At 43.4% G+C, this 72,089-nt stretch overlaps 3 protein-coding genes across 7 annotated transcripts; 1 reads left to right on the top strand and 2 right to left on the bottom strand.

Moving 5' to 3' along the window:
- Positions 1-9,683: 9,683 nt before the first annotated feature.
- LOC106561499 (gastrula zinc finger protein XlCGF26.1) lies at positions 9,684-12,020 on the bottom strand. The gene is made up of 2 exons (XM_014125543.2): positions 11,820-12,020; positions 9,684-11,502 (listed from the first exon to the last, which is right to left on the bottom strand). Exons 1-2 carry the CDS (start codon positions 11,960-11,962, stop codon positions 9,828-9,830), a joined length of 1,818 nt encoding a protein of 605 aa, XP_013981018.1. The 5' UTR covers positions 11,963-12,020; the 3' UTR covers positions 9,684-9,827.
- A 4,900-nt stretch (positions 12,021-16,920) lies between these two features.
- On the top strand, positions 16,921-40,442 carry LOC106561496 (AMP deaminase 3). Of its 4 annotated transcripts, none has more exons than XM_014125537.2 (16): positions 16,921-17,240; positions 24,048-24,155; positions 32,825-33,047; positions 33,275-33,458; positions 33,608-33,773; positions 34,023-34,242; positions 34,352-34,481; positions 34,621-34,815; positions 35,083-35,214; positions 35,291-35,454; positions 35,932-36,058; positions 36,377-36,540; positions 36,734-36,854; positions 37,605-37,778; positions 38,032-38,142; positions 38,424-40,442. In XM_014125537.2, the coding sequence occupies exons 2-16, from the start codon at positions 24,098-24,100 to the stop codon at positions 38,598-38,600; spliced, it is 2,346 nt and encodes a 781-aa protein (XP_013981012.1). In that variant the 5' UTR covers positions 16,921-17,240; positions 24,048-24,097; the 3' UTR covers positions 38,601-40,442. The 4 variants fall into 4 exon arrangements, with proteins under 4 accessions (XP_013981012.1, XP_013981010.1, XP_013981015.1 ...); XM_014125535.2 differs by having other exon boundaries at positions 32,822-33,047; XM_014125540.2 differs by lacking the exons at positions 16,921-17,240; positions 24,048-24,155 and adding an exon at positions 25,269-25,466.
- Positions 40,443-40,540: 98 nt separating this feature from the next.
- On the bottom strand, positions 40,541-49,334 carry LOC106561497 (RING finger protein 141). Of its 2 annotated transcripts, XR_006757083.1 has the most exons (7): positions 49,202-49,334; positions 44,960-45,145; positions 43,959-44,067; positions 43,584-43,762; positions 43,307-43,414; positions 42,959-43,197; positions 40,541-42,928 (listed from the first exon to the last, which is right to left on the bottom strand). XR_006757083.1 is itself a non-coding variant. In XM_014125541.2 (6 exons), the coding sequence occupies exons 2-6, from the start codon at positions 45,094-45,096 to the stop codon at positions 43,047-43,049; spliced, it is 684 nt and encodes a 227-aa protein (XP_013981016.1). In that variant the 5' UTR covers positions 45,097-45,145; positions 49,202-49,334; the 3' UTR covers positions 40,541-43,046. The 2 variants fall into 2 exon arrangements, 1 of the variants encoding a protein (XP_013981016.1); XM_014125541.2 differs by having other exon boundaries at positions 40,541-43,197.
- Between the last annotated feature and the right edge of the window lie 22,755 nt (positions 49,335-72,089).

Raw genomic sequence — 72,089 nt, 5'->3', positions numbered from 1 at the left:
CCAACCATCTGTTCTACTCACTAACACTGTAGGTCACTACATCGTGTAACCAGGTGAACAGTGAGCTTCCTCACGAAGTAGCTGTAACCTAGTTAATAATAAGTTACCTGAGGTAAACCTACAAGGTTAACGTGGCCTGGAAGAGAATTACTTCAAAACCACAGCAAACAGCAAGGACATATGCTAATGTTATATATATACCAATATTATATCACTGGGCTCCTTGGCGGATAGTTTCATCAGAAAATATTTGTAAAAAATGTCCACACTATCTGTGCTAACAAACCCTGTGTACCACCCCTCCCCTGTTTAACCTTGAATTTAGTTCAGAAAACCACTTGTAAATTGACCAAAACGAACCAACTCTTTACGGATCTGTTCATCCGTAACAAACGGAGGCAGATTAGACACCACTACTCTTGTCAAAATCCGCCCCAACACACCCCTCACATAAATCATACTGGTAACTAGCCGGGCAACAAGACTCACCTTTTACATTACCACAACCACCGCCTTGTTCATTCTGGATACAGAGTGTATATGTTCCTCTCCCACCTGTTCACCGACCATGATCAATAATTCCTCCACACCATTCTCCAGAACGCACCTGAAGAGACAGTGTTTCTTCTCCACTCGGTTGAGAACATCACACCTCCCAAACAAACTACCCTACTCCCCCCTCAACTCTAACCGATAAACAGTGGAAACTAAGAAATAAACCCTTAACAACTACAAAATACATTTGGAAAATACGCGAAAAGAATAGTAGCCCTCCTCAGGAACCATAAAACCCTCACACAACACCTTCTTCTTCTATGATATAATGGTGGTCCGCAAACCAACGTTAAAGGTGCATGGCCCCACCTACTGTGCTGGAGTGTGTTCAATCACGGTTTACACCATTTCTAAATCCTCCTACCTAACTCAGTACTTCTGAGAAAATAAAAAAGAGCCCTACTAACTTCTAATAGACCCTCCCCCATCCCCCAAATCCCTTCCAACCCCCCAACCCCATCCAACCTCAATGACCCTACACTTCAATCTTTCCCTCTCTTCAACATCCTTACAACAATATAACAACATTGTTTCATTAACAATACCCTCCAGAGACAAACCATTCACATGCTGCCAACCAGATGTAAGGACCAGTTCAATGTACAATGTTATAAGCACAATCGAGTAAACACCACCTCTTCCTTCCTAATCTGACCTTTGAACCTTGGTCCACCGACCTTTAGAAGACATATAAATGCTGTCGCTTGTGCTCAGAGTCCCATCTCTTCTGCCACACATCTATCAAATTGTCTCTGATCTTACATTTGTCCTCACCTCTACCCAGTGGAACATTAATATATATTATATCTTGTTTTCAAGCTCTTTTAGATAACTGGTCTACAATTTCATTCCCTTCCACACCTGAATGTGCTGGGACCCAGCAGAATCTCACTACTACACCCATTCTCTCATTTCTCCATAATAACATTGATACCTACAACTGTCCAACCAAAACCATTGCCTTGTCTACTAGTATATTCCCAACAGTCATCTAGAACAGTAGCAGTGGGATGCTCAACCTCACAGCCTTGCAACCCAATAAGCTAATGACTATTTATTATGCCGTATACCCAAAGACATCTCACCTGCCTCCACTAGTAAGACACATACAGATGTTGATTTAAATGCACCAATACATATCCTTAAAGCTATATACTGGATTCTGTCCAGCTTGTCTTTGCTGCAGTTCCATAAACTATACACCAGTAATCAATTGTCGTCCTGATCAGAGCTCTATAAATATCCATCAACGATTGTCTGTCAGCACCCCATTCACAACCAGAGACCCACACAACCAACTACCATGAAAGTGATGGAATGAGAGAGAGAGACATCGTTAAAACACTATACATAAACATAATACAACGTTTCTTCTTCTTTGGAGTTTAAGCTCGAGGCCCTGGGTCTCAACCTCACCCTGTGCAACTGGGTCCTTGACTTCCTGACGGGCCGCCCCTAGGTGGTGAAGGTAGGAAACAACACCTCCACTTCACTGATCCTCATCACTGGGGCCCCACAAGAATGCGTGCTCAACCCCCTCCTGTACTCTCTGTTCACCCATGACTGCGTGGCCACATATGCCTCCAACTAAATAATCAAGTTTACAGATGACGCAACAGTACCGTAATTTCCGGACTATAAGCCGCAACATTTTTCCCAGGCTTTGAACCTCGCGGCTTAAACAATGACGCGGCTAATATATGGGTTTTTCCCGCTTTCAATTTTTTTTTCTCCAAAAAAACACTCTGCGACGTGCTCAGTTTTTTGGCGGCATGAAGCTTTCATTAGAGCAATTAAATTGCCGAACGGATTACGGTCAAACAACTTTTTTGTTTACTGTTTAGATTAAATCGAGCGCTCTCAAACTTCCCATCATTCTGATTACGGTTGTCATTTTGTCACCCTGATTCCTGGGGGCACAACAAAGTATTTGCAGCCACTCGACATCAGTGTAAATCGTGCATTTAAGGTGACGCTCCGTGTTCAGTGGGAGGCTTGGATGACAAGTGGGGAGAAATCCTTCACTAAAACGGGCCGCATGCGAAGAGCAACTTATGTTCAAGTCTGCCAGTGGGTCCTGACAGTGTGGAGCATTGTCAAAAAATCCACTATCATCAACGGGTTTCGAAAGGCTGGACTGCTGCGTGTTGAAGAGGGCTCAGCGGGGGATTTGCCTCGGGATGAAAGTGACGAGAGCGACAATGAAAACGATCCAATATCGGATGAAGCAATTCTGAGGCTATTCAACTCCGACACCGAAGGAGATGGTTTCAGTGCACAGGAGGAGGAAGGTAGTGACCAATGACTTTCTTGGTAAGCTACTGTTTACTGCACATTTTTTATATTTTGTTACAAGCCGTGTTTCGTTAAAGCCTATTTACATTTACATTTTAGTCATTTAGCAGACGCTCTTATCCAGAGCGACTTACAGTAGTGAATACATTTCATACATTTTTTTCCCCCCCCGTATTTATTTTTGTTACAAGCCGTGTTTCGTTAAAGCCTGTGTAAAGTTAATTTGCTTCAATGTACCGGTAGGCACCTGCGGCTTATAGACATGTGCGGCTTATTTATGTTCAAAATAATATATTTTTTTTAATTCAGTGGGTGCGGCTTATATTCAGGTGCGCTTAATAGTCTGGAAATTACGGTAGTAGGCCTGATTACCAACAATGACGAGACAGTCTACAGAGAGGAGGTGAGGGCCCTGGGATTGTGGTGCCAGGAAAATAACCTTTCACCCAATGTCAACAAAACAAAGGAGCTGATCATGGACTTCAGGAAACAGCAGAGGGAGCACCCTCCTATCCACATCAACGGGACCGCAATGGAGAAGGTAGACAAACTGAAATGGTCCACCCACACAGACAGTGTGGTGAAGAAGGAGCAACAGCACCTCTTCAACTTCAGAAGGCTGAAGAAATTTGGCTTGGCACCTAAAACCCTCACAAACTTTTACAGATGCACAATTAAGAGCATCCTGTCGGGCTATATCACCGCCTGGTACAGCAACTGCACCGACGCATCACCGGAGGCCAACTATCTGCCCTTCAGGACACCTACAGCACCCGATGTCACAGGAAGGCCAAACAGATCATCAAGGACAACAACCACCCAAGCCACTGCCTGTTCACCCCGTTCACCGAGAGACTGAAAAACAGCTTATATCTCAAGGCCATCAGACTGGTAAATAGCCATCACCAGCACATTAGAGGCTGCTGCCCTATATACATCGACATGAAATCACTGGCCACTTTAATAATGGAACATTAATCACTTTAATAATGTTTAAATATTTTGCATTACTCTCACATGTATATACTGTATTCTATCCTATTCCACTGTATCTTAGTCTATGCCGCTCTGAGATTGCTCGCCCAAATATTTATGTATTCCTAATTCCATTCCTTTACTTGAGATTTGTGTGTATTGTGTGTATTGTTGTGACATTTTTAGATATTACTGCACTGTTGAAGCTAGAAACACAAGAATTTCGCTACACCCACAATAACATCTGCTAAACACGTGTATGTGACAAATAAAATTTGATATGATTGATTTGTTGGTAGGGGTCTTTACGTCAACGTTATTGTGTTTTGATGTACAGTCGTGGCCAAACGTTTTGAGAATGACACAAATATTAATTTTCACAAAGTCTGCTGCCTCAGTTTGTATAATGGCAATTTGCATATACTCCAGAATGTTATGAAGAGTGATCAGATGAATTGCAATTAATTGCAAGGTCCCTCTTTGCCATGCAAATGAACTGAATCCCCCAAAAACATTTCCACTGCATTTCAGCCCTGCCACAAAAGGACCAGCTGATATGTCAGTGATTCTCTCAACACAGGTCTGAGTGTTGACGAGGACAAGGCTGGAGATCACTCTGTCATGCTGATTGAGTTCGAATAACAGACTGGAAGCTTCAAAAGGAGGTTGGTGCTTGGAATCATTGTTCTTCCTCTGTCAACCATGGTTACCTGGAAGGAAACACGTGCCGGCATCATTGCTTTGCACAAAAAGGGCTTCACAGGCAAGGATATTGCTGCCAGTAAGATTGCAACTAAATCAACCATTTATCGGATCATCAAGAACTTCAAGGAGAGCGGTTCAATTGTTGTGAAGAAGGCTTCAGGGCGCCCAAGAAAGTCCAGCAAGCGCCTGGACCGTCTCCTAAAGTTGATTCAGCTGCGGGATCGGGGCACCACCAGAACAGAGCTTGCTCAGGAATGGCAGCAGGCAGGTGTGAGTGCATCTGCACGCACAGTGAGGCGAAGACTTTTGGAGGATGGCCTGGTGTCAAGAAGGGCAGCAAAGAAGACACTTCTCTCCAGGAAAAACATCAGGGACAGACTGATATTCTGCAAAAGGTACAGGGATTGGACTGCTGAGGACTGGGGTAAAGTCTGGGGTAAAGTCTCTGATGAATCCCCTTGCCGATTGTTTGGGGCATCTGAAAAAAAGCTTGTCTGGAGAAGACAAGGTGAGCGCTACCATCAGTCCTGTGTCATGCCAACAGTAAAGCATCCTAAGACCATTCATGTGTGGGGTTGCTTCCCAGCCAAGGGAGTGGGCTCACTCACAATTTTGCCTAAGAACACAGCCACGAATAAAGAATGGTACAAACACATCCTCCGAGAGCAACTTCTCCCAACCATCCAGGAACAGTTTGGTGACAAACAATGCCTTTTCCAGCATGATGGAGCACCTTGCCATAAGGCAAAAGTGATAACTAAGTGGCTCGGGGAACAAAACATCGATATTTTGGGTCCATGGCCAGGAAACTCCCCAGACCTTAATCCCATTGAGAACTTGTGGTTAATCCTCAAGAGGTGGGTGGACAAACAAAAACCCACAAATTCTGACAAACTCCAAGCATTGATTATGCAAGAATGGGCTGCCATCAGTCAGGATGTGGCCCAGAAGTTAATTGACAGCATGCCAGGGCGGATTGCAGAGGTCTTGAAAAAGAAGGGTCAACACTGCAAATATTGACCCTTTGCATCAACTTCATGTAATTGTCAATAAAAGCCTTTGACACTTATGAAATGCTTGTAATTATACTTCAAATTCCATAGTAACATCTGACAAAAATATCTAAAGAATGAATAAGGGTCCAGTAAACCAGACCAAAATGTTTTTCACTGTCAAGGAGAAGGGAGGGAGAGGGTCTGTCAAAATGTCATTAGTCAGGTGTTGGTCATAGCCCAGACAGTGAACAACACTTTAGCCAAATTAACTGAGAGGTGTATTACAAAACAGGACCAATGAGTTAACCAGCAAACTTTGACCAGTACAATGAGTTGAGAGGGCTTTCACATTATCACAGGTAAGTCAAGGTTTCACCAACATCCACATACTGATGAATAGGTATAGACACACACACACACACACACACACACACACACACACACACACACACACACACACACACACACACACACACACACACACACACACACACACACACACACACAGACAGACTATTTTACTCAGAGTTGGGGAGTAATCAGTTAAATGTAATCTGATGACAAAAAAACAGTAGGTGTAATCAACTATATTACCAGCAAAAATATTGTCATCAGATAACAGATGCTTTTGAAAAACTAGATTACTTCTTGGATTACTTTTAAATTCAGAAATATTTAGGACGTTTGCAAAAAAATACATTATGACACATTTCTGTTTTCTCAATAACATTAAATTCAGCATTGAAAACAGTTGCAAGTTTAAGTTTGTTCCACCTCAGCAAGTCAGACCACAGGTCAGAGACTACTATGACACACCAAAAGCGTTTGATGGATCCTTTTTGGTTGCCTACTGAGGGGAAAGGAATCCAAAAGTAACTGAAAGTAATCATTACGTTATTGAGTTTGGATAAGGTAACTAGTAACTGTAACTAATTACATTTACAAGTAACCTACCCAACCCTGTCTGTACTCAGATACACTCCCACACAAGCATTGGCCTACACTCACAAACACACACACAGTAAAAGCTGCTGTCGCATGAACGTGGGACATCAAACACGGGTCCGTTTCTTTGTTACTGTTTTTCTCACTATGTATTCATGTATTGTATTCTTCCCATAACTCATTTTAATATATTTACAACTGTACATTGCATTTTGTTACACTGTTTATATACTGGATTCTTGAAAGCTCACTGTAATATCTGTACATTTCATTCATAGTATTAATTTTTATTGTACATACCATTGGCGGATGGTCGGAGGAGCTATAGGAGGACGGGCTCATTGTAATGGCTGGAATGGAATAAATGGAAAGTATCAAACAGATGAAACATTTGGAAACCCCACGTTTGACTCCGTTCTATTGACCCTCTATAACATCTGCTAAACTATGTATGCAACCAGTAATCTTTGATTTGAGTGTTCCCAAGCCACCATACAATGTTACATACAGAAGGCATGTTTAGCCAATGCTTTGTGAATTCAAAGCTTACACACACCACAGAAGCCATTCACTTCATCAGTAAATATTCCCATCATTCTGGTGATGGGACTCTAATAGGACCGTCTTCCTAACTGTATGGGCTACCTTTCTCACATTGTGGGTCGTATAGCCTATTCACAATGGGAGAAGTAAATGCACGACACCAAAATAATACGCCGAAGAAACAACATTGGAATGTAGAGTGCCGTATAGCACTTTTCCCTACTAAAGTGAACCCTCAAGGGAGGAATTAACTTTATTGGGAATGTATGGGGCCCAAGAGATATCTGTTTGGGGATTTACTCTAAGCTTAACTTCGACTTGCATCATGAAACCAATACAAACAGCAACTCAAATACCAGGTGAAGAACAATAGCTAGAATTGAATATACAGTAAGCTAACCAGCATACTGTAGCTGCACATTGCCTGAATGAACATCAGTCATTGAGTATAATCTATAACTTAGACAGAGTTGGCAATAATGTAAGTTAATGGACAGTATACTAGACACTGTAATGACAGAGATGTGAACCAAGTATTTAAACCATTTCTTGGCATCAAGTTATCACTAATTGCATTAAAGCAGAAGATGACCTCTGTACTTTAGATGCGAGAAAAACCAGCAACGATCTTCTCCTTGCTGTTGGCGCATCTTCCAACAAATGTGCTGCAGAATCAATTGAAGGGCAAGAACAAGCTGTTTACAGACCATATCACAAGTTCAGAGCAGCAACACTTTCTCATAACACAAAAGTAGCACTTACAGTATAAGCAGCCTTCCCTGTATGCTTCCAGAATCAGTGCCTACCTGCTCCGGAGCCCGAATGCGATTAGAGCGGTAATGACACTGAGTCTCAGCCTGTAAGTGCACACCTGAGCACCACACAGAGAGAGCAGACCAAAACGTAGACCCCGAGGATGTAAGTGAAGGAGGATTAGATTTCATTCAAAGCGGACACATTCCCGTCTCCCTCTGATTGATACCCGAAGTACAGTACAGTAAGAGGGAGGAATTTACCTGGACAAAGACATGGAACACAGACTAGTTACTGAGGTATGCTCACCTTGCCTGGGTGTACAGTAGTATAGTACAAGACAGGGGTTTACCTTAGAAACATTGAATACACTGATGTTCTCTCTGTTATGTTAGCCATGTCCTGTGTGAAGTGGATATGATTCAACAATAACATAATTAGAATATACCTTGTCTTGATAAAATTCACCCAACATAGAAATTTAACTCATAGTGTGGTCTCTACTAGTGCATCGTCTCTAAATACTAATACAGTTGCAACAAAGAAAAATAACACAGAACAGTCTTTTTTTTTTTGGAATACATGTATTCAAATGGTCCAAATAAACGGTGAAAAGGGCTAGGCTAGTTTAAGCCATGCTACAGAGGGATGTTTGAGATTATACAAGGCATATTCAGGATTATTTTGTTCTTATTTTACAAAGCAATATACACACAGTGGCCAGTATATTAGGTACACCAACCCGTTCGCGAAAATGGTTTGCTCCTACAGACGAGTCACGTGGCCTGCTATATAAAGCAGGCAGACAGGCATCGAGGCATTAAGTTACTGTTCAATATAATGGGCAAAACGAGTGACCTAAGCAGCTTTGAGCGTGGTATGATTGTCGGAGCCAAGCGTGCCGGTTCCAGTATCTCAGAAACACATGGTTTCCTGGGCTTTTCACGCACAACAGTGTCTAGGGTTTACCAAGAATGGTGCGACAAACAAAAAACATCCAGTCAGCGCCAGTTCTGTGGGCGAAAACAGTTCATTGATAAGAGGTCGAAGGAGAATGGCAAGAATCGTGTAAGCTAACAGGTGGGTCACAAACAGGCAAATAACAGCGCAGTACAACAGTGGTGTGCAGACCGGCATCTCAGAACGCACAACTCTTTGGTCCTTGTCACAGATGGGCTATTACAGCAGACGACCACACTGGGTTCCACTCCTATCAGCTAAAAACAAGAACTGGTTCCAGTGGGCACGCCATCACCAATACTGGACAATTGAGGAGTGGAAAAAAGTAGCCTGGTCCGACGAATCCCGGTTCGTGTTGCGCCATGTGATGGCAGAGTCAGAATTTGGCGTAAGCCGCATGAGTCCATGGCCCCTTCCTGCCTGGTGTCAATGGTACATGGTACAGGCTGGTGGCGGTGGTGTAATGGTGTGGGGAATGTTTTCCTGGCACACATTAGGTCCCTTGATACCAATTGAGCAACATTTCATGCCTGAAGAATTCTATTCTGGAGGCAAAGGGGGTCTGACGCAGTACTAGATGGGTGTTCCTAATAAGCTGGCCACTGAGTGTATATACAGTATAGCATATTGACAGAAATAATGTAGCTGTATATTCTTTCTAAGTAGTTTTTGAGAATGTACATATCAAGGCATTGAATAAAGCTGGAGGTTTCTCTGCAACAGTGATATGATAATATCCAAATGCTTGGGTTAGTTCTACCCTCTAGGGTTCATTTTGGACACCACATGTTTACATTTCAAATCAATCATTCTACACTGAAAGTTAGTCATACAGTACAACAAGTATCCCCATCACACAATATGGCCCAGCCAAAGTAGGCTACATAGAGCATGCCATCTACTTTGTTGCCACAACAACATACAGATTATAAATGGATAAAGCAAATGTAATGCAAGTTCAATGCAAAATAAGTCACCACCTTTATTTAATGTATTATTAGACTAGTTTGGCATAGAACACAATGTATCATAGGCATAATATTACAAAAAAGGAGCCCCACAATTGCATGCTGTGGAAAGTTCAGTTTGTGGTGAAATAAATCACTGACATATTTTCTTGTGTTGCTTTAAATTCCAAGCCCGATTGAAACTCTTCCCACAATTAGAGCAGAGGTAAGGTTTCTCTCCAGTGTGTAGTCGAATGTGTGCTCTTAAATGTCCTGGCAGAAAGAAACTCTTGTCACAGTAAGTACATGTGTGCCGTCGTTCCCCCTTGTGAAATAGCAGGTGCATTCTGAGTCCCTGAGCGTGATGGTATCCCTTCCCACAATCAGGGCATTTATGTGGTTTCTCTCCTGTGTGAATGCGCATGTGAAGCCGTAATGTCTTTGCAATGTTGAATGTCTTGCCACACTCCTTACAAGAGAATGACCTCTCTCCTGTGTGGGTTAACATATGAACCTTCAAGGAGCTGGCCTGCGTAAATGTTTTACTGCACTCTTTGCAAGAGAACGGTGTCTCCCCTGTGTGAGTGCGGCGGTGTATTCTCAAACCTCCGATCTGTTTGAATTTTTTACCACACTCCTCACAAGTGTGGGACTTAACATTGGAATGAACTTGTTTATGTCTGGCCAGTTGGGTGAGGTTAAGAAAGCTTTTTCCACACTCCTCACAGAGGCAGGATTTTTCTGGTTTGGGCCTGTGAGTGTACTGGTGCCTCTGAAGACCATCCAGAAGTCCAAAGCTCTTCCCACACTCCTCACAAGAATGCGGTTTGATACCAGTATGGTTTGACTGATGCTCTTGCAATATGGACAGTGTGGAGAAGCTTCGCCCACATTCAGGGCAGGGGAAGGCTGTTCTGTGTACTTGCTTCTGATGCTTTCGCAGACGGTACTCTGAGACAAAACTTTTCCCACATTCAGAGCAAGGCAATGCTTTTTCCTCTCCATGCGCTGCTGACATATGCATTTTCAAGTTGTAGAGGAGTGTGTAGCTCTTCCCACACTGAGAGCAGATGTGGGGACCCTCGTGGACTTTCATATGTTCTTTAAGGAACTTCAGCACACTGTAGCTCTTTCCACAGTCGTGGCAGGTGTGCAGCTTCTCCCCTTGGTGATTTAGCTGATGATTCTTTAAGCTCTCTGGTCGGGTAAAACTCTTCCCGCAGGCGGTGCAAACATGTGGTCTTTCCCCGCTATGTGTTGTCATGTGCCTTTTTAAGCGAGATGCTGAACAGAATTTCCTATCACACTCGGTGCAACCGTGATTCTTCTCACCGTGCGTTGTCAAGTGCTTCCTTAGGCACGGTGCAGATCGGAAGCTCTTTTCGCATTTCGTGCAACAGTGTGTTCTGTCAGCATCATGCATTGTTAGGTGCTGCTTTAAGAGCGATGCATAAGGGAAGCTCTTCTCACAAGTTATGCAATAGTGTAGGGTTTTATCAGTGTGCCTAATCTGGTGCTTTTTCAAATGTAAGGCGGTATGGAAGCTCTTGTCACACTGGGTACAAGAGAAAGACACTGAATCAGACTCAGAATCCTCCTGTGATGAAACCGAACTGTCTGCTTGGTTTGCTGGCTGATCACTTAGATTCTCTTCTTCCAGTGTGTTCATCTGTTGAGTGTACTCAATGCGCACCTCATCTATTTCAATCTTTATTTCAGGTGAATCAATGTTATTTGCCTTGTTCTCTGGATCATTGCGGCTTTGGTGTTCATTAATCATGTTCTCCATCTTGATAGACGGAGGGAAGGGGTGCAGTCTAATTTTCTGTCTGGGGAAAGTGACAGAAAATAACGTGTGAAGAGAATATAATATAAAAAGGCATGGCTAATGCAAACAAAACCTCACTGAACGTCTGTGTCAAATGTTTCATGGTGTTGTGGATGTGGACGACCACCGATTTCAAAGCAAAAAGTGTACGAACTAAACCAAACGTGAACGTTAGCTGACTAGCTAGCTAGTTTGATTGCCTGCAGTGTTCATACCGAATGGAAACACAATATTGTTAGTTTAGCTATATGACTCAACCAGAATGCACAACACGAAAACACACAAAACTACTGCTAACACCTAGAAAAGTCAAAATACCTGTAGCTATGTTCGTTTTTGGACAAAAACAACAGCGCAAAAATCAGCGTCTCGTCAGCAACACTAAAAAAGTACTTCCTGGTCACGGCATTTCGAAAATGTTCGAAATAAAAGTCCCCCACGTAATAGTAGAAAAGTGTCATCAACCTGTCTTTTTTAAAGATGTCTAAAAAAAAATGGTCTAAACATTAACAACTAAGTACTTCCGGGTCACAGCTTTATGGAATCCTACAGAATAAGAGTCCTATCTTGTGCACTTCGTACATTAATAATTTTGGGGAAAATGATGGAAAATATGCACAATTATTAATATATTGTATAATAATTATCATACAAATAATTTTAGAAAGATTTTCTAAAATATATTACATGATTAAAAAGTATATTTGATCATCAATGTTTTTTTGTCCGTGTACTCCTATAATTTATTGGACTGTACACACACACACATATATATATATATATATATATATATATATATATATATAAATCCACAGAGTTTACAGGTGCTGCTAAGTAGAATGGACCCCCCTTTTACTGTGATATAATATACAGAAAATTGTTTACGGTGTAATAACTATGTACAACATGAAAAAACTATTCAGCGGATTGCCAAAACTTTAAGGGCCACAGAGAATATATTGGCACAGGTGTTGTTAGGCCCAAGATCATGACTAATAGAAAGGCCATCCAAATTATGATTATAGCTAGTTTTGATAGTGCAGCTACAGTTTGACTGACATTGTGAAATCTCCAATTAGAATAAAGTGTTGTTGTTTTCCCCCCACCCACTACATGCAGTTGAGAGGTCTATAGTTGGCTGAGAATAAATATTCACCTAAACGCTTGCTCATAGCGCATATTTTCAAGCAACAAACATTGAAAATATAAGACAGTGCTCTATTTTTCCCCTTGCCTTTCCATACCTGAGAGTCCACAATTAACTATCACCCTCCTGCTCAGGTTAGCTCTCTCCGATGATGGCTTGCAGACCTTCTGGTACCTACCCAAACTGTCAGCCCGGTGTCTGACCTTCTGGAACATACCCCAACTATCAGCCCAGTGTCTGACCTTCAGGTACCTACCCCAAGTGCCAGACCAGTATCTGACCTTCAGGTACCTACCCCAACTGCCAGACCAGTGTCTGACCTTCAGGTACCTACCCCAACTGCCAGACCAGTATCTGACCTTCAGGTACCTACCCCAACTGTCAGCCCAGCATCTGACCTTCTAGTACCTACCCCAACTGCCAGACCAGTATCTGACCTTCAGGTACCTAGCCCAACTGCCAGACCAGTGTCTGAACTTCAGGTACCTACCCCAACTGCCAGATCAGTGTCTGACATTCAGGTACCTACCCCAACTGTCAGCCCAGCATCTGACCTTCAGGTACCTACCCCAACTGCCAGACCAGTATCTGACCTTCAGGTACCTACCCCAACTGCCAGACCAGTGTCTGACCTTCAGGTACCTACCCCAACTGTCAGCCCAGCATCTGACCTTCAGGTACCTACCCCAACTGCCAGATCAGTGTCTGACATTCAGGTACCTACCCCAACTGCCAGACCAGTGTCTGACCTTCAGGTACCTACCCCAACTGTCAACCTAGTGTCTGACCTTCAGGTACCTACCCCAACTGCCAGATCAGTGTCTGACATTCAGGTACCTACCCCAACTGTCAACCTAGTGTCTGACCTTCAGGTACCTACCCCAACTGTCAACCTAGTGTCGGACTTTCTGATACCTGCCCCGCCTGCCTCTCCGGTTCTTTCCATCCGAGTGCCTTGTCCACCTGTTTCTCCCATCCCTGACCCAGCTGCCTCCCCGGTGCTAGCCAGGCCTGCCAATGCCATATCAGGAAGGTGTGTGTCGGAGAGATCTAGCTCTTACAAATCCGGTCTGCTATGCAGGACCAGCAGCTACCAGAGCTAATGGACGTCCGACAGGTCATATTACCTGAGCCCTTGATCTTCAGAAGCACCGAGACGTTGTTCCTGTGTAACCCACCCAGCTAATGTAGCCGGAGATGACGGATGTCACCGCCTGCCCAGATCTACATCCAGCCATACAGGTAGCACAGACCACTCTGCTATACTGACCAGTAGGAGAGCAGTGCAGGTGGGCGAGAGGTGCCCCTCTCACAACCTCTTGGTCCCATTGGCAAATCAAATCAAATCAAATGTATTTATATAGCCCTTCGTACATCAGCTGATATCTCAAAGTGCTGTGCAGAAACCCAGCCTAAAACCCCAAACAGCAAGCAATGCATGTGAAAGAAGCACGGTGGCTAGGAAAAACTCCCTAGGAAAAACTCCCTAGAAAGGCCAAAAACCTAGGAAGAAACCTAGAGAGGAACCAGGCTATGAGGGGTGGCCAGTCCTCTTCTGGCTGTGCAGGGTGGATATCATAACAGAACATGGTCAAGATGTTAAAATGTTCATAAATGACCAGCATGGTCAAATAATAATAATCATAGTAGTTGTCGAGGGTGCAACAAGCACGTCCGGTGAACAGGTCAGGGTTCCATAGCCGCAGGCAGAACAGTTGAAACTGGAGCAGCAGCACGGCCAGGTGGACTGGGGACAGCAAGGAGTCATCATGCCAGGTAGTCCTGAGGCATGGTCCTAGGGCTCAGGTCCTCCGAGAGAAAGACAGAAAGAGAGAAAGAGAGAATTAGAGAGAGCATATTTAAATTCACACAGGACACCGGATAAGACAAGAGAAATACTCCAGATGTAACAGACTGATCCTAGCCCCCCGACACATAAACTACTGCAGCATAAATACTGGAGGCTGAGACAGGAGGGATCAGAAGAGCGGACTCTTATCAGACAGTGGCACATGCACGCCTCCCGTGCCAAGGCTAAGCAGGAATGGGAGAATAGCCAACGAGAGTGCAGGAAGGAGGGTTAGTCCAATCACCTGGTTGAGTTTTACACCAGTCAACCCCAAACCACAGAGGCAGGTGACAGATTTGATCCAGCTCCTACTGATCCAGGCCGTTGTGCAGGAGCAGCAGCTACTGTTGGAAATACTGTTGGATCAGATTCTTCCCATGAGACCCAACAGGAGCCACAAGTACTCTTCTCCCTGGGGTGGGTAGCTTCTCTGAGGGTCTTCTCTCCCTGAAGACGGTCTACTTTAACCCTTGAGGGAGAACGCCACCCTGGAGTATCCAGAGTATCCATTAATCCATTTGTTATTCTAGTTAGGCCAATGTTAACTTCCACTCTGCCTGTGCCAATGAATGCTTTTCTAATAAAGCTTTCTTACAGTTAAACATGTGGTGTCAGTTTGTGTTAGAATAGAACAATATAGAACCCATTTAACAATAATAGAACACATTTGTCTTCATTGGATTTGTTGAATCAAATGTTTTTGTATGTGACAGGTTGATGATGAATATATTACAACAGAAAGTAACATTTAAATCACACTCAGAAGCTCCTCTACTTTCTTTATGACTGGACTATGAGGTACAGTAAGTAGCATGTGCCAGATCTTTGTACTGACCAAGGAGAGATATTGAGGAGTGAGTGCTGACTGGACTAAGAAAAGATCCAATTCAAATTCTTATTAACCCGGAGGAGGCACATCAGACACACCATAGTCTCACATTTCCCCACAACAATTTGTACTACAGTATTTGAAATGAGTTCCGTCAGGACCTATCCCGCTGTAACAACACATTATATCCCACAGGAGGCACTAAAGGTATGGACAGGAGGTTGGAAAGCAGGGAGGAGCAGACTGCAGTGCACACATACTATTAGAACACTTTGTACCTTTAACACCATCTGAACTTTCTCACATTCTCAATTATCTAAATTGAAGAAAATCTAATACCCGCTCTGACATGGTCATCTTCAGGCTGATATGGTTTCAAATGACAATTACAGTAAAGGTAGCAGGAGGAAATGATACTATGACAAATGAAGGACTTCAATTGGTCGTAAGGACAATACGTTAATAGATGATGATCCCTTGGCTTTTCAGTCCATCATGATAAATACTTTTTTGGGCAACTTATGTATTGTTGTCTGAGGTCCACTATGAAACATATTTGCTCCACCAAAGCTCTGAGCTTATGAGCATTATTGAGGCATTGCTCAAGTTTACAACCTCTCCCTCAACGTGAGCAAGACGAAGGAGCTGATTGTGGACTACAGGAAAGGGAGGGCCGAATAGGTCCCCATTAACATCGATGGGGCTGTAGTGGAGCGGGTCGAGAGTTTTAAGGTCCACATCACCAACGAACTATCACGGTCCAAACACACCAAGACAGTCGTGGAGAGGGCACAGCAACACCTTTTCCCCCTCAGGAGACTAAAAAGATTTGGCATGGGTCCCCAAATCCTCCAAAACTTCTACAGCTGGACCATCGAGAGCATCCTGACCGGTTGCATCACCGCCTGGTATGGCAACTACTCTGCATCTCACCGTAAGGCACTACAAAGGGTAGGCCCAAAAACTTGTCAAAGACTCCAGTCACCGAAGTCATAGACTCTTCTCTCTGCTACCGCACGGCAAGCAGTAACGGAGCACCAAGTCTAGAACCAAAAGCCTCCTTAACAGCTTCTATCCCCAAGCCATAAGGCTGCTGAACAATTAATCCAATGGCCATCCGGATTATTTACTTTGCCCCCCCCCCTTTTGTTTTTACACTGCTGCTACTCGCTGTTTATTATCTATGCATAGTCACTTTGCACGTACCTACATGTACAAATTACCTCAACTAACCTGTACCTCTATACAGCCTCATTACTGTAATTTTATTGTGTTACTTTTTATAATTTTTTTTACTTTAGTTTATTCAGTAAATATTTTCTTAATTCTATTTCTTGAACTGCATTGTCGGTTAAGAGCTAGTAAGTAAGCATTTCACAGTACATGTGACAAATAGAATTTGATTTGACTGGATACCAAATTTCTGTAGACAATTATATGGGGGCAGCGCAAAAACTCACAGAGATCAACATTAACATTGCACTGTAAATTCAGTCATGCATTGCACCCAGTTTCTCTCTATAGATGTGTATGAGGAAGTTATGACCAATCAATATGCGGTGTATAAATAGCTTCAGAACTGGTTCAAGAAAGACAAAATAAAGAGAGAGAAAAAAAGCATATAAGGAAGTTGGCTTACGGATGTTTAAACACTTTCCATCATACTCTCAGGAAAGTTAGGTTTAGTTGGGCTACATGTAGTCAAAAGTGTATCACTCTTATTGAATCATAACTTTTGTTATTTTACAGTTTCACTTCATGGTGCAATTATTTGCATAAACTGGTGATTTTCGTTTCCCAGCCAGCAGTGAAGGGATTAACTAGCTGTGTGCCTGCTCATTTCACTAGCACACACACATTCGTCTAACGCAGCTGAGAGAGAGGTGTTCTCCACTGCTTAACAACACAGACCAGGTAAGAGCAGCTTCAAACCTAACACACATGCAAATAAATACATACACCTTTGTTTATGTAGTGTGCACACCTACGGTAACTACAGTACATTCAGAAAGTATTCATACCCCTTGACTTTGTGTTGTGTTACAGCCAGAATTTAAAATTGATTAAATACAATTATAACAACAGAAGGCGAGACCCAGATGCAGATGGTTTGAGCTCTGATATTTATTATAGTCCAAGGGGTAGGCAAAAGGCAGGTCGGGGACAGGCAAGAGTTCATAACCAGGTCAGAGTCCAAAACGTTAAAGGGCGGTAGGCAGGCTCGAGATCAGGGGCAGGCAGAATGGTCAGGCAGCCAGGCACAGAGTCAGGATGGGCAAGGGTCAGAACTAGGAGGACAAGAAAAACAGAGACAGGGAAAAACAGGAGATAGGAGAAAAACGCTGGTTGACTTGGCAAACAAGACGAACTGGCACAGACAAACAGAAAACACAGGTATAAATACACAGGGGATAATGGGGAAGATGGGCGACACCTGGAGGGGGTTGGAGACAAGCACAAGGACAGTTGAAACAGATCAGGGTGTGAAAATAATTTTGTTTTCAGAATTATTTGCAAATTTATTGAGAATGAAATACAGAAATATCTCATTTACATAAGTATTCACACCCCTGAGTCAATACATGTTAGAATCACCTTTGGTAGCGATTACAGCTATGAGTCTTTCTGGGTATGACGCTACAAGCTTGGAACACACCTGTATTTGGGGAGTTTTGCCCATTCTTCTCTGCAGATCCTCTCAAGCTCCATCAGGTTGGATGGGGAGCGTCGCTGCACAGCTATTTTCAGGTCTCTCCAGAGATGTTCGATCGGGTTCAAGTCCGGGCTCTGGCTGGGCCACTCAAGGACATTCAGAGACTTGTCCCAAAGATCTCGACCTGTTCCACAACAGCCCCGTCGACGAGGATGGGGCATGCTCGGCCCTCCATTTCCTGTAGTCTGCGATCAGCTCCTTTGTCTTTCTGACGTTGAGGGAGAGGTTGTTGTCCTTGCTCAACACTGCAATGTCTCTGACCTCCTCCCTGTAGACTGTCTCATCATCGCCAGGGATCAGGCATACCACCACTGTGTCGTCTGCAAACTTAATGATGGTGCTGGAGTTGTATGCGGCCATGCAGTCGTGGGTGAACAGGGAGTACAGGATCGCCCGTGGGGCCCCCGTGTTGAGGGTCAGCATGGCAGATGTGTTGCCCGGGATCAAGATGCAGAGTGAGGTGTTTAATCCCAGGGTCCTTAGTTTAGTGATGAGCTTGGAGGGCACGGTGCATTCTCACGTATGTGTTCCTTTTTTCAAGGTGGGAAAGGGAAGTGTGGAGTGCAATAGAGATTGCATCATCTGTGGATCTGTTGGGGCGGTATATGAATTGGAGTGGGTCCAGGGTGTCTTGAATGATGGTGTTGATGTGAGCCATGACCAGCCTTTCAAAGCACTTCATGGCTACAGACGTGAGTGCTACGGTGTCGAGTGCTACGGGTTACCTTAGATTTCTTATAAGTTTGAGTTTTTGCTCAAGAGGATAGAGTTATGGTCAGATTTGCCAAATGGAGGGCGATGTAGAGCTTTGTATGCATCTCTGTGTGTGGAGTAAAAGTGATCTAGAGTTTTTTTCACCACTAGAGGCACAGGTGACATGTTGGTAGAAATTAGGTAAAACGGATTTCAGTTTTCCTACATTAAAGTTACCGGCCACTAGGAGCGCCGCCTCTGGCCGAGCATTTTCTTGTTTGCTTATGGCCCTAGACAGCTCATGAGTGTGGTCTTAGTGCCAGCATTGGGTTAAAGTGGTTAATAACCTCTACGGGATCGGTGTCCCTATACCGGGACGGCTGTTGCTAACGTGCGCTAATGTGACTAGAATGACGTTGTAAGTAACAGCCAACTTTCCAGGACATATGCGTGGACCATTTCAGTTTGTCTGTGATGTGTACACTGTGGAACTAAAATCTCTCCACCTTCTCCACTGCTGTCCCTTCGATGTGGATAGGTGGGTGCTCCCTCTGCTGTTTCCTGAAGTCCACAATCATCTCCTTTGTTTTGTTGACGTTGAGTGAGAGGTTGTTTTCCGGGACACCACACTCTGAGTGCCCTCACCTCCTCCCTGTAGGCTGTCTCGTCGTCGTTGGTAATTAAGCCCACTACTGTTGTGTCCTCTGCAAACTTGATGATTGAGATGGAGGCGTGCATGGCCACGCAGTCGTGGGTAAACAGGGAGTACAGCAGGGGGCTGAGCACGTACCCTTGTGGGGCCCCAGTGTTGAGGGTCAGCGAAGTGGAGATGTTGTCTCCTACCTTCACCACCTGGGGGCAGCCGATCAGAAAGTCCAGGACCCAATTGCACAGGGCGGGGTTGAGACCCAGGGACTCCAGCTTGATGATGAGCTTGGAGGGTACTATGGTGTTGAATGCTGAGCTGTAGTCAATGAACAGCATTCTTACATAGGTATTCCTCTTGTCCAGATGGGATGGGGCAGTGTGCAGTGTGATGGCGATTGCATCGTCTGGGCAGTATGCAAACTGAAGTGGGTTTAGGGTGGCCAGTAAGGTAGAGGTGATATGATCCTTGACTAGTCTCTCAAAGCACTTCATGATGACAGAAGTGAGTGCTACGGGGTGGTAGTCATTTAGTTCAGTTATCTTTGCCTTCTTGGGTACAGGAACAATGGTAGCCATCTTGAAGCATGTGGGGACAGCAGACTGGAATAGGGAGCGATTGAATATGTCCGTAAACACACCAGCCAGCTGGTCTGTGCATGCTCTGAACACGCGGCTAGGGATGCCGTCTGGGCCAGCAGCTTTGCGGGGTTAACACGTTTAAATGTTTTATTCACATCGGCCATGGAGAAGGAGAGGGGGGTGCAGTCCTTGTTAGCTGTATTATCCTCAAAGCGGTCGAAGAAGGTGTTTAGTTTGTCTGGATGCGTGACGTTGGTGTCCATGACATTGCTGGTTTTCTTTTTGTAGTCTGTGAATTCCTGTAGACCCTACCACATACGTCTTGTGTCTGAGCCGTTGTATTGCGACCCCACTTTGTCCTTGTACTGGCAAGACGGTAGGAGCAAGATGGCGTCTTGGTCGGATTTGCCAAAGGGAGGGCGGGGGAGGGCTTTACAGTGAGGGAAGAAAGTATTTGATCCCCTGCTGATTTTGTACGTTTGCCCACTGACAAAGAAATTAACAGTCTATCATTTTAATGGTAGGTTTATTTAAACAGGGAGAGACAGAACAAAAACAAAAATCCTGAAAAACACATGTCAAAAATGTTATAAATTGGTTTGCATTTTAATGAGGGAAATAAGTATTTGACCCCCTCTCAATCAGAAAGATTTCTGGCTCCCAGGTGTCTTTTATACAGGTAACGAGCTGAGATTAGGAGCACACTCTTAAAGGGAGTGCTCCTAATCTCAGCTTGTTACCTGTAAAAAAGACACCTGTCCACAGAAGCAATCAATCAATCAGATTCCAAACTCTCCACCATGGCCAAGACCAAAGAGCTCTCCAAGGATGTCAGGGACAAGATTGTAGACCTACACAAGGCTGGAATGGGCTACAAGACCATCGCCAAGCAGCTTGGTGAGAAGGTGACAACAGTTGGTGCGATTATTCGCAAATGGAAGAAACACAAAAGAACTGTCAATCTCCCTCGGCCTCGGGCTCCATGCAAGATCTCACCTTGTGGAGTTGCAATGATCATGAGAACGGTGAGGAATCAGCCCAGAACTACACGGGAGGATCTTGTCAATGATCTCAAGGCAGCTGCGACCATAGTCACCAAGAAAACAATTGGTAACACACTACCCTGTGAAGGACTGAAATCCTGCAGCGCCCGCAAGGTCCCCCTGCTCAAGAAAGCACATATACATGCCCGTCTGAAGTTTGCCAATGAACATCTGAATGACTCAGAGGACAACTGGGTGAAAGTGTTGTGGTCAGATGAGACCAAAATGGAGCTCTTTGGCATCAACACAACTCGCCGTGTTTGGAGGAGGAGGAATGCTGCCTATGACCCCAAGAACACCATCCCCATCGTCAAACATGGAGGTGGAAACATTATGCTTTGGGGGTGTTTTTCTGCTAAGGGGACAGGACAACTTCACCATATCAAAGGGACGATGGACGGGGCCATGTACCGTCAAATCTTGGGTGAGAACCTCCTTCCCTCAGCCAGGGCATTGAAAATGGGTTGTGGATGGGTATTCCAGCATGGCAATGACCCAAAACACACGGCCAAGGCAACAAAGGAGTGGCTCAAGAAGAAGCACATTAAGGTCCTGGAGTGGCCTAACCAGTCTCCAGACCTTAATCCCATAGAAAATCTGTGGAGGGAGCTGAAGGTTCGAGTTGCCAAACGTCAGCCTCGAAACCTTGAAACCTTAATGACTTGGAAAAGATCTGCAAAGAGGAGTGGGACAAAATCCCTTCTGAGATGTGTTCAAACCTGGTGGCCAACTACAAGAAACGTCTGACCTCTGTGCTTGCCAACAAGGGTTTTGCCAAGTACTAAGTCATGTTTTGCAGAGCAGTCAAATACTTATTTCCCTCATTAAAATGCAAATCAATTTATAACATTTTTGACATGCGTTTTTCTGGATTCTTTTGTTGTTGTTCTGTCTCTCACTGTTCAAATAAATCTACCATTAAAATTGGAGACTGATCATTTGTAACGGTCTTCGTCGTCCTCTGATGAAGGGGAAGAGAAATCAAGAATGCCCACCCCAACTCACTCCCTGACCAACCAAAATAGAGACATAAAAGGATCTCTTAAGGTCAGGGCGTGACAGTACCCCCCCAAAGGTGCGGACTTCGGCCGCAAAACCTAAACCTATGGAGGAGGGTCCGGGTGGGCATCTACCCGTGGTGGCGGCTCAGGAGCACGACGCAGACCCCACTCCACCGCTGGCTCACCCCACTTTAATGGCTCCCCTAGAGAGTGATCTCTTGCCGCCGACCATGGACTGGGGACCCTCACAGCGGGCCCCGGACTGGCGGGCGACTCTGGCTGCGCCTGGCTGGCGGGCGACTCTGGCTGTGCCCGGCTGGCGGGCGACTCTGGCAGCTCCGGACAGGCGGGCGACTCTGGCAGCTCCGGACAGGCGGGCGACTCTGGCAGCTCCGGACAGGCGGGCGACTCTGGCAGCTCCGGACAGGCGGGCGACTCTGGCAGCTCCGGACAGGCGGGCCTTTCAGTAGGCCTGGCTCTGGGCGCAGGCACAGGACTCACCAGGCTGGGGAGACATGCAGGAGGACTGGTTCTAGGCGAAGGCACAGGATAGACTGGGTCCTGGAGACACACTGGGGGTCTGGAGCGCACGGCCTGCACAACCCGTCCTGGCTCGATGCCCACTCTCGCCCGTCAGATGTTAGGAGCTGGGATGTAGCGCACCGGGCTCTCAACGCATACTGGGGATACCGTGCGCTCTACCACATAACACGGTGCCTGACCAGTACTACGATGCCTCCTGTAAGCACGGGAAGTTGGCTCAGTATTCCTTCCTGACTCAGGCCAACTTCTCGTGTGCCCCTCCAAATTTTTTTGGGGGGCTACCTCTCGTGCCTGCTGCGCTGCCTTGCCTCATATCGCCGCCTCTCAGCTTTAGCTGCCTCCAGTTCTTCTTTCGGGCGGCGATATTCCCCAGCTTGTCTCCAGGGTCCCTTTCCATCCAGAATTTCTTCCCAAGTCCACGAATCCTGAACCCTCTGCTCCTTGTTACCACGCTGCTTGGTCCTCTTATGGTGGGTAGATCTGTATCGGTCTTCGTCGTCCTCGGATGAAGGGGAAGAGAAATCAGACCAAAATGCAGCGTGGTAAGTGTTCGTCATTTTAATGTTCAACTGAACACTAAAGCAACAAGCAAAACAAAAGAACAAACGAACAGTTTCGTCAGGTGCAAAACACTAAACTGAAAATATCTACCCACAAACCCCAAAGGAAAACAGGCTGCCTAAGTATGACTAACAATCAGCGACAACGAAGTACAGCTGTCCCTGATTGAGAGCCACACCAGGCCAAAACAAAGAAACACAAAGCATTAAGGTCAGGGCGTGACATCATTTCTTTGTCAGTGGGCAAACGTACAAAATCAGCAGGGGATCAAATTCTTTTTTCCCTCACTGTAAATTATCCTACATCAATTTCACATTTCCACAAACTCCAAAGTGTTTCCTTTCAAATGGTTTCAAGAATATGCACATCCTTGCTTCATGTCCTGAGCTACAGGCAGTTAGATCTGGGTGTGTCGTTTAAGGCGAAAATTGAAAAAAATGTTCTGGTTCTTTTTTACTTTATATTTTTACTCCTGAACTTATTTAGGCTTGCCATAATAAAGGGGTTGAGTACTTGTTGACTCAAGACATTTCAGCTTTCATTATTTATCAATTTGTAAAAATGTATAAAAAAAATACTTTCACATTATGGGGTATTGTGTGTGGGGTATTGTGTGTAGGCCATTGACACAAAATCTCAATTTCATCCATTTACAATTCAGGCTGTAACAAAACATTTTGAAAAAAATCAGGGGGTATGAATACTTTCTGAATGCACTGTAACCACTTATTCTGTCTCTCGTGGGATGCATTTGCACAGGCAGCCCAATTCTGATATTTTTTCCTCAAATGATTAAATGACTAAGTGTATAGCAGTTACAACATTGTAAAGACCCAGCGTTTAGCCTTATGATAATGATAGTGTAGTGTAATCTAGCTAGTGAGTTCTATTTTTCTGCTCTGTGAACCATGGTTTTATAATCTTGCCTTGTATTCTGCAGTTTAGGTGTTTCCTGTACATTTTGCATAATTGGCCCAGATATTAAAGAAGATGAAGAGAAGAGACACGCCCCAATTCAAGCAGAAGTCCACTCACAACTTGGGGAAAAGTAAGCAGTGCAGTGGAAACCCACTCACACACGCAGAGACGCACCTGCACGCACTTTACGCATACATATTCGCATGTACTTTTACACACATATCAATGCAAGAAAGACAGCAACTGGGCCAAAAGTACGTGATCGCAAAAGGAAAATCTAGTGTAGCAGCTTCTACTCTGCCCTCAGATACCATGCCAGCCCTGACATTTCTTGACTCTCTGCCCAAAAAGAATCTGAATTCTGAGGTGAGAATGCAGCCCAGGGCATTCCATTGTTCTCTACCAGTATTTATGAGCTAAGAACAGGGCCTGAGTGTCCTGGACACACTGTACAGCAGGGTGTAATAACAAAACACACACATTTACACTGAACAATACTGTGTTGATTGAGTTGATACACATACACTCATAATCATGTGCAGCACCGCAAGCATGGGTGTAACATTGTATTTCATTTGGGGATATTACTACATTAGTATGTCTTGATAGAGGAAATATGGTATGTGGTATGAGTTACCCACAAAATGTGACACATGCCAGGTTGGATGTGGTACTACTGCATGTAACTTCAGCTTTTTTCATCACAGAGAGAGCAACAAATTGGAGAGATTGTCACATGCCAGGCCTTTAAAGAGTGCATAGCCTCTGTACCAACACTCCATATAGTATGTCTGTAAACACTTCCTCTATAACTGAGTTGCTGTTGATAATAAGGGAGCTGGTTCTCTTATTTCTGCTGAATGGTGTAAGATACCTTCTCTTTCCTAAATTTAGAGGCCTCGCTATCACCATACTGTTACGCAGGAGCTGGTTTATCAAGTGAGCTTAAGCCTACAGAGCCCATGCCTACGTTAAGCCTAAGGTGTGTTTTGTGTGCTTTCACACACAACAGAGTCATGATTGACTCTGACTACCATTTGTATGATGTCTGTCTGGTCTGTCTTCACAATAATTCATAAGAGGTGTTACATAATACAATTGCAATGCCAAAGTTACTCAAGCATAACAGTAACTTGAGAGAGGTTGTGGTTATATGTGGCTCGGAGTGTGAGTGAAAGATGGGGAAGTAGTTTTGTGTCTGGGGAGGGCAAGACAAGACAGGACTGACACACATACACAGAGCTCTGTGGGATGGGCATGTACTACAGCAACACTTCCCAGGCTGAGTCAAGTTTCTCCCAATTTTTTTCCTGCAAAGAAAGGAGAGGCCAGGAGATGCAGCTCAGCTGTAAAGAAATACAAATAAATAGAACTAGTCCCCCGAGAGCACCACACACTCCACTCATCTGATTCTGTAGCAACAGGACACAACACTGAACAGGTAAACAATGCACAACTTACTGTATCTACCACCTTCTCAGCTTTATTACACTTTGGAGTAAGTAGTAGGCCTGTGTGTCTACATTTTTGGGGGGTTTTGCATGTTTTGACTGGAGATGATTTACATATTTTGAACTGCCCTCTAGCTGTCTTGTTCCAGACCCTTTCCATTCCCTGTCAGTGGACTAGTGTTATTATTACACAGCAAAAATAGTTCCTGGCATTTGTCACCCTGGTGATTCAGCATACTGCTGTTGGATTACATTATGTTTGCTTATGTAAGGGCTTGGGGGGAAAGCTTGTCTGTTGACACCCAGCGTATAGTAAGGGTAAAGGCGGACACTAGGCCACTCACTGCAAACAGGATTCGGTACTCTATGCCTGGTATCTTACGTCAAGGTCTATCAAAGTATATGGGGTTGGGAATGTATGCAGTTTACTGCAACATTGTGTCCTGGCTGTTTCAGTGTGTTTCATTCAGTATGGCACAATGTTTCAGGGACAGAGTGTTCCATACATTGCCATTAGCTCTACTGGGCACAGCACATTTTATTCTGTCAGGTACTTGTATTCTTGGTCCTGTTCTGGATTATGGAAACCTGTTTAATCTGAGTTGTCTGGCCAACACAGTAAAGGGTGTGGTTGCTATGCTCCTGGCAGGCAGGCAGGGCCCAGTTCTGGGTATGGCTTTTAGTAGAGGCAGCTGGTACAGACAGACAAGCATGTGTTTTCTCTTTGTCGTTTAGCAGAGCATCTTGCTTGCCTCCCTCAAGGACATGGCTAGAAGATCAAAGGCAAAGAGGTTGCCTCCTGCCAGTTATGATCTATTCAAGAAAGCATTATGTCCTCTGCTCTCCTGTTCCCCTTGTTACAGTGCGTTGTGGGTGGTCAAGAAGCCATCACCCCATACTACAGTAAGTCACTGCCTCACCCCCCGTGCTGAGAGCCAGTTGTGACATACACAGCTTGGATTAGCTGGCCCAGTCTCCATGATGCTCCCAGTTTCCTGAAATACAGAGGGAGAAGGGTACTCATGACAGCAACAACCAGCTGCCTCATACAGAGACAGGAGTTGATAAACAACTGAGCAAAGCCAGAGAAAGACACACTAAAAGAGATAAAGACACTGTATCACACTGAAGAGACAGAGGCAATTAGAGATTACAGTCAAAACCGAGACCACGACAGTCACAACAAGCAGTTAGAGACTACAGTCAAAACAGAGACCAAGACAGTCACAACAAGCAGTTAGAGACTACAGTCAAAACAGAGACCAAGACAGTCACAACAAGCAGTTAGAGACTACAGTGAAAACAGAGACCAAGACAGTCACAACAAGCAGTTAGAGACTACTGTCAAAACAGAGACCAAGACAGTCACAACAAGCAGTTAGAGACTACAGTCAAAACAGAGACCAAGACAGTCACAACAAGCAGTTAGAGACTACTGTCAAAACAGAGACCAAGACAGTCACAACAAGCAGTTAGAGACTACAGTCAAAACGGAGACCAAGACAGTCACAACAAGCAGTTACAGTGGGGGAAAAAAGTATTTGATCCCCTGCTGATTTTGTACGTTTGCCCACTGACAAAGAAATGATCAGTCTATAATTTTAATGGTAGGTTTATTTGAACAGTGAGACAGAATAACAACAAATAAATCCAGAAAAAACGCATGTCAAAAATGTTATAAATTGATTAGCATTTTAATGAGGGAAATAAGTATTTGATCCCCTCTCAATCAGAAAGATTTCTGGCTCCCAGGTGTCTTTTATACAGGTAACGAGCTGAGATTAGGAGCACACTCTTAAAGGGAGTGCTCCTAATCTCAGCTTGTTACCTGTAAAAAAGACACCTGTCCACAGAAGCAATCAATCAATCAGATTCCAAACTCTCCACCATGGCCAAGACCAAAGAGCTCTCCAAGGATGTCAGGGACAAGATTGTAGACCTACACAAGGCTGGAATGGGCTACAAGACCATCGCCAAGCAGCTTGGTGAGAAGGTCACAACATTTGGTGCGATTATTCGCAGATGGAAGAAACACAAAAGAACTGTCAATATCCCTCTGCCTGGGGCTCCATGCAAGATCTCACCTCGTGGAGTTGCAATGATCATGAGAACGGTGAGGAATCAGCCCAGAACTACACGGGAGGATCTTGTCAATTATCTCAAGGCAGCTGGGACCATAGTCACCAAGAAAACAATTGGTAACACACTACGCCGTGAAGGACTGAAATCCTGCAGCGCCCGCAAGGTCCCCCTGCTCAAGAAAGCACATATACATGCCCGTCTGAAGTTTGCCAATGAACATCTGAATGACTCAGAGGACAACTGGGTGAAAGTGTTGTGGTCAGATGAGACCAAAATGGAGCTCTTTGGCATCAACTCAACTCGCCGTGTTTGGAGGAGGAGGAATGCTGCCTATGACCCCAAGAACACCATCCCCACCGTCAAACATGGAGGTGGAAACATTATGCTTTGGGGGTGTTTTTCTGCTATGGGGACAGGACAACTTCACCGCATCAAAGGGACGATGGACGGGGCCATGTACCATCAAATCTTGGGTGAGAACCTCCTTCCCTCAGCCAGGGCATTAAAAATGGGTCGTGGATGGGCATTCCAGCATGACAATGACCAAAACACACGGCCAAGGCAACAAAGGAGTGGCTCAAGAAGATGCACATTAAGGTCCTGGAGTGGCCTAGCCAGTCTCCAGACCTTAATCCCATAGAAAATCTGTGGAGGGAGCTGAAGGTTCGAGTTGCCAAACGTCAGCCTCGAAACCATAATGACTTGGAGAAGATCTGCAAAGAGGAGTGGGACAAAATCCCTCCTGAGATGTGTGCAAAACTGGTGGCCAACTACAAGAAACGTCTGACCTCTGTGATTGTCAACAAGGGTTTTGCCACCAAGTACAAAGTCATGTTTTGCAAAGGGGTCAAATACTTATTTCCCTCATTAAAATGCAAATCATTTTATAAAATTTTTGACATGCGTTTTATTTTTGTTGTTATTCTGTCTCTCACTGTTCAAATAAACCTACCATTAAAATTATAGACTGATCATTTCTTTGTCAGTGGGCAAACGTACAAAATCAGCAGGGGATCAAATACTTTTTGCCCCCACTGTAGAGACTACAGTCAAAACAGAGACCAAGACAGTCACAACAGGGAGCCACACCTGCATCATAGTAGTGAACAACACAGTCATAGAAAGAGATTCACAAGAGAGACAGAGAGTCACCACTGGGGAATACAGACTCGTCACTCAGAGCCAGAGAGCCAGGATGACTGCAGAAGGTAAGAGTGAGCGATAAAGCTACCTACTGACCATCTTGTTGTGTTGTGTGATGATGGACGTTATGTGAAAGGCAGAGGTTATTGAATGCCTATGGCTTGGGGAACTTTGAGGGTCAGGATCTACGGGATAGAGCACTTCCTATGTGCAAGAAAAGACTGTGACAATAGCCAAACGCAGAGAAAGGGGCATTTTCAGAGGAAATAGAAATCAGTTAGGATAAGGTGACAGTTTGATGATGATGTGTGTTTGGATTCTATGTTATGGTGTGTAGAGGCATTGACCTTCCTCACAGTGTAACATGTACGCTGGGAGTCGGGAAGCAAGTTCAGGGAGCGTATTTAATAAATAAATGAACATAGACCAAAACAAAAAACACAGGTAGCGTACAGACATGAACACTGGAACAGAAACAATAACACCTGGGGAAGGAACCAAAGGGAGTGACATTTATAGGGAAGGTAATCAGGCAGGTGATTGAGTCCAGGTGAGTCTGATGAGGTGCTGATGTGTGTAAAGATGGTGACAGGTGTGCGTAACACTGAGCAGCTTGATGACTTCGAGCCCCGGGTGAGGGAGTATACGTGATACACGGACACAAAGTCAACAACTAAATCATGACAGCAAGTAAAACACTTAATAAATGACACCGTTTTTTTGCTATCATTAAAACTCAGCTAAAATATACACTGTTGTTGACTGTGTTGTATGTAGTCACATCCAAAATGATTGGCACCCTTGATAAAGATGCGCTAAAACGACTGTATAAAATAATACAAATACTGAGCTACAGTATATTGTCAATGCAATAAAAGGGGACAATAATAATATTATATTCTAAAACAATTGCTCAGAGAAGGAGAATAATAATACAATCTAAAAAAATAGGTGTTAAAATTATTGGCACCCCTGTTTTCAATACTCCGGCACCCTCCCCTTGTTAGGATAACGGCACTGAGACTTTTCCAAAAATGTTTTATGAGATCAGAGAACACATTGGGAAGGATCTTAGACCATTCCTCAATACAGAATCTTTCCAGATCCTTGATATCTGTCTGTCTGCGCTTATGGACTGCCCTCTTTAATTCAAACCACAGGTTTTCAATGGGGTTCAAGTCCGGAGACATAGATGGCCATTTCAAAATGTTTATTTTGTGGTCAATTAACCATTTTTGATTTGTGCTTGGGGTTATTTTCTTGCTGGAAGATCCACTTGTGGCCAAATTTCAGCCTCCGGCTAGATGCAACCAGGTTTTTGGCAAAAATATCCTAGTACATGGTAGAGTTCACATGATGCCGTTGACCTTAACAAGGGCCTCAGAAACAATGGAAGCAAAACAGACCCATAACATCAAAGATCCACCACCATATTTTACAGTAGGTATGAGGTTATTTTCTGCATATGCATTCTTCTTTTGAGGCCAAACCCACCGCTAGTGTGCATGCCAAATAGCTATATTTTCATCTCATCTGACCATAACACCCAGTTCTTATCCAAGTACCAATGCCGTTTAGCAAACTCCAGGTGTTTACATTGGTTGGATGCTCTTAATAAAGGCTTTTATTATCCAATACCAGGCAAGTTTACCATTATTCCAATGGTTTTAAACTTCTTAATTGTTGCCCTAATAGCGGTATATTTGTTTTTTGTTGGGGGGAGTAGGGAGGCAGTTCCCCAATCTGGTCCATATTCCAAAATATATATATTGTTTTTGCATCCTGTGCGGTATTCATATTTCCATGATCAGCCATAAGTTCATAAACACTTTATATATTGACATATCCTACTATGTGTCACACACCTCCTCACACTTGTATGTTTTTATGCACACTCAACCTTTAAGGCCCAGTGCAGTTAAAATTACACTACATGATCAAAAGTATGTGGACACCTGCTCGTCAAACATCTCACTCCAAAATCATGGGCATTAATATGGAGTTGGTCCCCCGTTTGCTGCTATAACAGCCTCCACTCTTCTGGGAAGGCTTTCCCCTAGATGTTGGAACATTGCTGCAGGGATTTGCTTCCATTCAGCCACAACAGCATTAGTGAGGTGGGGGCACTGATGTTGGGCGATTAGGCTTGGCTCGCAGTCGGCGTGCCGATTTATCCTAAAGGTGTTTGATGGGGTTGAGGTCAGGGCTCTGTGCAGGCCAGTCAAGTTCTTCTACACCGATCTCAACAAACCATTTCTGTATGGACCTCTCTTTGTGCACGGGGGTATTGTCATGCTGAAACAGGAAAGGGCCTTCATCAAACTTTTGCCACAAATTTAGAAGCTTTGTTCTAGAATGTCATTGTATGCTGTAGCATTGACTTCCCTTCACTGGAACTAAGGGGCCTAGCCCGAACCATGAAAAACAGCCCATTATTCCTCCTCCACCAAACTTTACTGTTGGCACTATGCATTCGGGCAGGTAGCGTTCTCCTGGCATCCGCCAAACCCAGATTAGTCCGTCAGACTGCCAGATGGTGAAGTGTGATTCATCACTCCAGAGAATGCGTTTCCACTGCTCCAGAGTCCAATGGCAGAGCGCTTTACACCACTCCAGCTGACGTTTGGCATTGCGCATGGTGATCTTAGGCTTGTGTGCGGCTCCTCGGCCATGGGAACCCAATGCATGAAGCTCTCGACGAACAGTTCTTGTGCTGACGTTGCTTCCAGAGGCAGTTTGGAACTCGGTAGTGAGTGTTGCTACTGAGGACAAATGATTTTTACACGCTATGTGCTTCAGCACTTGGTGGTCCCGTTCTGTGAGCTTGTGTTGCCTACCGCTTCGCGGCTGAGCCATTGTTGCTCCTAGACATTTCCACTTCACAATAACAGCACTTACAGTTGACCGGGGAAGCTCTAGCAGGACATAAATTTGACGAACTGACTTGTTGGATAGGTGGCATCCTATGATGGTGCCATCGTGAAAGTCACTGAGCTCTTCAGTACGGCCATTCTACTGGCAATTTTTGTCTATGGAGATTGCATGGTGGTGTGCTCGATTTGATACACCTGTCAGAAAGGGGTGTGACTGAAATAGAAGAATCCACTAATTTTAAGGGGCGTCCACATACACTACAACATATGTTTTTCCTGTTTTGTATCATATTGTACAACAGCTGATGAAACTAAAACTGTAAAAGTGTGATCAGTGTTATTTCCTGATAGTGGTTGGTTTAAATCAGCCTGTTACCATGGGCGGGAGTTTCGGCTTGCCTGGTGGCATTACCAGTTGGTAAATTGGTTAATAGACCAATAACAAGGAGAGTTCCAAACCTCTCTGCCAATAACAGCTAGTTTTTTGTTTTCCCCTCCCCACTCAGACCACAGACAGTCCTAGCAAAATTATTGCTTGAAAAATATTTTTTTGGCTAAAAATACATTTTTTATCGATTTTCATGGAAAACTATTACAGTAAGGTACATAATTGTCACACAGAAATGTTTTGATGTTGATATACAAACAGCTGCACTGGACCTTTCAATACATTATTAATGCCATTTTCTAAAATGATTTATAAACAAAATATATATAGTCACTTAGATAATTGGACACAGAGAGACTGGGTGGCTGAACGATTTTCCTCTTCATACTCAATGAGTGACCTACAACCCAGGAGCGCAATGGTGACAATGTATCTAGTTGACCTAGTTGGTGAATAGTTGTGTTCACTGTAACATGATTATGACACTGGCAGCAAATGAAGGCACATAAAAACAGAAGACAAGGACTCGTACACAAGGACACGTGTCCCCAGTACACCATGCTCTCAGATTCAGCATGCTGTACTTGTATTTATTGCCTCTCCTAAGATGTTTTGATTTCCATAACAGCAGTATTAGTTCATATACTTGAACCAAAAGAGTGAAAATATGACTGTAATCAACAAGATAATCATACCAACAGTCTTCATTTATAAGTCGTTTATAAATCCATTTTAAGGACATTGAGCATATGTCACAACCATGTGTGTTAAACCTAAAACAAGGACAGTATATTTCATGTATACAGTATGCTCGATCAATCCTGCATAATAAAAGCTCCTGTGTGTTCCTCTGTTTCAGTAGAGATGCCGCGTCAGTTCCCCAAGGTCTTGCTGAGCGAGGTGGATGAGTCAGTGCGTCTGCTGGCAGAGAAGGTGTATGCCTCGGCGCTGAAGGAGGAGGACACCAAGGATTCCCTGTCCATGTACACGGTGTCCGAGGACTGTCCCATCGGCATGAACCAGGTCCGGGAGCGAGAGATGCTCAAGGAGATCGCCGAGCAGTACTCTGAGGAGAGCACTAAAAGGTCAGAGGGCACAAATCAATTCACGGGGTCTAATTGTCAGTTTGATTCCGTTCAAGTCAAATTAACTTCAATTAAATTGCTGACTTTTTGTCAGTGAGGTTAATTTTCCTCAAGTGACTTGAACGTCATGGAGTTAAAAAGGAGTTGACCTCACTTGATTTTCAATAGGAGTCGGCGTAGCGTCTGCATTTTCCACCTATCGACTTGTATGATGTTGGTCTCTCCAGGAAGAAGAGTTTCAAAATGAAGCGTTCCCAGTCATTATCTCAGCAGTTCCCCAGTTCCCTCAACATTAGTCCAGAGTGGGCTTTGTCTGTAGTCGCCCCTCTGTTCGCCCCTGGCTCCCACTGTATCACAGAGAACTCCCTAGAGTTCCAGAGGGTCACCATTAGCGGAGACTATTGTGCAGGGGTAAGGGGCATTATACAATAATATATTCATTCATCATTTAATCACATCACAAATCATTTCCTACTACATGCAATGACTGAAAAGTTATATCAAGGCATGGGCTGGCCATTTCTAATGCCTATGGTCTTGTCAACACGTGTTTTTCCCAGATCACAGTGGAGGACTATGAGCAGGCAGCCAAGACCCTGATTAAAGCCCTGTTTATCAGGGAGAAGTACTCCAGGCTGGCCTACCACCGCTTCCCCAGGACCACCGCCCAGTTCCTCCGCAGCGCTGAGAACCAGAAGTGGAACGTGGAGGATGAGATCTTGCCAGGTAGAAAATCAAACTGTACACAGCCGGGCATCAACCACATACCAATACCTGCTCATCAATCTAACAAGTCCTACAGTGTAGGACTTTGGATCAAAGTGCTCTAGAAACAGCTTTGCCTTGATTACTTCTGAGCTCAAGCTTTCGAAAAGGACCCAAAGGAAAAGTAAATCCACTCGAGACACTCAGATTCTTCTTAAGCTGTTTCCTCTGTCTCCCCTCTGTTCACCTATCTAATCCTGTCCTCTGCAGACATGTGCCCCTGCCCTCAAGAGGGGGAGGACCCATACACTACGGAGGGCATCCCTGATGATCTGAACTACGCATTGCAGATGAAGGACGGTATTGTGTATGTGTACAATGACGCAGAGGCCCTGAAGCAGCAGCAGCCCCGCAGCCTGCCCTACCCTGACCTGGAGACCTTCGCCATTGACCTCAGCCATGTCCTCGCCATGATCGCCGACGGGCCTACGTGAGCACCCCACCGCCCACATCACCACCTCACGCTGACTGTTGCCCAATTCTCAATGACCCATCTATTACGGTGTTTGTAATATCATCTAATATCATTCTTCTCACAGGAAAACCTACTGCCACAGACGACTGAACTTCATGGCCTCCAAGTTCTATCTGCATGAGATGCTGAATGAGATGGCTGAGCTGAAGGAGCTGAAACGTGTTCCTCACAGAGACTTCTATAACGTCAGGAAGGTTGGTGATATATAGAATCTAAGGTGTAATACAAATAAATAGGTTTGAAAAACTCCCATGATTACATTTCACTGACTCAAGCTGTGCTTTAGAACAAGCTGACACATTTTTTCCGGCTTATGTTTCCTCATACATGCAGGTAGACACTCACATCCACGCAGCTGCTTGCATGAACCAAAAGCACCTGCTGAAGTTCATCCAGACCACCTACAAGACCGAGGCGGACCGAGTGGTGCTGGAGAAGGGGGGCAAAAAGCTTACCTTGAAACAGGTGTTTGACACCCTGACCATGGACCCCTATGACCTCACTGTGGACTCCCTGGATGTTCACGCTGTAAGAATGTTCCCAAAACACTTAATGTTCTAATGCTTGAAATAATATTGGACAGTATTTAGGTTATTACAGTTTATAGGTTACATCAACTTAACACATTTAAAACACCTATCCTGCTTCACGATTAAACTGTTCATAAGCAGTTTATAGCACCTTTATAATGCACATATGAATTTTCAGAATTAAGTCTGTAAACAATTGCAGTTTGGCAGTAGGTTCCATGTAACTTGGCAGCAGTTTCTCTGAGAATGGTGTTTACTCTCTTAGGGAAGGCAAACATTCCACCGCTTTGACAAGTTCAACTCCAAGTACAACCCAGTGGGAGCCAGCGAACTCCGAGAGATTTACCTGAAAACAGACAACTTCATCAAAGGGGAATACTTTGCTCGCATCATCAAGGTATAGCGTCAACTTATCCACAACTTCACTATCATGGACATCTCTAACATCCTGCTATTCACTTCCTCTATAACAGGAAGTGGCCCATGAGCTGGAGGAGAGTAAGTACCAGCACGCAGAGCCCCGTATGTCCATCTACGGCCGCTCCCCTGACGAGTGGGAGAGCCTGGCCTCATGGTTCATCCTGCACAAGGTGCACTCCCCCAATATGCGCTGGGTCATCCAGGTGCCCAGGATCTAGTAAGTGCCATGGATAGAAGAATTATACACATCCAAACCTGGCACAGAAGCTGGACAAAATTAAGATAAAGGCAATGCTGCTCTCAATGCTGATTTTAAGACTAGTGACACTATAATGCTTCAACCGTAATGGTCTTTGTAAGACTACACTACTTGTAATTGTTCCATGGCAGTGGACAGGTATAAAATGTGACATGTTACATTGTAAACCAGGGTGATGGTCCCTTTTTAAAAGCTGTTATTTAACTTTGACCCCGTTGATTACCAGCTCTTGTTTGCACATACCAATGAATGGCAGGTGTATAAGACACACAAAGGCTAGAAGGAATGGCGCTGCTACTTGTACAAATAAAGGCAGTGGTCATTATTATCAAATCAGTCAACAGTTGAACTGAATCCATCATCAGTCGTACAGTGATCAAGCAAATTACATGTCTAAAGGTATCCGTTTCACAAATGTATCGTTTTGTCTTGCAGTGACATTTTCAAGTCGAAGAACATAATACCAAACTACGCCAAGCTGCTGGAAAATATTTTCCTCCCACTGTTCAAGGCTACAGTCAATCCACAAAAGAACAAGGAGATGCACGTTTTCTTGAAATATGTGCGTATTTACAACACACGGCAGGGTGGCTAAACTTTATCAGACTGGTTCTACAAGTCAGAAATGTTGGTGAAAGAGCTATAATTCACATTCATCCTAATAATCAAAATGTTGATATTAGATTGCATTTATACAGTAGTACTTTCCCCTGGGTCTCAAAGCATCTTACAGTGTATGAGAGTAACTCACTACTTCCACCACCACCAATAGGTAGCATCCTCCTGGGTCTAGCATCATGCATGTCAGACATTTTGTGCCAGAATATCTCCCGTGCACCAGCTATGGCACATGCTCAGATCCACAACTCCTGTCCTGTAGGTAACTGGGTTTGACAGTGTGGATGATGAGTCCAAGCACAGCGACCACATGTTCTCCTACAAGAGCCCCAAACCTGAGGAGTGGACCTCAGGCGAAAACCCACCCTACAGTTACTACCTCTTCTACATGTACGCCAACATCATGGTGCTCAACAACCTGAGGAAGTAAGTCCATGCTCCGGACCAGGGTGTCAAGTAAACATGTACTGATAGTATTCCCATGTGTTGCCTACATGCTATGATTAAAGGTAGACTCAGCAATATACGGTATAATATATATTTATTTGTCCTACTGTTACATAAATATGTCTTCTTTGTCTTTATGTAATGTGACGCGTCATTGTTTGTTTTCCCTCAGGGAACGAGGCCTCAATACCTTCCAGTTCCGGCCCCACTGTGGCGAGGCCGGGTCCATCACCCACCTGGTCTCTGCCTTCCTCACGGCCGACAACATCTCCCATGGCCTCAACCTAAAGAAGGTCCTACACCTCAACTCTGACCCCTAATCATTACCTATGAAATGGCCAAGATTGGGTAGTAACTGATTACATGTAACAGGGATTATAATCTTTGAATGCGGTGCTGAGCCACAGCTTTCAGTGGGAATGGAAGCGTTTCCCTTCTGTTCCAATCCATTTCAAATCTCCAAAACGGCCAAAATTGCTTGCTTGCTTTCTACAGAAACTTTTTTTTATCCAAAAAGTCAGACAGCCCACTGACTGAGAACTGATTTATTCCACATTTCATCAGGATCTTTATGTCAAAAGGACATTATTGATCAACGCAGCTCCATCCTGTTCAGTTCCCAATGTCTGGGATGACACATGACAAATCAGCTGCTTACTCAGCTACATTTCTACTTTCAGTGGAAACGAGTACACCAAAAACAACCTGTGTCTTTGCAGACAGATCTACGTGTTTTTGTAAACTTTTAGTCTACAGTCAGAATATTTGCACGATTGATCATCCAAATCATGAAGTAATCAGATTTATCTGGGATCTGTTACATCTGTCTATTGAAGGCTTTATCATACCTGACTGTTATGTTAAGGGTTGGTCAGTAAATCAAAACCTATAATTGCAGAATCAAAGAATGAGGTTTGGGAAAGCTTTCCCTGGAACTTGACAGTGAAGCTGACATTTTAGTAGTGATGCCATTTCATCAAGGACATGGGTCATGGCCAAGACAAAGGGAGTGTTGACATCTCTCCATCTCTCTCCTTCCCCAGAGTCCTGTGCTGCAGTACCTGTACTACCTGGCCCAGGTCCCCATCGCCATGTCTCCTCTGAGCAACAACAGCCTGTTCCTGGAGTACTCCAAAAACCCTCTCAAGGAGTTCCTCCAGAAAGGCCTGTGTGTGTCCCTGTCCACCGACGACCCCATGCAGTTCCACTACACCAAGGTCACTGGGCTCTTCAGTAGATAGATCTAAAAGGATTGGATAGGTGTAAGCAATGTGGCAGAAGTTACAACTAGCCCACCAGAAGGCAAGATGAAGCTATCACCATAATGTTTTATATCTATCCAACCCAGCCGCAAGAGAGTAACAATTGTAAAATCAATGTTTGACGGTCAATCTTCTGTGTGTGAAATAAAATAGCACGTTAGCAAAGAAGCTTTGGGAAAACTCCCCCGTCTGTTTGTCCATGCTGCAGGAGGCCTTGATGGAGGAATATGCCATTGCAGCCCAGCTGTGGAAGCTAAGCACCTGTGACACATGTGAGATCGCCAGGAACAGTGTGCTGCAGAGTGGTCTGTCTCATCAGGTACAGTAAACAACACAAAATACTTGGTAAATAGAACTGCTTAATAAATTGTAGTGTTGTGGTAAACACTAGTAATGCCTGGCCTGCTGACTATGACAGATGTCTTCAACCTCCTTAAAATTACGCTCATGCCAACAGTTCAGGAGAACACACCATGACGTCACCTCATAAGTGATTTACGTAGCCATCCCCCTCCTCATGTAATTCCTGAGTATGCCTCAGTGTGCTGTGTCACAGAGGTGACACATATCCCCCTTTACTCCTCCCTTTACTTCTGCCAGGAAAAGAAGCACTTCCTGGGGCCCAACTACCTGCAGGACGGGCCGGAGGGAAACGACATCAGACGGACCAATGTGGCTCAGATCCGCATGGCCTACCGCCACGAGACTCTGTGCAATGAGCTCAGCTTCCTGGTGGAGGCCGTAAAGACCGAGGCCAGCGGCACCCAGGGAGAGTGACCACAGCACAGAGACCCTTTTCACACTGCCGAGCTGAGCCAGGCTTAGCCAAGCTGAGCCGTACAGTGCTTGCCTGGTCAGTGGTTACACATTCACTGCACAGTAGTTGCTAGAACTGTGCTGGAAAGGTCAATGTGAAAAGATAGTATCTGAGACAGCACTGTATGGTTTGGGTCAGGAGATAATGTGACCTCTGGTCTCTATTTCAGCTCTAGACCACAGCCAAATAATGTACTGGGTCGTTCCATGAAATTAGTGCCTTTTGCATCCCTTTGTGCACCAATATTGAATTTTAAAAGCCTTTTATATTAAATAAAGTGACTTTTAATATAGACCACATGGAGAATTCAATCAGATTTTTTACATGAACGAAGACTTGCTAAAGTGCCAAAACTCAGAATTTTGACATGTCCCTACATGCACCTTCTGTGACTTCTAGGAAGATTCAACCCATTTAACCCCAAAATGTCTCAAGTTTTCACCATCATGGTAAAGCCCTAGTTATTTTGTTGCTTTGACAAAGGCATTTCTAAAAATGATTATTCATTGAATCTGATTAGTTATTTACTTACATCAGTCCCTCATTTTAATGTCAACCATGTTACGTGATCTGAAATGTTGTTTTAATATATTGAAACCATTCCTTTATAGTTTTTTCAAAAGAAACATTGAACATCTAACTGTCAAATCATAGTGTAAAAGCAAGTGAGCTGGTTCTACTCTTCTTGGCCATTTGCTGGTGTTTAGTGGCAGAAAACTGAGAAGGTGGAGCATAACACGTCAACCCTGTTACCCATAGATATACAGATAGAAGCTTGCATTCAATTGCCCCTCCCTGTTGTACACAACAAGCTTCCATTCCCCCTGTCACAAGGGGATTTATGGCTGATTTAAGATGAAATCGTCAACCCTGCTACAGTCAACCCTGTTACTTTATTTGGCATTTAACAGGCTCTAGTAATTTTTTTAATTTAACCTCGAGATGGGAAAATGTGTTTTTTATTAAGTTGAATGTGTGCTCTTTATGACAGAATGTTAAAATTAGGAGAACAGACATTTTTTTATAGCAAGTTACACTTCTCAAAAGGCACCGAATTGGTGGAAAGATCCAACTGTTACTGGGCTATGGTAATACTGAGATAAGGCACCATGCTAAATGAATAAGACCGTACTGTGTAAGCTACGCCACATCAAGCCAAGCTAACAGCACCATACTAGGCAAATCACACAGTACCCATGTCCTCTGTTGACTCATTTGCATGCAGGTTTTTTTATGATCTTTGAGAAAGCAGAACTTAATCCCTATCTCGTTTTCTCATGTTCAACTAGAAAACCAGTTTACTGTACACTGCCACTCCCAGGTCCTGTTCAACAAATACTACCAACTGTGCCAATGCAAGAGTTCTCACGCCAGAATGAAAGCCAATCTGAGAGCATAGCCATTTTTTGTTGTTCTGGCCTTTCTATTTGAATTACAGTACGTAATGGTAGAAGGGATATTATTGTGTTCTAGCAGGTGAAGGACTCACATTTAAAGAATAGCCATACATTTTGTTGCACTGTTACTAAGTTCGTAGCTGGGTAAGAGAGCGAGTGGTGTTTTTTATTATACAACTTTGGTAAGAGGTTAACTACGGAGCACTTTCTATAATTCTGAATGCTTCTCTTATGTGGTCATCATATCATTGACAAAAAGCACTTGACAAAAGGTGAACTGTAATCATGTGCCAACTATGACAAACTTTCACCCTAGAAATGGTTCATTGTCTGAATGCAGCATAAATGTCACTCGTGTATGATCGGGAAATTTGTTTTTATATGACAATAAAGAGTTACTTAGAATAGGCGTCTGTTTGTGTCAAATACTGTATCAAATGCACCTGAAACTGACAACCACCTGAGGTTGCCAACATGTAATAAAATAAAACAAAAGACGTGACCCATAGCCAAAAGACATAACTGCCCTCTTTATTAGCCTGTTGTTGATTTATGTTATGAATGTTCAAAGAGACAGTTCAGTTTATCAATTAACAAGAAAACACCATAATCATAGTTAACTAGCAAGTTGCGTCCTAAACATCCTGAATTAGTCAGTCATTCTTAAGTACTCCAGCCAACTACAGGTGCAGTTACAGGGTACATGCTACCACCTATAGGCCACCATAGAACATTGCACTCAAATGATAAATGCAGTTTGACTTTCATAAAATTACTAGGCTGTGCGCTTCTGTAACCAACCAGGTTGAACACAGGCTATCGATGAAACTGAAGACTGCGTTAGCCCACTGAGCTAAAGCCTAGTTGTTAGCTCTGGTTGCTAACACAAGTCCTCAGGCAAAGTTACTCATCTTGTAAGTGTAGAGCCCTGCTACACTTCTAAAGGACATCAATTATGTTGTAGTGGATTTTGCTATACTCAAAGATGCACAACAATAATACGATTGTCACAGCGAAATACAAAAGTGTTCAAAAGTGCAATTGGTCAACATTACAAACCCTAAATACTTTGTCAGATTTGGTTAAAAATGTTGTGTGGACTAATATTTTTTTTAAAATATGTTAAATCATTGTTTAACTAACAGTCAGTCGTGAGTAAAGTACATACAGAAAACAGCTTAAATCTTTAGTTACCTAATGGGAATAAAAATATATATGTATTATTTTAACATTCACTCAGTCTCTCACACTTAATAAAAAGTACATTATTTAAAACATCCAATGCACTGGCCTGGGTATCTGTGATATAATAAATAATTATTGTAAATAATAATGCAGAGGTTTTGTTTTAATTATGTTAAACAGTAATTTAGACTAAAAGCTAAAAATAGTTGATAGAAATCACCCCACCCTAACATGTTGATTAAAGAGCAAATAGAAAGCTTTATCCTGGCTAAAGCATCCATGAGATTATTGTACTTATTTTCACATTTCATGAAATTACAAACCATTCCCACAGAGTGTGTGGATTTCAAAATTAAAGCATTCATGTGACTACATTGATTTATGCAAAGTTCAACAGCAGTTACAGAGCTGCCTATAAAAGTTATACTAAAACATCTACTATTATCCAGGAATCAAAGTGCAATTTTAAGAGTAGGTATAACCAAGCCGAACAGAAACAAAGTGGTTACATGTTATATTCTTGTGGACATATTCAGTGGCCAATTTACTAGGTACACTCATCTAGTACCAGGTCGGACCCTCATTTGCTCCGGGAACAGCCTGAATTTTAAAGGGCATGGAAACATTGCTCAGTTGATATTAAGGGACCTAAAGTGTGCCAGGAAAGCATTCCCCACACCATTACACCACCAGCCTGTACTGTTGAAAAAAGGCAGGAAGGGGCCATGGACTCATGTTGCTAACGCCAAACCCTGACTCTACCATCAGCATGACGCAACACGAACCGGGATTCGTCGGACCAGGCAGTGTTTTTCCACTCCTCAATTGTCCAGTGTTGGTGATGGCGTGCCCACTGGAGCTGCTTCATCTTGTTTTTAGCTGATAGGAGTGGAACCCAGTGTGGTCGTCTGCTGTAATAGCCCATCTGTGACAAGGACCAAAGAGTTGTGCGTTCTGAGATGCTGTTCTGCACAACACTGTTGTACTGCGCTGTTATTTACCCGTTTGTGGCCCGCCTGTTAGCTTGCAAGATTCTTGCCATTCTCCTTCGACCTCTCATCAACGAGCTGTTTTTGCCCACAGGACTGACTGGATGTTTTTTTGTTTGTCGCACAATTCTTGATCAACCCTAGACACTGTCATGCCTGAAAAGCCCAGGGGCCGGGCCTCTGAGATACTGGAACCGGCGTGCCTGGCACCGATGAGCAAACCATGCTTAAAGTCGCTTTTGGTCAGTCGTTTTGCCCATCCTAACATTCAATCGAAAAGTAACAGAATGCCTCGATGCCTGTCTGCCTGCTTTATATGGCAAGCCACGGCCACGTGACTCACTGTCTGTAGGAACAAACAATTTTCGTGAATGGGGTAGTGTACCTAATAAGCTGGCCACTAAGTGTATATACACACACCTTTAAATCTTATATACACATCCACTTTGGAGAGCAATCATGGAAAAATATGGAAAAGTAAAAAAGAGAACATAAAAGAAATATAACCAGTGGTTATTGCTAAAAGTGAAAATCACATAGGCACATTTCTATAAAGCAAACCAAATCCTATCTACATACCCCAAAACTAGGCCAAGGTTTTTTCCTGATGAGAAAAAACTACAGGCCCTACACTAAGTCAGGGGAAAACTACAGGCCCTACACTAAGTCAGGGGAAAACTACAGGCCCTACACTAAGTCAGGGGAAAACTACAGGCCCTACACTAAGTCAGGGGAAAACTACAGGCCCTACACTAAGTCAGGGGAAAACCCCAAACTATTCCCGATGTCAGTTTGTCTGTCACTAATTTATCAAAGTGTCTTAGTGTTGACTAGTTTAAGGTCTGTGTGGATGGCCTGCCTCGTCAGCCAGGTTGAGGATATAGCCAGCTATGTCCTCCTCTGTAGGGGCATCAGGCATCACCCACGACTCATTAGCAGCGGTCACTTGCAAGCGGCATATTGGACAATTCCTGCTCTGCCCACTCCTATGAAAACAAACCAATTAATTTAATTGACTCAAATTACCCATGAAAATTGACCTTTTGACAACAGATTTATCTGTGGACTGTTGTGGCTACTGTCCGTCTCTCTTACCACTTGTCAATGCACTTCTGACAGAAGCTGTGAGCACAGGGCAGGATGAGGTCAGATTTCCCATCCATGCAGATACAGCACTCTTCCTCATCAGTCAACTGCTTTACCCTGTATGGGAATAAACACAATGGCTTGCATCACAGACCGATCACTCAGCTTCCAGACTTCCTCTTTCCCACAATTGAGAAGAGCAAAGTAATAAATGAGACTTGGAAGGATGGCAACGCAAGACTACACACAGAAATATGAAAGAAAACACACACAGTGATGTACTAACCTGCCCATCCACACGCTGGCCTGACAGGAATCCCCTGATGGGAGGTTTCCAGACGGGAGGCTGGCGCCCTCTGCTGACAGCACCTCTGCTGCCTGGCTGGTAATGTCACGGTACAGCTGAATGAACTGGTACAGGTTCATGATGCGAGACGCCTCCACCATCCCATTTTCTTTGTTGATCTGACAAACCACAGGGCAATAAGACACTTTTCAGTCTCAAAAACATGCACATGCCATGCACACACACTGCACACGACAAACAATTTAAGTTTCAAAAACACACACATGCCCCGTAAAAAGCTAGCGAGAATGTAGACTGATTCACAATGACAAGTCTCATTCATTAGAGACCAACTTCAGTTTGTCCCTCTCTCACCTTGGTACAAACTATCCTCACAGACACTTTCCACAGAGCAGAGGTGTCCGAGCCAGTCTGGACTTCAAAGATCAGGTGTTTTTGCTGTCCAGCTGCCAGCTTAGCTGTCCTGTCCAGTTCACATTCATGGAGAAACACTGTTTAAATTATTTCACCGTAAGGGAAGGACTCACTAACGGGAACAATGTAATAGTCGTGGAGAAGATTAGGCTCATCCCCACCAATTAAAGGGATGTTTGATTATCATGAGTCATGACATTTTTGCAATATTTTATGATCAATCTTTGTAAGGTAAGTCACTCTTAAAGTTATCTAAGAGTTTGTTTTATGCCACTGGTTAAGTGCTGTCGTCCAACCAAAGCAATGCATTTTCTGTTCAATTCAACACTGTCACCAAACTATCCTTATTTTCTGTCACTTACTGCCTATGAGAGCTAAATTTACACTAGCGGCAGCTAGGCCTACTGATTGGGGAAGAGACTAGGTTAAATTCTAGTTGGCCGAGAATGCTCTAGCTAGAGCTGGGACAATAATCGACACCGACCATACCGATCACGTAACGATATCAGCAAAATGCCTGCAATAATAAGTAGCCTATACTATAGAAATGCGAAGTTTTAAATGAAATACATTTACTATTATGTGTGATTGTTAACGGGACAATTGATAGATACAACCGTTAAACTAGTAGTACTAGTTTAAATGATAAAATAAATAAAAACGTTCCATTTATCGTTATATCAATTCAGGCAATTTATCGCCGCTCTCTAGCTCTTGACTATGTTCATAACCTGGATCGTGTCAGTTAATAACCAGTGGTGTAATTGGATAATGATCAAGAAGTGCCAGAGGAGGACCAGTATGTCACTTTGGGGCCTTAGCTCACCATCTGGAAATGAAAGACAGCTATTCTCTTTGCCTACTGACTTATTACAAAGAACATGGAGTATATTGAAAACATAGAGTATATTGACAGTATGACACAACATAGTCAGCCTTACATGTCATTGAGCTCTGCTACCCTGCCCAGGAACTCCTCGTAGTTGAGGTAACCGCTGTCTCGTACCAGCCCGGCGTGTTTCACCAGCTTCTCAGGTAGACTGGTCATCCCCGCCTGGCCTGAGATCTGCTGGCCCATCCCGACCGCGCTCACACAAAAGCACTATGAGAAGACGGTGCAGGGGGGCCTGACCGGGGGATACCCAAACAAACACAAGCAAAGTCACCAAGTCATTTTACCTACTGTCTACAGCAGTGGTTCCCAAACTTCTTATAGTCCCGTACCCCTTCAAACATTCAACATCCACCTGCGTACCCCCTCTAGCACCAGTGTCGGCGCACTCTCAAATGTTGTTTTTTTGCCATCATTGTAAGCCTGCCACACGCGCACGCGCACACACACCCACAAACACACACACACACAATACATTTATTAAACATAAGAATGAGGAAGGCACTGCATCGCAGTGTTAGCTGTGCCACCAGAGACTCTGGGTTTGAGCCCAGGCTCTGTCGCAGCCGGCCGCAACCGGGAGGCCCACGGGGCGGCGCACAATTGGCCTAGCGTCGTCCGGGTTAGGGAGGGTTTGGCCGGCAGGGATATCCTTGTCTCATCGCACACTAGCGACTCCTGTGGCGGGCCGGGCGCAGTGCACGCTGACCAGGTCGCTAGGTGTACGGTGCTTCCTCCGACACATTGGTGCGGCTGGCTTCTGGGTTGGATGCGCGCTGTGTTAAGAAGCAGTGCGGCTTGGTTGGGTTGTGTCTCGGAGGAGGCATGGCTCTCGACCTTCGCCTCTCCCGAGTCCGTGCAGGAGTTGTAGCGATGAGACAAGACAGTAACTACTAACAGTTGGATACCACGAAAATTGGGGAGAAAAAAGGGGGTAATTTATTTATTTTTATAGAAAAAAAACATAAGAATGAGCGCGAGTTGTCGTCACAACCTGGCTCGTGGTAAGTGACAAAGAGCTCTTATAGGTCCAGGGCACAAATAATAACAATCAATAATTTTGCTCTTTATTTAACCATCTTACATATAAAACCTTATTTGTTCAGTGAAAATGAGAACGGTGTGCTTGAAAGGATGCACATATCTCTGCAATGTTGGGTTGAGAGTCTCAGTCTTAAATCATTTTCCACACACAGTCTGTGCCTGTATTTAGTTTTCATGCTGTGAGGGCCGAGAATCCACTCTCACATAGGTACGTGGTTGCAAAAGGCTTCGGTGTCTTAACAGCACGATTACTCTGGAGCGCAGCCCAATCCACAAACCTGGCAGTGGCTTATGATTAAATAAAATATTCACAGAACCGCTTGTTGCAGTTTCTCTTGTTCAGATATTGGTAAGTGGACTGGAGGCAGGGCATGAAAGGTATAACGAATCCAGTTGTTTGTGTCGTCCGTTTTGGGAAAGTACCTGCGTAATTGCACACCCAATTCACTCAGGTGCTTCGCTATATCACATTTGACATTGTCCGTAAGCTTGAGTTCATTTGCACACAAAAAAAATCATACAATGATGGAAAGACCTGTGTGTTGTCCTTGTAATGCAGACAGAGAAGAGCTCCAACTTCTTAATCATAGCCTCAATTTTGCCTCGCACATTGAATATAGTTGCGGAGAGTCCTTGTAATCCTAGATTCAGATCATTCAGGCGTGAAAAAACATCAACCAGATAGGCCAGCCCTGTGAGAAACTCGTCATCACGCAAGCAGTCAGACAAATGAAAATTATGGTCAGTAAAGAAAACTAAGCTCGTCTCTCAATTTAAAAAAACGTGTCAATACTTTGCCCCTTGATAACAAGCTTCTGTAAGTTGTAAAAGCGTTACATGGTCGCTGCCCATATCATTGCATAGTGCAGAAAATACACGAGAGTTCAGGGGCCTTGCTTTAACAAAGTTAAGCATTTTCACTGTAGTGTCCAAAACGTCTTTCAAGCTGTCAGGCATTCCCTTGGCAGCAAGAGCCCCTTGGTGGATGCTGCAGTGAACCCAAGTGGCGTTGGGAGCAACCGCTTGCACACGCGTTACCAGTCAACTACGTCTCCCTGTCACGCCATCAGTACAGATGCCAACATGAGCAGCAGCTACATTTGGCTACATACGGACTGTTAGTGGAATTCCCGCGAGAGAGTAATGGTTAATGTAATTGGATGTTAATTATTTGACTAGGCTACCTGTATTTGACATTGTGTTGTTATTTCGCTGAACACTAGATGGTTTAATTTAAATTTGTGGCAGTGAAACAAGGCTACTCAGGCGAGAAAAAAACCTCACCCAAATGTATAGCCCCATTGGAAAATATAAATGGACTGTTTAAAAATGTGAAGAAATAAATATTTTTTTTATATGTGAATCACATTTTTGGGGGCGTACCCCCGACGGCATTGCGCATACCCCTGTAAAACGGCTCATTTTCCTCTCCATGGCAAAATTATTAGAATTCCATGACATTAGCTGTAAAATTGCTAAATCTTCTCTCCGCCCCATGGCAAAATGTGAAGAATTTGAGATATTAAATAACCTTAGTCATTTTGTAAAAATATCTAAAGGGCTGGACAGCTAGGTAACTTTACTTTCAATGCATTGACATGGCAATATAATGTTACAATTACTGTCATATCCACTTGAATATTGAGGCAGTTAGAGCTGCACAAACCAGCCATAGCGGGCTAGCTAGTTACTAGCACAGAATTGATATATAAACCTATCAAAGATGAGTTTACGTTATTGTGTCCAGAAAGAAGTGTCCAGAAAACCCTGATCACCAATATCAATGTTACAATAGTAACTGTAACTAATGATGTCAGGACTGTTATGTACTGATGTCAGGACTGTTATGTAATCAACTCAGACATCAGTTAACACGGTGGATTCAATTTGTTACTATAACATTGATAAGATCCCTACAAAATGATCTGCTTTTCATAGACAAGTATTCTTAGCGTGGTGGTTAATAAATAAACAATTTTTCCCCGCATAGGTTTTTCATTTGGAACAATAAGGATATTTTGTATAGAAACAAAGTCTTTATTTTTTTAAGAACTGGCTTAATAATCATATCCTGCTGATGAGTCAACTTTTTAATGCAGAAGGATTGTTACTCAATTATGAGGAATATTTATCTTGTTACAATATCCCTGTTACACATAGAGAGTTCGCCATAGTCTTTGATGCTATTCCATCTGGAACTCTCATGTTGTTTAGAGGTGTAACCAAACCTTACCTTCTTCACCTGCCCTCGCTTGATTCAGTGGTCTCTCCAATAGTAAACATGCGTTTCTCCTTGCTTCCTCAGAATAACATATCTATCTATACGCACTTCATTTCAAAAGGGATATTGTATCCATTTCTTATGTCACAACTTACTGAAATACATTTGTCAATATCTGTTGGGGGAAAAAAAGTCTGCTTATTACTACACAAATACCTGGTCAAAGAGGTCTCTTTCAGAATGATCTAGAAGTATTACCCTGCGAGTCAGTACATGAAGAAACTCAGACATGAACAGTACTTTTTGTGTTGAGCATCCAGAAACAGTTTCTACATGTAAAGAAATTATAGAAAGATATTCATAGATTAATAATTGTTAATATTCTTGATTATTTGTTTTTCTACGGGAGAACGTTCAGCTTCCTTAACTATAAAAAACAATTCTCATTAATCTAATTGTGCTAATGGAAAACTTTCATATTGATAAATGTAAATTCACTTGTAATAAACCACTCTTCCGTGTTTTCTAGAAGGAATTCGAGCAGTACATTAAGACCCTTCTACATTATTTTAATAAGAAAGCTGCTAAAACAATCAATGTGTGCATCTTTTAAGGTATTTGTATAATCTGTAATTTGTTGTATCCCCTAGCATATGTTATCATTGTCCTTTTGTAATACTTCTTGTATGTATACTGATTTTTCTGCAATAAAATAAAATGTGACCAAAATGTGACCAAAAAAAGAGAAAACGTCAGTTAGCAAGCTAGCTAGCGTAGTTTGCCTTGAAACGAACACTTACTGTCACACGAAAGGCTTGCCCAGCCTTTGGCATTTTATCTACAGTACTGCATCTGGCACATGCATCGCACTAATTATCTACGTTAGCTAACTAACGTTATCACAATGTATTTATTGGTAGGCTCAGATGCTAACTTAGATAGCTAACGTTAGCTAGCTAAGAGAAAAACACACACAAGCCCATATAAGAAAATCGGTCTACATTTGGTGACAACAGTTCAGCTTACCTGGTATTGCTACGTGTCAACATCGATATTTCGCAAACCACATGCAATCAGCAACGTTTAATCTGTTTGAGAGTCTGTGTTGTGGTTTTTGTGTGCTGGCAAGCCTGTCGCAGAATGATGACGAAAGAAAATAGTACGCAAACGTCGCACTGGATTTTTGATGCAGACCACTGGTGACTCTCAAACAAAATTACTGCAAAGAAAGAAAGAAAGAAAGAAAGAAACTGGAATAGTAATAAAAACATGGACAGGCAAACATTTTGCACAATGTTTTTTATGTTTGTGAATATTAGTATTTTGCAACTAAACAAATTCATGAATGTAGGCTACACCAGAGAAGAAGCCGAAGCGAGAGGGTAAGCAGCAATGCCAGGGTTCGACTATGGGCCCATTGTTCCACCATCAGGAAAAATTGTACACATTGCCTTAGGACAAGTTACTTCTCTACTGTTTACCATTCTTGCCAAATATCAAAACTCAAAATCAAACTGTTCATGCAATATAATACAATTGATGTGTTTTGGACCATTTTCAATTATGTTTATAACTTTAAAACGTATTCTTCTACAGAACCACTGGACCGACCGGCACCAAATTTGGTATATAGCATTTATTTTCCAACTCTTGTATAGACAATATGACCGCTATGAGCCTGCTTGAATGATTTTTACTGTCCAACAGTGCCTCCATGCGGTCACACTGAACCATACTTTACAGGCTAGATAGATTCATGGCCCTGAGCATGTGTGCCAAATGTCATGACTCTGAGTCAAACCAATCAAGAGAAACATGTGCCCGTTTATAGAGCCATCGTGTAATTGATCTCAATGTGCTTAGAAATGTTGAGTCTTGACAGTGTTTGGAACATGTGTACCATGTTTTGTTGCAATACAAATATCCATGTTGGAGTTACATGCATTTATGTGCCAGACCAAGCCCACATTGTTTATTGGTCAGTGTTGTTGTTCGAGATGCTATCCTGGAAAAACATAATTTGTGAAAGCTTGGTCCATAGATGCCATGTATCATGTTTTGTGTAGATCGGTCATTTAGTGCATGCGTGGTTCCCACCATAAGGCATGGAGGAGGAGGTGTGAGGGTGCTTTGCTGGTGACACTGATTTATTTAGAATTCAAGGCACACTTAAGCAGCATGGCTACCACAGCATTCTGCAGCGATACACCATCCCATCTTGTTTGGGCTTAGTGGGACTATCATTTGTTTTTCAACAGGAAAATGACCCAACACACCTCCAGGCTGTGTAAGGGCTATTTGACCAAGAAGGAGAGTGGAGTGCTGCATCAGATGACCTGACCTCCACAATCACCTGACCTCAACCCAATTGAGATGGACTGCAGAGTGAAGGAAAAGCAAGGTGTTCCTAATGTTTGGTATGCTCTATTTTATTATTATTTAACTAGGCAAGTCAGCTAAGAACAAAATCTTTTTTACAATGACAGCCTACCAAAAGGCCTCCTGCAGGACAGGGTCTGGGATAAAAAAAAGAAGACAAATCTCAAGAGAGATAACACAACACTACATAAAGAGAGACCTAAGACAACATAGCATGGCAGCAACACAACATGACAACATGGTAGCAACACATGGTAGCAGCACAAAACATGGTACAAACATTGGGCACAGACAACAACACTTAGGGCAAGGTATATATATACATAGTGTATATACACATTCAAATACAACAGTCATGGGAAGCACAAATAAAACATTACAAATCACCCAGAAAAATACTTACATTTCTCCACAAATAAGTCCCCAATCAGTACTTTGAATTGCCCGAACAGCACCAGAACATCCTTGCTAGAAAACCATTTTCAGGTCTTGCTATAGATTCAAGTAGATTTAACCTTTTACTGCAGTGGGCTAAATCAGGGTCAGTGTTTTTTGGTAGTCAAATAAATATACTTTGAAACAAAAGTATACACCTCACACATGATTATGTCACACCCTGATCTGTTTCACCTGTCCTCGTTATTGTCTCCACCCCCTCAGGTGTCGCTTGTTTTCCCCAGTGTATTTATCCCTGTCTCTCTATGCCAATTCATCTTGTATGTTCTAAGTCAACCAGCGGGTTTCCCTGTATCCTGTTTTTTGCTATTCTCCTTTTTCTAGTCCTACCGGTTTTGACCCTTGCCTGTCTCTGGACTCTGTACCCGCCTGCCTGAATATTCTGCCTGCCTTGACCACGAGCCTGTCTGCCACTCTGTACCTCCTGGACTCTGATCTTGTTTTGACCTTTTGCCTGTCCATGACCATTCTCTTGCCTACTCCTTTTGGATTAATAAACATTAAGATTCCAATCATCTGCTTCCTGTGTCTGCATCTGAGTCTCGCCTTGTGCCTTGATAGTACGAACTGGCCATGACAGACCCAGCAGACTTGGACCAGCTCTACCACGCTGTCTCCCTGCAGGGAGCCACCATTAGGAGACATGAGGAGTTGTTACAGGGCCTTTTGGAAGGGCTCAGTTCCTTGATGGAACGCCACGTCCATGGGTTAAAGGCTATTATGGAGCAAATCAGGGAGTTGGTTCTGAGGCAGCCTGCCACCTCTGGAAAAACCTCAATCACCCAGTATTTTTTTTTTCCTTATCTGTGGTGAGTTTGTACATCCTATCCCGGCTCCCCGAGAACCCCCCTTTCCACCTCCAGAGCGATATTTGAGGAATTCTGGTACCTGCCAGGGTTTTCTTTGTCATTGCTCGCTTTAAATATATATATATTTTTTTTAGCTTCAGCCATCTTCGTTTCCTTCAGACTGATTGAAGATGGCATATATTACGCTAATGTCGGGAAGGGAGCTCTCCTGGGCTACGGCAGTTTGGGAGCAACAATCTGCCATTTGTGGTCATCTGCCATAATTTCCTCCAGAGGTGAGAAAGCTATTTGAGTCTTTAGGAGAAAGGCAGCCAGTAAACTGCTTGACTTGCATCAAAACTTCTGTAGTGTGGCAGACTACGCGGTTGAATTTCGCAAGTTGGCTGCCAAGCGTGCCTGGAATCCGGAGTCTCTTTTTCGATACTTTACTGCACGGATTATCTGAGGTAAAGGATGCGCTAGATGCTCAGGAATTGCCGGTGGACCTCGACTCCCTTAAAATCGATGGACTCCTAAGGGAACGCAGGAGTGAGAGGTCTGGTCTCAGGCACACTTGTGCACCTGCTATGGCTCGTTCACCTTCGAGGGAATCCGGAAGTTTCCAAAGGCAGCTTTTCCGAGAGGATTCGAAGCCACCCGAGGCCCCTCGTGAATTTACGATGGGTGAGTTGGATACTCCTGAGCCTATGCAGTTGGAAGAGCTAGGTTATCAGTTGGAGAATGCTCACGGAGGATGAATAGTAACTGTTGTCTGTACTGTTGAGGGGCAGGACACTTTTTAGCTACCTACCCTATTAGGAAACCCTTGTCTCTAGTGGGTACCAGTACTATGGTGAGTCAGACTGGGAGTTCCCCAATTCCCATCACCCGCACACCATTTGTTTGTGCTGTGGGGAGACCAATCTAAGTCTCTCCGAGTGCTCATTGACTCTGGGGCTGATGAATGTCTTATGGATGCCACTATTGCTTCGGAGCTTGGTATTCCCACTCAGCTGCTCTCTGTTCCATGGATGCTAGGGCACTAGATGGCCACTGTCATGATGTTGGCCTGAGGGGGGAGGTTTATGACCCCCATAAATACCTTTCCCCTTTTTCCTCTCTCTACTCTACCTATGTGACTATTGAAAATCCCTTTGTTAACATTGAGAGTCTGGTGACATCAAAAGATGGGGACACGGAACCATATTTCGGTAATCCAACCAGTTGAAAATATGCGTTGGGACTTAATGAATATGTCAGTTCAGTTGACGTCTGAGACATGATTACTGATGATAGGATGACATAAACTGTATCTTTGGAAGTCGACACATTCTAGTTATCAGATTCACATGGAATTGTTGTGCAACTTAAATGTTTTGATTTGGGAATTCTAAATTCCAACAGAACAAAGTGTATAAATCAATATCAAATATTTCAATGCCCTTGGACATGAAACTACTTGTGAAAAGATGAAATGTAATTTTAGCTTCTTAATGAGAGAACAGTTTGTCAGAGTAAACAGTGGTTGTAAACTATGAAACACGGCCCTCTCGCCCAAACCTAAATAAGCCCCTTTACGAAAATGTAACTTTCTGTTCCGAGGACGTTAAAAGGGCTCAGATAACCTTGAATTTCAACATGAAGATGACGGTCAACACGCCGAAAGGAGGAATTTCGACTATACCAGCCAGAATATAGCATGAGCTTAAAAGTATGGCAACTTGGTAGGAACTTTGAATCTTACTCACTCCAGAAGTGATACCTCCTAGCCGTTGAGTTAGCAGCAGTCACTGTAAATGTGGGCTAGGAACGGAAGGACGACGTATCCAGTCTAACACACACAACGATACTACGACGTATCCATTTACCACCAGAGACATTCTTCAAAGGACAAACCGGCCTTCCATCGACGACCAATCTACCGAAGCGCAGCTCAGAGTAAATATTTATTGCATTCTCCTTTTTCAAATGGGTGGTAATTTAGAATGGATAAGATACTGTATTTCCAATAGCATAGCTTCTCCCTTTGTTCCTCAGTCTTCCCGCTCTTTCACTCCAACCCCACCTCTTTTCATTGTGTAACCAGCCGCTATATCGGCTCCGTTCACCAGGTCCATCAATGTATGATTCATTCTGTGTATATGTAATTCTGTGTGATTAGTTAGGTATTTAGTAAATAACTAATTAAACCAAATTTTGTATTGCTGATTCAACTTGTTAGCCAGGGTTCGTGAAGATAACCAAGCATTTACAACTTTCAGATGAGACTAAATAAGGTGAGGATTAAATATTGACTGCTACTGACGTAAAAGCTTACCAGGTCTTTAAGAGTTTATTCAGAAGATAACAGCTCTAAAAACATTATTTCGTGGTGCCCCGACTTTCTGGTTAATTATTTACCTGACTATCCTAATCAGGTAATATTAATTACAGTGAAATGATTTTATAGAATAGCATGTCATATCACTTAATCCGGCATAGCCAAAGACACGACACCGTGTGGGAAGTACTATGGGAAATCACCCATAATACTGTGCCTGTTCAATTACGGGATTCTGTTAACCACAGTGAGCCCATCCAGTTCCTCCTCATTGCATCTCCCCATGTTCTGGTTGTTTTGGGATTTTCCTGGCTCCAAAAGCACAATCCTGTGATTGACTGACTGGACCACAAGCTCCATCCTTGGTTGGAGCCCTTTTTGCCATTCCCACTGCCTTCAAGCAGCACAGCTGCACCAAGTCGTCTTCCTCAGGATGTTAGCTAGACTGTGGATGTCTCTGCTATTCCCACTGAATACCATGACCTTCTGGAAGTGTTCAGTAAGGCACGTGCTACTTCCCTTCTCCCGCACCGTCCTTATGATGGTGCCATTGATCTTCTCCCAGGCACTACACCACCTTTGGGTCGGTTTTATTCTCTGTCCGGATCAGAGACCAAAGCTATGGAGGAGTACGTAGAGGAGTCTCTGGCCACTGGGGCCGTCTGTCCATCTGCATCTCCTGACGGCACAGGGTTTTTCTTTGGAGAAGGACAAAGCCCTGCGTCTGTGCATTGACTACCAGGGACTTAACGACATTACTGTTAAAAATTGTTACCCCCTACCCCTCGTTGTTTGAACCTCTCCAGGGGGCCACCATGTTTTCCAAGTTGGACCTTTGGAATGCCTACCACCTGGTTTGGATACGCGAGGGGGATGAGTGGAAGGCAGCCTTCAACACAGCCAGTGGACATTGAGTACCAGGTCATGCCATTTGGACTCACCAACACCCCTTCTGTTTTCCAGGCTTTGGTAAACGATGTGCTCCGGGACATGCTAAACCGTTTTATGTTTGTTTACCTTGACGACATCCTGTTTTTAGTTTTTTTCCTGATCTGCCCAAGAACATGTACTTCATGTCAGACAGGTCCTTCAGCGCCTCCTGGAGAACCAATTGTTTGTGAAAGCTGAGATGTGAGTTCCACCACTCTATTACCTTTCTGGGATATGTCATTGCTGAGGGCAATGCTCAGATGGATTCTGGAAAGGTGAAAGTAGTGGTGGATTGGCCTCAACCAACATCCAGGGTACATTTGCAATGGTTTCTTGGTTTTGCTAACTTCTACCGCTGTTTCATTCGGGATTACAGCACCCAGCCTGGACCTGAAGGGGGCCTGGCTATCCGGCTGTTGGGTCCTTAACCCAATCCGGTCCTGGAATGGGCTCATTCCTCCAGGCTGACCTGTCGTACACTAGCCTTCCTCCGACAATGTTTCTGGTGGCCCACAATGGTTCCTGACGTCTCTGCCTTTGTCGTCGCATGCACATTGTCCTCAGAACAAGACTCCACGGCAAGATACTTCTGGCCTCCTTCAGCCTCTACCAGTCCCGTATCTTCCCTGGTCTCATCTCTGGACTTTGTCACTGGGCTCCCTCCGTCTGATGGCAACACTGTCATTGTGATGGTAGTTGATCGGTCCTCCAAGGCCGCCCATTTCATCCCTCTCCCAAATTACCTTCTACCAAGGAGACGGTCCAGCTTATGGTGCAGCATGTCTTCCGGATCCATGGACTCCAGGTAGACATGGTCTCCGATCGGGCTTCTAGTCTCAGTTCTGGAAGGCATTCTGCACCTTTATTGTTTTGTTGGCAGACCTGTCATCCGGATTCCATCCTCAAACCAACGGCCAGTCGGAGCGAGCCAACCAAGACCTGGAGACCACCTAAAGGTGCCTGGTCTCAACCAACCCCACTACCTGGAGCCGTCAACTGGACTGGGTGGAGTATTCCTGGAACACCCTTCCCTGTTCTGCCACGGAACTCACCCCATGGAGCACACGAAAGGGGAATCGGCCTCCACTCTTCCGAGAACAAGAGCAGGAGGTCAGCGTACCCTCGGCCCAGATGTTTGTCCACCGCTGTCGACGTACCTGGAGAAGATCCAGGGCGGCTATTCTCAAGGCCAACTCCAGGTATCGTCGACAAGCGGACTTTCGCCGGAGGGTAGAGGATATGGGCAGAGGGTATGGCTTTCCAGGTGGTATCTGTCCTTTTCGGGTAGATTCCCGCAAGCTGTCTCCCAGTTCATTGCTCCTTTTCCCATCTCCACAGTCCTGAGTTCCACTGCTGTCTTGTTACCCCGTACCCTCCGTATTCACCCTACCTTCAATGTGGCTAGGATTAAGCCTGTGTGTCAGTCCTTTTGTCTTCTGTTTCCCCAGTGTATTTATCCCTGTTTCCGTTCTCTCTGTGCCAGTTCGTCTTGTCTCAAGTCGACCAGCGGTTTTCCCGGTCTCCTGCTTTTTGCCATTCTCCTTTTTTTCTAGTCCTCCCGGTTTTGACCCTTGCCTGTTTCTGGACTCTGTACCTGCCTGCCTTGACCACGAGCCTGTCTGCCACGCTGTATCTCCTGGACACTGATCTGGTTTTGACCTCTTGCCTGTCCACAACCATTATCTTGCCAACTCCTTTTGGATTAATAAACATTGTAAGATTCCAACCATCTGGGTCTCGCCTTGATAGATTATGAGCTTAAAAGGATACACATGTAACACGTCAGACAGTTAATGTATTCAAATTTGAGTTTGCATCCCAATATTACACATCGTAGAAGACAAATGTAGTGGCAGAAAAAAGTATTTGATCCCCTGCTGATTTTGTACGTTTGCCCACTTAGCCTGATCATTTCTTTGTATCATTTTAATGGTAGGTTTATTTGAACAGTGAGAGACACAATAACAACAAAAAAATCCTGAAAAACGCATGTCAAAAATGTTATAAATAGATTTGCATTTTAATGAGGGAAATAAGTATTTGACCCCTCTGCAAAACATGACTTAGTACTTGGTGGCAAAACCATTGTTGGCAATCAGAGGTCAGACGTTTCTTGTAGTTGGCCACCAGGTTTGCACACATCTCAGGATGGATTTTGTCCCAATCCTCTTTGCAGATCTTCTCCAAGTCATTAAGGTTTCGAGGCTGACGTTTGGCAACTCGAACCTTCAGCTCCCTCCACAGATTTTCTATGGGATTAAGGTCTGGAGTCTGGCTAGGACACTCCAGGACCTTAATGTGCTTCTTCTTGAGCCACTCCTTTGTTGCCTTGGCCGTGTGTTTTGGGTCATTGTCATGCTGGAATACCCATCCACGACCCATTTTCAATGCCCTGGCTGAGGGAAGGATGTTCTCACCCAAGATTTGACGGTACATGGCCCCGTCCATTGTCCCTTTGATGGGGTGAAGTTGTCCTGTCCCCTTAGCAGAAAAACACCCCCAAAGCATAATGTTTCCACCTCCATGTTTGACGGTGGAGATGGTGTTCTTGGGGTCATAGGCAGCATTCCTCCTCCAAACACGGCGAGTTGAGTTGATGCCAAAGAGCTCCATTTAGGTCTCATCTGACCACAACACTTTCACCAGTTGTCCTCTGTATCATTCAGATGTTCATTGGCAAACTTCAGACGGGCATGTGTATATATTCTTGAGCAGGGGGACCTTGCGGGCGCTGCAGGATTTCAGTCCTTCACGGCGTAGTGTGTTACCAATTGTTTTCTTGGTGACTATGGTCCCAGCTGCCTTGAGATCATTGACAAGATCCCCCCGTGTAGTTCTGGGCTGATTCCTCACCGTTCTCATGATCATTGCAACTCCACGAGGTGAGATCTTGCATGGAGCCCCAGGCCGAGGGATATTGACAGTTCTTTTGTGTTTCTTACATTTGCGAATAATCGCACCAAATGTTGTCACCTTCTCACCAAGCTGCTTGGCGATGGTCTTGTAGCCCATTCCAGCCTTGTGTAGGTCTACAATCTTGTTCCTGACATCCTTGGAGAGCTCTTTGGTCTTGGCCATGGTGGAGAGTTTGGAATCTGATTGATTGCTTCTGTGGACAGGTCTTTTTTTACAGGTAACAAGCTGCTGTTAGGAGCACTCCCTTTAAGAGTGTGCTCCTATTCTCAGCTCGTTACCTGTATAAAAGACACCTGGGAGCCAGAAATCTTTCTGATTGAGAGGGGGTCACATACTTATTTCCCTTATTAAAATGCAAATCAATTTATAACATTTTTGAGATGCGTTTATCTGGATAATTTGGTTGTTATTCTGTCTCTCACTGTTTAAATAAACCTACCATTAAAATTATAGACTGATCCTTTCTTTATCAGTGGGCAAACGTACAAAATCAGCAGGGGATCAAATACTTTTTTCCCCCACAATACATGCCTTCAAAATGTATTGTGACCCCCTTGACTTTTTCCACATTTTGATATATTAGTCTTATTCTAGAATGAGGGGGGGAATTAATCCAATTGACACACATTACCCCATAATGACAAAGCAAATGTTTTTGAAACTTTTGCAAATGTATTACAAATATACTGAAATCACATTTACATACACTACCGTTCAATAGTTTGGGGTCACTTAGATGTCCTTGTTTTAAAGAGAAGCACTTTTTTTTTCATTAAAATAATTTCAAATTGATCAGAAATAGTGTAGACAATGTTGTAAATACTATTGTAGCTGGAAACTGCAGATTTCTAATGGAATAGAAAGTTGACGTCGGAAGTTTACATACACTTAGGTTGGAGACATTAACTCATTTTTTAACCACTCCACATTTCTTGTTAACAAACTATAGTTTTGGCAAGTCGGTTAGGACATCTACTTTATGCATGACAAGTAATTTTTCCAAAAATTGTTTAGACAGATTTCACTAATTCACTATCGAAATTCCAGTGGGTCAGAAGTTTACATACACTGAGTTGACTGCCTTTAAACAGCTTGGAAAATTCCAGAAAATGTCATTGCTTTAGAAGCTTCTGATAAGCTAATTGACAGTCAATTGGAGGTGTACCTGTGGATGTATTTCAAGGCCTACCTTCAAACTTGGTGCCTCTTTGCTTGACATCATGGGGAAAATCAAAAGAAATCAGTCAAGACCTCAGGAAGAATATTGTAGACCTCCACAAGTCTGGTTCATCCTTGAGAGCAATTTCCAAATGTCTGACGGTACCACGTTCATCTGTACAAACAATAGTACGCAAGTATGAACACCATGGGACCACACAGCCATCATACCACTCAGGAAGGAGACGTGTTCTGTCTCTTAAAGATGAACGTACTTTGGTGCGAAAAGTGCAAATCAATCCAATAACAGCAAAGGACCTTGAAGATGCAGTAGGAAACGGGTACAAAAGTATCTATATTCACAGTAAAACGAGTCCTATATCGACATAACCTGAAAGGCCGCTCAGCAAGGAAGAAGCCACTGCTCCAAAACCGCAGCAACTGCACCTGGGGACAAAGATCGTACTTTTTGGAGAAATGTCCTCTGGTCTGATGAAACAAAAATAGAACTGTTTGGCCATAATGACCATCGCTATGTTTTCCGGAAAAAGGGGGAGGCTTGCAAGCTAAAGGACACCATCTCAACCGTGAAGCACGGGGGTGGCAGCATCATGTGGGGGTGCTTTGCTGCAGGGGGGGACTGGTGCACTTCACAAAATAGATGGCTTCATGAGGAAGGAAAATTGTGGATATATTGAAGCAACATCTCAAGACATCAGTCAGGAAGTTAAAGCTTGGTCGCAAATAGGTCTTCCAAATGGACAATGACCCCAAGCATACTTCCAAAGTTGTGGCAAAATGGCTTAAAGACAAAGTCAAGGTATTGGAGTGGCCATCACAAAGCCCTGACCTCAATCCTATAGAAATGTGTGGGTGGAACTGAAAAGCGTGTGTGAGTAAGGAGGCCTACAAACCTGACTCGGTTACACCAGCTCTGTCAGGAGGAATGGGCCAAAATTCACCCAACTTATTGTGGGAAGCTTGTGGAAGGCTACCTGACACGTTTGACCCAAGTTAAACAATTTAAAGGAAATGCCACCAAATACTAATTGAGTGTATGTGAACTTATGACCAACTGGGAATGTGATGAAAGAAATAAAAGCTGAAATAATTAATTATCTCTACTATTATTCTGACATTTCACAGTCTTAAAATAAAGTGGTGATCCTAACTGACCTAAGACAGGGAATTTTTACTAGGATTAAATATCAGGAATTGTGAAACTGAGTTGAAATGTATTTGGCATATGTAAACTTCTGCCTTCAACTGTACACAGGCATACATATGCCCCTTATCAGCTGCCATCACTCCTGTGTTCCAATGGCACGTTGTGTTAGCTAATCCAGGTTTTTTATTTTAAAATACTAATTGATCATTAGAAAACCCTTTTGCAATTATGTTAGCACAGCTAAACACTTGTTCTGATTAAAAAAGCAATAAAACTGGCCTTTAAACTAGAGTATCTGGAACATCAGCATTTGTGGGTTTGATTACAGGCTCAAAATGGTCAAACAAATAACTTTTTTCTGAAACTCGTTAGTCTATCCTTGTTCTGAGAAAGGAAGGCTATTCCATGCGGAAAATTGCCAAGAAACTGAAGATCTAATACAACGCTGTGTACTACTCCCTTCACAGAACAGCGCAAACGGGCTCTAACCAGAATATAAAGAGGAGTGCACAACTGAGCAAGAGGACAAGTACATTAGTGTCTAGTTTGAGAAACAGATGCCTCAAGTCCTCAACTGGCAGCTTCATTAAATAGTACCTGCAAAACACCAGTCACAACGTTAACAGTGAAGAGGCGACTCCAGAATGCTGGCCTTCTAGGCAAAGAAAAAGCCATCTCAGACTGGCCAATAAAAAGAAAAGATTAAGATGGGCAAAAGAACACACGCTGGACAGAGGAACTCTGCCAAGAAGGCCAGCGTCCCGGAGTCGCCTCTTCACTGTTGACGTTGTGACTGGTGTTTTGCAGGTACTATTTAATGAAGCTGCCAGTTGAGGAATTGTGAGGGGTCTGTTTCTCAAACTAATGTACTTGTCCTCTTGCTTAGTTGTGCACCAGGGCCTCCCACTCTTTCTATTCTGGTTAGAGCCAGTTTGCGCTGTTCTGTGAAGGGAGTAGTCTCTCCAGAGATGTTCGATTGGGTTCAAGTCCGGGCTCTGGCTGGACCACTCAAGGACATTCAGAGACTTGTCCAGAAGCCACGCCTGCATTGTCTTGGCTGTGTGCTCAGGGTTGTTCTGTTGGAAGGTGAACCTTTGCCCCAGTCTGAGGTCCTGAGCGCTCTGGACCAGGTTTTCAGCTAGGAAAACTCATCTTTCCCCCAATCCGGCCTAGTCTCCCAGTCCCTGAAAAACATCCCCACAGCATGATCCTGCTACCATCATACTTCACCGTAAGGATGGTGCCAGGTTTCCTCCAGAAGTGACGCTTGGCATTCAGGCCAAAGTGTTCAATCTTGGTTTCATACATTTTTTTGGTCCCTTTCCCCAGATCTGTGCCTCAACACAATCCTGTCTCTGAGCTTTACGGACAATTCCTTCGACCTCATGGCTTGGTTTTTGCTCTGACATGCACTGTCAACTGTGGGACCTTTTTATATAGACAGGTGTGCCTTTCCAAATCATGTCCAATCAATTGAGTTTACCACAGGTGGACTCCAATCAAGTTGTAGAAACATCTCAAGGATGATCAATGGAAACAGGATGCATCTTAGTTACATTTTGAGTCTCATTGCAAAGTGTCTAAATACTTATGTAAATAAGGTATTTCAGTTTTTCTTTAATTTGTAATACATTTGCAAACATTTCTAAAAACCTGCTTTCACTTTATCATTATGAGGTATTGTGTGTAGATTGAGGACAAAATTAATTTAATACATTTTAAAATAAGGTTGTAAAGTAACAAAATGTGGAGAAGGGGTCTGACTACTTTCCGAAGACACCGTAGTCATGATTTCTGTATTATCTTTAGAGTTTCCGCCGACGCCCATGTATAAAACAGCCATAATCCTGGGGCTGCTTTATCATGCAGTATGGTCTTACAGGCTGTGATTATGACATCCTGACACACAACGCCCACTCAGGTGAACCAATCAAAAAGCTTTGCAGAACTCCCTTTCCTGTTCTTCCTAAACAGGAAACCGGAATCTCTTTACACCGTTTAAAGGTGCAATATGCAGAAATTGCTCCACCATTTCCTGGTTGCTGAAATTCTAATAGTTCGCTTAATTTTAGTTTGTGACAAAACAGGCAAATGTAGAGAATCATTATACCATCTAAACCGCTGTGAAATATCTTTTCAATAACCAAAAATATTATATTTTCAGGAGATTGAAGCTGGTGTACAAAACCGAAAGTAAAGAATGGGAAGCATATAATTAGTGTACATAAAACAGATACTGTATACAGCTTCTTAGACTTGCTTTCAATGAGAGTGACAGATCTATAACTTACATTTCTATGTGAATTTGGTTAGGTCGGCAAAAAAGTTACATATTGCAGCTTTAAAGGGATAATTCATCCAAATGACAAAATTACATATTGGTTTCCTTTGGACAAAATGCTAATATCAATACCAGGACTTAGAAAGGATTTGTGCCACAATTTTCTGCATATGCATTGTTCTTTCGACACCATTGAAAATCTGTGGTTTGAATTGAAGAGGGCAGTCCATAAGCGCAGACAAAGGATATCAAGGATCTGAAAAGATTCTGTATTGAGGAATGGTCTAAGATCCCTCCCAATGTGTTCTCCAATCTCATAAAACATTTTAGAAAAAGGCTCTGTTTTCCTTGCAAGGGGAGTATTGAAAACAGGGGATCAAATCATTTTTACCCCAATCAAAAATAAATGTATCACTTGTTAAACAAAATCTCTTTCTCTGAACAATTGTGTTTCTTAGTATAAAATACAAAGAGAATGCATATAATATAGCTCAGTATTTGCATTATTTATTTAATACAGTCTCTTTTGCTCAGTTTTATTAAGGGATACAATAATTTTGGACCCCACCTTATCTTAAATTACTGCATTTTCACCAATTCGACGATATAATTGTCAAGTCCATTCAAAAGATTAGGGGACAGGACACTGAAGTATACACATTGTATTACTTTCAGATATAACGAAAAGTCTGTAAAAAATAATACGTTATGCTAAAGTTTGCAGTTTTTGTCAAGGTAGAAAATGGATTTTTGTTGACGTTTTAAATGTCCTATTAAGTGAAGGGTTAAATCCAGCAGGCCTTTTTACATTATACATTATATTCAAAGCATTCATTTGAAATCCTTGGATTGCTTTCGTTAATTTCTCATTCAAGTTGGCCTACATAAAAGAGAAATGCATGGCTAACATCCATTCAGTATTCAATTCCTAAACTAAAACTAGAGGCTAAAGTTTAAACTAAGCTATACTCGAAACGAATTCATCTTTCAACTAAGTTTATCATTTATAAACTATAATTTATTTGGATTTAATTTAATCACAAACCATTATCCTATGCATTCCTCAGCAGTTTGTCATTGGTGCATGTGTTTCTTTTTCATTTAAAATTCATTGCTAAATTCATTACTGCAATCATGGAGCAAAACTCATTTTCATGCTCAAAGAGCCAATACAGCATCTAAGAGCCTGGCAGGGGTGAGAATCTGGGAGATGATTGGCCCATTTAAATGTTTGGGCCATAGTAGCCTGCCAACAGAAAGCGTTGTCTCATTTCAATGTTCTCTCCAGCTTGTAGAATGGTGAGTGGATTAGATGGAGCCCCTAATTATTTTGGCTTTAGTTCTGGATTAACCCTCTGTGCTGTCGACTTCAATTCACACTCCCCATTTGATGAAATGTGAACTGACATAAATACCGTGGCTCAGTTTCAATCCGATTATGCAGTTAAATCACCTCAATGCTAACCCAAGCATAGGACGCTGGCAGGCCTCCTTTCTACCACTCCTGCTAACAAGTGACAGCCCCTCCCCAGAACACAGGGACCCACGCTACCTCGGCATAGCCCCACGCTACACCCTTCACCCTGCATGAATGGGGCCCATTCAGTGAGGTGACGCACACAATGCACTGAATCAACCTAAATATTGTTTTATGAGCAGCAAATAGGTGGCGCCCTGTAAAGAGAACTCCCGTCCTTGGAGTGCTGGAATTTCCACACTTCTTAAAAGGGGTTAACAGAATAGAATAAATAGGAGAAGCTGCTACAATGGCAAGTCTTGTGTCCCTCCACCAAAGAACAAAACCGGGTAGGGAACAACAAGGAGGTAGTCTAAAAGAACCGCATTTTCTGGGTATTGCTCAACCTCAAATTCATTTAGCAGCAATACGTTTCCCAGGTTTGAGTGCACAATGGTCTCTCAGTATGGCAAAGTGTTAGGCCAGTTGAGGTATATCTGTGTGTGGATGTCTATGAGCTGTGGTGGGAAACAGGTTTTTTCCCACATGTTGTCTATACATATCCATGGTGGTGTGGGCCTGGGGTTACAGGGGAATCCTGAGAGTAACAAAGCTCATGAACTCTTTTTTTTATAATCTTTTTAATATCCCACTAACGTTAGTAAATGTTGTCATTTACAGCTTTTGAGTTAAGATTTTTATTAAGTTCACATTATTTATTGAATAAAATATGTTGCTGAAGTTTGAAGTGTATACCAATACGTCAGTATCACTTATTATTATTTAAGTTATTTAATATTTTATCGTTTTCATAATGTGGACATAAATTAACTGTAATCTTTCTCTGAATACTTAGAGCCATATTTATGAGGAGGAGCTTATGTTGGATCTAAATGCCTGTAAGGGTCATTCCATGTCATTTCAGCAAGCCACCACACCCACCATCTCAGATTGTTTTGAAATCATTTCTGTAGTAAGAAACAGATGAGATTAGCATTCCTGCAACATTAATTTGTAGAAATATAATTTAATCTCTGAGGAATTAAGCTAAATGATTGCACCCAAATTGGCCATTTTAATTGATAGGATTCATATAATATTCAATAAAATACTATATAGTACCTAATATCCAATTTGGAACAAAAAAACTTATAATATTGAGTAAGACATGAGAAATCCAAAGACATTGTAAAATGCCACCCACGGACCCCCCACACCACACGACAATCCCACCTAACAACCAGTATACAGTATCACATCTCAGTGTTCGACAAGTAGTATGGCGCTGCAGCTTTGATTATTGTTTCTTCATCCTTTGTAATGTATTCTCAGTGAATTTGGTGATGTTTTTTTCCCCTGTTTGAGAAGTTAGTCATTGAAGTTGTTAGATTTATGTCCCATCCTACACCCTGATATGACCAGGTTCTGACCACTAGATGGTGCTGTTCCTGCTATGTTAAAGGGATAGTTCACCCGAATTACATATTGGTTTCTTTAATCTGTATACAGTTTATGGTCAAGTTATATCAGCAACCCATGTTCTGTTTTGGTTAGGGTTCATGTCCATATCCCGGTTCAACCCCAGCCCTAGCCTCAACAACCCTAACTCTAAGTCTATAGCTTCATGCCCACATCCCGGTTCAACCCTAACCGTAGCGTCTACCACAACCGTAACCCTAGCTTCATGTTCACATTCGGGTTCAATCCCAACATTACTGTAGCTTCAACCACAAACCTAACCCAAATCTAACCCTAACTTCAGTATTCTATTTCCAGGAAATGCAAGACATTAGGCTTGTTCTCGAAATGACCTTCCTCGAATCTATCAGCAGAGGGCGTACTTAACATTGTTCCTTCAGTGTTTGGACATTGAAATGACAGTAATCCGCAATTTACATTTTCAGGAGATTTGGTAAATACTTAGGTTGAAACTCTTTCAAAAAGTACAGCAAAAATAATATTTATGGAGTGAATACTAATATGGTACAGACTACTAATTACACATTGGAGTCACCTTAGAAAAATATGCATTGCAAGTCTATGCAACACTGTACAGGCCAATGTGCTGCATCGACCTGCTGTAAAAATAGATATATTTCTACAGAACATAACAATGTGTAATTTCATAGTGTCTAATGACACCCCACTGGCAAAAAAAGACAATCTGATTTCCCTGAGGGTGCATTTCTATCCTTGAAGACAATTGACTTTTAGAAACAAAAACAGTAAGAATGAATCATCAATGCAACAGTCTGAATTCAGGTTCCCCACTGGCCACAGAGTAGGAAGCTGACCAGTATTTGCTGAGCCTTGGCTCTGGGTCTTTAGCCCAAGCAGTCACTAATTGCTTGCTCAAGAAAGGGAAATGTTTTGGTATTGTTCTTGTCAGTGGGCAGTAATTGCAGTGAGCGGTAGGGAACAGGCTGCTGTAGAGTTTCATGTTGATTCATTGGACCAAGTTGATGGTGACTTTCTGCATGGTGTCATACATGCATGTGTTAACCACTTCAATGTTCTCAAAGACAGTCATAAATGCCTTGTTTGTCTGAAAACAAACACATTACAATGTAATAGATTTCAAAATTCCGATAGGTTCCACTCAGTCTATAGCTCCTCCTGAAGGGAGAATCAACAGGTATCACTACTGTTGTTTGCTTAATGAATATGTAGAATGAATCTCCAGCTGGCTGCTTCCTCTCTTTAAAGCAACTGTAGGACTTTTAACTCTTTAGTCATATCACAGTTTACTAAGGTCATTTTTTTTGGAACACTAAGCCAAAATGAAACGTGCTTATTTATATAACGAATGTGAGTTTGGGTAGCTGAAGTTATTAAATGTTAAAGCATTAAACCTCTATCTAAAAGCTTCACTCATACATAGGTTATACTTAAACCTGAACTGGGCGGCAGGTAGTCAGCGGTTAAGAGCATTGAGTCAGTAGCTGAAAGGTCGTTGGTTTGAATTCCAAGCCAACTAGGTGAAAAATCTGATGTGCCTTTGAGCAAGGCTCTTAAACCTAATTGCTCCTATAAGTCGCTCTGCATAAGAGTGTCTGCTAAATTCTATTCTATTAATTGGTTCTTTAGTAAATTACTAAAACATTAATTTGTAAAAAAATATATAAAGGCCTTTTTTCCTTTATCCTGTTAGGGCTAGGGGGCAGTATTGACACGGCCGGATAAAAAAACGTACCCAATTTAATCTGGTTACTACTCCTGCCCAGTAACTAGAATATGCATATACTTATTGGCTGTGGATAGAAAACACACTAAAGTTTCTAAAACTGTTTGAATGGTGCCTGTGAGTATAACAGAACTCAAATGGCAGGCCAAAACCTGAGAAGATTCCATGCAGGAAGTGGCCTGTCTGACAAGCTGTGTTTCATCTTGGCTCTTTTTATTGAAGACTGAGGATCTTTGCTATAACGTGACACTTCCTACGGCTCCCATAGGCTCTCAGAGCCCGGGAAAAAGCTGAACGATATCGAGGCAGCCTCTGGCTGAAACACATTATCGCTTTTGGCAAGTGGCCGATCAGAGTACTATGGGCTTAGGCGCGTGCCCGAGTCGACCCCATGCTTTATTTTCTTTCGTCTGTTTACCTAAACGCAGATTCCCGGTCGGAATATTATCGCTTTTTTATGAGAAAAATTGATTTTAAACAGCGGTTGACATGCTTCGAAGTACGGTAATGGAATATTTAGAAATTTTTCGTCGCAAATTGCGCCATGCTCGTCACCCTTATTTACCCTTTCGGATAGTGTCTTGAACGCACGAACAAAACGCCGCTATTTGGATATAACAATGGATTATTTTGAACCAAACCAACATTTTGTTATTGAAGTAGAAGTCCTGGGAGTGCATTCTGACGAAGACAGCAAAGGTAATAACATTTTTCTTATAGTAAATCTGACTTTGGTGAGTGCTAAACTTGCTGGGTGTCTAAATAGCTAGCCCTGTGATGCCGGGCTATCTACTGAGAATATTGCAAAATGTGCTTTCACCGAAAAGCTATTTTAAAATCGGACATATCGAGTGCATAGAGGAGTTCTGTATCTATAATTGTTATGCTTTTTGTGAACGTTTATCGTGAGTAATTTAGTAAATTCACCGGCAGTGTTCGGTGGGAATGCTAGTCACATGCTAGTCACATGCTAATGTAAAAAGCTGGTTTTTGATATAAATATGAACTTGATTGAACAAAACATGCATGTATTGTATAACATAATGTCCTAGGGTTGTCATCTGATGAAGATCATCAAAGGTTAGTGCTACATTTAGCTGTGGTTTGGGTTTATGTGACATTATATGCTAGCTTGAAAAATGGGTGTCTGATTATTTCTGGCTGGGTACTCTGCTGACATAATCTAATGTTTTGCTTTCGTTGTAAAGCCTTTTTGAAATCGGACAGTGTGGTTAGATTAACGAGAGTCTTGTCTTTAAAATTGTGTAAAATAGTCATATGTTTGAGAAATTGAAGTAATAGCATTTCTAAGGTATTTGAATAACGCGCCACAGGATTCCACTGGCTGTTACGTAGGTGGGACGATTTGGTGCCACCTACCCTAGAGAGGTTAAACTGATTACATTTTGTCATTTTCGGTTAATTCTTGAACAAGTCAAAAATCTGGTTACAATCTATATTGTATTCTCCAGAAAATCAAATCAAAATCTAATTTATTTGTCACATACACATGGTTAGCAGGTGCTAATGCAAGTGTAGCGAAATACTTGTCCTTCTAGTTCCGACCATGCAGTAATATCTAACAATATAACCTAACAATTTCACAACAACTACCTTATACACACAAGTGTAAAGGAATGAATACGAATATGTACATAAAAATATATAAATGAGTGATGGCCGAACGGCATAGGCAAGATGCAGTAGATGGTATAGAGTACAGTATATACATATGAGATGAGCAATGTAGGGTATGAGAACATTATATAAAGTGCCATTGTTTAAAGTGGCTAGTGATACATTTAATTACATCAGATGGCAAGATGCAGTAGATGGTATTGTGTACAGTATATACATAAGAGATGAGTAATGTTGGGTAAGTAAACATTATATAATATAAAGTGGCTAGTGATAAATTGATTACATCAACTTTTCCATTATTAAAGTGGGTGGAGTTGAGTCAGTATGTTAGCAGCAGTCACTCAATGTTAGTGACGGCTGTTTAACAGTCTGATGGCCTTGAGATAGAAGCTGTTTTTCAGTCTCTCGGTCCCTGCTTTGATGCCTGTACTGACCTCGCCTTCTGGATGTTAGCGGGGTGAACATGCAGTGGCTCGGGTGGTTGTTGTCCTTGATGATTTTTTTGGCCTTCCTCTGACATCGGGTGGTGTAGGTGTCCTGGAGGGCAGGTAGTTTGCACCCGGTGATGCGTTGTGCAGACCTCACTACCCTCTGGAGAGCCTTCCGGTTATGAGCGGAGCAGCTGCCGTACCAGGCGGTGCAGCCCAACAGGATGCTCTCGATTGTGCATCTGTAAAGGTTTGTGAGTGTTTTTGGTGACAAGCCGAATTTCTTCACCCTCCTGAGGTTGAAGAGGCGCTGCTGCGCCTTCTTCACCACGCTGTCTGTGTGGGTGGACCATTTCAGTTTGTCCGTGATGTGTACGCCGAGGAACTTAAAACGCTCCACCCTCTCCACTACTGTCCCGTCAATGTAGATAGGGGGCTGCTCCCTCTGCTGTTTCCTGAAGTCCACGATCATCTCCTTTGTTTTGTTGACATTGAGTGAGAGGTTATTTTCCTGACACCACACTCCGAGGGCCCTCACCTCCTCCCTGTAGGCCGTCTCATCGTTGTTGGTAATCAAGCCTACCACTGTAGTGTCGTCCGCAAACTTGATGATTGAGTTGGAGGCGTACATGGCCACGCAGTCATGGGTGAACAAGGAGTACAGTAGAGGGCTGAGAACGCACCCTTGTGGGGACCCAGTGTTGAGGATCAGCGGGGTGGAGATGTTGTTACCTACCCTCACCACCTGGGGGCAGCCCGTCAGGAAGTCCAGGACCCAGTTGCACAGGGCGGGGTCGAGACCCAGGGTCTCGAGCTTAATGACGAGTTTGGAGGGTACTATGGTGTGAAATGCTGAGCTGTAATTGATGAACAGCATTCTCACATAAGTATTCCTCTTATCCAGATGGGTTAGGGCAGTGTGCAGTGTGATGGCGATTGCGTCGTCTGTGGACCTATTGTGGCGGTAAGCAAATTGGAGTGGGTCTAGGGTGTCAGGTAGGGTGGAGGTGATATGGTCCTTGACTAGTCTCTCAAAGCACTTCATGATGACGGAAGTGAGTGGTACAGGGCGGTAGTCATTTAGCTCAGTTACCTTAGCTTTCTTGGGAACAGGAACAATGGTGGCCCTCTTGAAGCATGTGGGGACAGCAGACTGGGATAAGGATTGATTGAATAGGTCTGTAAACACACCAGCCAGCTGGTCTGAGGATGCTCTGAGGACAAGGCCGGGGATGCTGTCTGGGCCTGCAGCCTTGCGAGGGTTAACACGTTTAAATGTTTTACTCACGTTGGCTACAGTGAAGGAGAGCCCGCAGGTTTTGGTAGCGGGCCGTGTCAGTGGCACTGTATTGTCCTCAAAGCGAGCAAAAAAGTTGTTTAGTCTGTCTGGGAGCAAGGCATCGTGATCCGCGACCGGGCTGGTTTTTCTTTTGTAGTCCGTGATTGACTGTAGACCCTGCCACATACCTCTCGTGTCTGAGCCGTTGAATTGCGACTCCACTTTATCTCTGTACTGTCGCTTAGCTTGCTTGATTGCCTTGCGGAGGGAATAGCTACACTGTTTGTATTCGGTCATGTTTCCGGTCACCTTGCCCTGATTAAAAGCAGTGGTTCGCGCGTTCAGTTTTGTGCAAATGCTGCCATCAATCCACGGTTTCTGGTTGGGGAATGTTTTAATAGACGCTGTGGGTACAACATCACCGATGCACTTGTTAATGAACTCGCACACCGAATCAGCATATTCGTCAATGTTGTTCGACGCAATGCGGAACATATCCCAGTCCACGTGATCGAAGCAATCTTGAAGCGTGGAATCCGATTGGTCGGACCAGCGTTGAACAGACCTGAGGGCGGGAGCTTCCTGTTTTAGTTTCTGTCTATAGGCTGGAAGCAACAAAATGGAGTCGTGGTCAGCTTTTCCGAAGGGAGGGCGGTGGAGGGCCTTATATGCGTCGCAGAAGTTAGATGAAACAGTGGTCTAGGGTTTTGCTACCCCTGGTAGCACAATCGATATGCTGATGGAATTTGGGGAGCCTTGTTTTCAGATTAGCCTTGTTAAAATCCACGGCTACAATAAATGCAGCCTCAGGACATGTGGTTTCCAGTTTACATAGAGTCCAATGAAGTTCTTTCAGGGCCGTCGATGTGTCTGCTTGGGGGGGATATACACGACTGTGATTATGATCGAAGAGAATTCTCTTGGTAGATAATGCGGTCGGCATTTGATAGTGAGGAATTCTAAGTCAGGTGAACAAAAGGACTTGAGTTCCTGTATATTGTTATCATCACACCACGTCTCGTTAATCATAAGGCATACACCCCCACCCTTCTTACCAGAGAGATGCTTGTTTCTGTCAGAGAGATGCGTGAAGAAACCAGGTGGCTGTACCGACTCAGATAGCGTGTCTCGAGTGAGCCATGTTTCCGTGAAACAAAGAACGTTACAGTCTCGGATGTCTCTCTGGAATGCTACCCTTGCTCGGATTTCGTCTACCTTGTTGTCAAGAGACTGGACCGCAATTCTTAGGGCTTTCCTCTGACACCGCCTGGTGTAGAGGTCCTGGATGGCAGGCAGCTTAGCCCCAGTGATGTACTGGGCCATACGCACTACCCTCTGTAGTGCCTTGCAGTGATGCAACCAGTCAGGATGCTCTCGATGGTGCAGCTGTAGAACCTTTTGAGGATCTGAGGACCCATGCCAAATCTTTTCAGTCTCCTGAGGGGGAATAGGCTTTGTCGTGCCCTCTTCACGACTGTCTTGGTGTGTTTGGACCATTCTAGTTTGTTGATGTGGACACCAAGGAACTTG

Source organism: Salmo salar, chromosome ssa10 (assembly GCF_905237065.1).
Source record: "Salmo salar chromosome ssa10, Ssal_v3.1, whole genome shotgun sequence".
NCBI classification, from domain to species: domain Eukaryota; kingdom Metazoa; phylum Chordata; class Actinopteri; order Salmoniformes; family Salmonidae; genus Salmo; species Salmo salar.
This window is presented reverse-complemented; position numbering and strand designations above follow the sequence as displayed.

Coding starts and splice junctions, on each gene's coding strand:
- LOC106561496 (XM_014125535.2), top strand. CDS start 24,098: ATGAAGAGAAGAGACACGCCCCAATTCAAGCAGAAGTCCACTCACAAC. Junction 33,048..33,274: donor TCTGAGGAGAGCACTAAAAG/GTCAGAGGGCAC, acceptor TGGTCTCTCCAG/GAAGAAGAGTTTCAAAATGA. Junction 34,243..34,351: donor ATGATCGCCGACGGGCCTAC/GTGAGCACCCCA, acceptor TTCTTCTCACAG/GAAAACCTACTGCCACAGAC.
- LOC106561499 (XM_014125543.2), bottom strand. CDS start 11,962: ATGACACTTTTCTACTATTACGTGGGGGACTTTTATTTCGAACATTTT. Junction 11,503..11,819: donor AAAAACGAACATAGCTACAG/GTATTTTGACTT, acceptor CACTTTCCCCAG/ACAGAAAATTAGACTGCACC.
- LOC106561497 (XM_014125541.2), bottom strand. CDS start 45,096: ATGGGCCAGCAGATCTCAGGCCAGGCGGGGATGACCAGTCTACCTGAG. Junction 44,068..44,959: donor GTAGCAGAGCTCAATGACAT/GTAAGGCTGACT, acceptor TGAACTGGACAG/GACAGCTAAGCTGGCAGCTG. Junction 43,198..43,306: donor CAGAAGTGCATTGACAAGTG/GTAAGAGAGACG, acceptor TTGTTTTCATAG/GAGTGGGCAGAGCAGGAATT.